The 71,822-nt window shown below is 25.9% G+C and overlaps 10 protein-coding genes across 19 annotated transcripts; 5 read left to right on the top strand and 5 right to left on the bottom strand.

Moving 5' to 3' along the window:
• Positions 1-6,229: 6,229 nt before the first annotated feature.
• Positions 6,230-7,646, bottom strand: LOC129606887 (polycomb group RING finger protein 3). The gene is made up of 4 exons (XM_055517504.1): positions 7,409-7,646; positions 7,159-7,311; positions 6,815-7,098; positions 6,230-6,530 (listed from the first exon to the last, which is right to left on the bottom strand). The coding sequence occupies exons 1-4, from the start codon at positions 7,521-7,523 to the stop codon at positions 6,405-6,407; spliced, it is 678 nt and encodes a 225-aa protein (XP_055373479.1). The 5' UTR covers positions 7,524-7,646; the 3' UTR covers positions 6,230-6,404.
• A 511-nt stretch (positions 7,647-8,157) lies between these two features.
• LOC129606725 (succinate--CoA ligase [ADP/GDP-forming] subunit alpha, mitochondrial) lies at positions 8,158-10,546 on the top strand. 3 transcript variants are annotated; one of them, XR_008696773.1, is made up of 7 exons: positions 8,158-8,368; positions 8,503-8,741; positions 8,791-9,021; positions 9,336-9,440; positions 9,512-9,691; positions 9,754-10,070; positions 10,154-10,546. XR_008696773.1 is itself a non-coding variant. In XM_055517224.1 (7 exons), the coding sequence occupies exons 2-7, from the start codon at positions 8,332-8,334 to the stop codon at positions 9,967-9,969; spliced, it is 987 nt and encodes a 328-aa protein (XP_055373199.1). In that variant the 5' UTR covers positions 8,174-8,260; positions 8,315-8,331; the 3' UTR covers positions 9,970-10,546. The 3 variants fall into 3 exon arrangements, 2 of the variants coding, with proteins under 2 accessions (XP_055373198.1, XP_055373199.1); XM_055517224.1 differs by having other exon boundaries at positions 8,174-8,260; positions 8,315-8,368; positions 8,524-8,741; positions 9,754-10,546; XM_055517223.1 differs by having other exon boundaries at positions 8,159-8,368; positions 9,754-10,546.
• Positions 10,547-10,801: 255 nt separating this feature from the next.
• LOC129606726 (dihydropteridine reductase) lies at positions 10,802-12,135 on the bottom strand. Its single transcript, XM_055517225.1, has 4 exons — positions 11,857-12,135; positions 11,440-11,776; positions 11,198-11,381; positions 10,802-11,100 (listed from the first exon to the last, which is right to left on the bottom strand). Exons 1-4 carry the CDS (start codon positions 11,938-11,940, stop codon positions 10,998-11,000), a joined length of 708 nt encoding a protein of 235 aa, XP_055373200.1. The 5' UTR covers positions 11,941-12,135; the 3' UTR covers positions 10,802-10,997.
• A 1,034-nt stretch (positions 12,136-13,169) lies between these two features.
• On the top strand, positions 13,170-16,077 carry LOC129606794 (ras-related protein Rab-11A). Its single transcript, XM_055517353.1, has 5 exons — positions 13,170-13,633; positions 14,429-14,550; positions 14,996-15,054; positions 15,113-15,402; positions 15,762-16,077. Exons 1-5 carry the CDS (start codon positions 13,594-13,596, stop codon positions 15,887-15,889), a joined length of 639 nt encoding a protein of 212 aa, XP_055373328.1. The 5' UTR covers positions 13,170-13,593; the 3' UTR covers positions 15,890-16,077.
• A 1,455-nt stretch (positions 16,078-17,532) lies between these two features.
• On the top strand, positions 17,533-19,730 carry LOC129606792 (GPI mannosyltransferase 3). Its single transcript, XM_055517351.1, has 6 exons — positions 17,533-17,851; positions 17,921-18,038; positions 18,100-18,304; positions 18,365-18,896; positions 18,954-19,395; positions 19,462-19,730. The coding sequence occupies exons 1-6, from the start codon at positions 17,724-17,726 to the stop codon at positions 19,579-19,581; spliced, it is 1,545 nt and encodes a 514-aa protein (XP_055373326.1). The 5' UTR covers positions 17,533-17,723; the 3' UTR covers positions 19,582-19,730.
• A 440-nt stretch (positions 19,731-20,170) lies between these two features.
• Positions 20,171-21,386, bottom strand: LOC129606793 (mediator of RNA polymerase II transcription subunit 27). The gene has a single exon (XM_055517352.1). The coding sequence runs from the start codon at positions 21,272-21,274 to the stop codon at positions 20,378-20,380; it is 897 nt and encodes a 298-aa protein (XP_055373327.1). The 5' UTR covers positions 21,275-21,386; the 3' UTR covers positions 20,171-20,377.
• A 1,782-nt stretch (positions 21,387-23,168) lies between these two features.
• LOC129606907 (probable trafficking protein particle complex subunit 2) lies at positions 23,169-23,788 on the top strand. Its single transcript, XM_055517536.1, has 2 exons — positions 23,169-23,397; positions 23,454-23,788. The coding sequence occupies exons 1-2, from the start codon at positions 23,314-23,316 to the stop codon at positions 23,784-23,786; spliced, it is 417 nt and encodes a 138-aa protein (XP_055373511.1). The 5' UTR covers positions 23,169-23,313; the 3' UTR covers positions 23,787-23,788.
• A 2,202-nt stretch (positions 23,789-25,990) lies between these two features.
• On the bottom strand, positions 25,991-39,080 carry LOC129606871 (uncharacterized). Of its 8 annotated transcripts, none has more exons than XM_055517480.1 (5): positions 32,290-32,846; positions 27,686-28,086; positions 27,458-27,563; positions 27,215-27,372; positions 25,991-27,116 (listed from the first exon to the last, which is right to left on the bottom strand). In XM_055517480.1, the coding sequence occupies exons 1-5, from the start codon at positions 32,321-32,323 to the stop codon at positions 26,079-26,081; spliced, it is 1,737 nt and encodes a 578-aa protein (XP_055373455.1). In that variant the 5' UTR covers positions 32,324-32,846; the 3' UTR covers positions 25,991-26,078. The 8 variants fall into 8 exon arrangements, with proteins under 8 accessions (XP_055373455.1, XP_055373462.1, XP_055373460.1 ...); XM_055517487.1 differs by lacking the exon at positions 32,290-32,846 and adding an exon at positions 39,060-39,080 and having other exon boundaries at positions 25,992-27,116; XM_055517485.1 differs by having other exon boundaries at positions 25,992-27,116; positions 32,424-32,846.
• On the bottom strand, positions 30,817-31,280 carry LOC129606873 (E3 ubiquitin-protein ligase COP1-like). The gene has a single exon (XM_055517488.1). The coding sequence runs from the start codon at positions 31,261-31,263 to the stop codon at positions 30,817-30,819; it is 447 nt and encodes a 148-aa protein (XP_055373463.1). The 5' UTR covers positions 31,264-31,280.
• Positions 39,081-68,132: 29,052 nt separating the features above from the next.
• LOC129606799 (RNA binding protein fox-1 homolog 2) lies at positions 68,133-70,677 on the top strand. The gene is made up of 2 exons (XM_055517359.1): positions 68,133-68,397; positions 68,522-70,677. The coding sequence occupies exon 2, from the start codon at positions 69,245-69,247 to the stop codon at positions 70,328-70,330; it is 1,086 nt and encodes a 361-aa protein (XP_055373334.1). The 5' UTR covers positions 68,133-68,397; positions 68,522-69,244; the 3' UTR covers positions 70,331-70,677.
• The last annotated feature ends 1,145 nt before the right edge of the window (positions 70,678-71,822 follow it).

Here is a 71,822-nt window from a genome sequence, read left to right on the forward strand (position 1 = left end):
TGGACATACTAAAGCTTCTGTCAACAAATTATAAACATGTTCTAATAATTTTATTTGCAACATGTTTATATTTGCGCGGTTTCGTGTCAAACCAAATGTATGTGTTAAACACATTTCATATTGATTTTTTTTCTTCAAATTTTATTTTACTGATCGTTTAGTGTATATGTATGTGTTTATCTACATATTCACTAAATGACCAACAAATTTAAGCTATAAATTACATACGTATATATGTATTTTATTTGCACACATATTCATTTTAAAAAACAAAAGGGATTTCGTACTTAAAAAAGCTTTTAAATTATTTAGTTTTACAATTTTAATGTCTTTATTACATCCACACTTATGTATGTGTACGTATTCTTACTTTTTATTAATATTTTCCCATGTTTTTTACTGAGGTATAAACGACCACAAAATAAACGCACACAAAGTAATTTATGTTTATGTAGCTGTTAATAAAAAAGCAAAATATAATAGATTAAATTGCAAGAATCATAGAATCCAAGTACAAACTTAGTTCGTTAGATTCAAATTAAAATGAGCTTCGAAATTTAAAATAAAATGTGTATACTTACAAACATACATAAATCTATTGCAATATGCAATTGTTCCTGTTCAAAGATAAACTATTCTACTGCAATACTAAATAAGTTTTATTCTAACTTTTTGTTAAAATTTTATGCTATAAAACTATATATTTTCACACGAAGTTTTATTTCCTTGATTTTGCTTTCTTACGATTTACGAAATTAATTTTCGAGATAAAAATATGTACAAATGTAATTAAAAGTTTTTCTTTTACAAATTATTAAAACCACTAAATATATTTTATATTAAACATAGTAGAAAATTTCATAAAATAAATTTCATAACTTTTGTTTTATTTTTTTGGATTAATAATTCAAACTTAAGAAAATTAGAAAGATGTTTTAATATATTTTTTTTTTGGCGGTCTAATATATTGGAAATATATATATTTCTACATTTTTAATTTAAGAAAAAAATTGGAAAAATTTCATTTGTATTTTTAATGAAAATAATTTTGTATATATAAAATAAGGTGATGTACATTCATATGTATATATGTATTGGTTTAATAACAATAATACTAGAAAAAAACAAATAAAATTTTTGAAATCCTTGGCAAAATAATATAAAAATTAAAATTCCAAAATTGGAACGAAAGCACGAAAAAAAAATCTTCCTTAAATTACTCACATTTTGAAAGATGTAAAAATTGAAAACGTACTAACCCGTTTCACTATTCAAAAAATTTGCACTTTTACTTTTCAAAATGCAAACATTTTTATTATTTGCGAATAAAAGTTTTGTTGTTTTTTTAAGCTTTATGTTTAATATTATAAAAAATAAATTGTAAAACTAAACAAAATTAATGTAATTTTTTTTATTTTCAAATGATTGTTAAAAAACTTAACTTGAAATGCTGCTATTGATACAAAAATAATTGATTAAAACACAAGTATCTGAGGAATCACCCCAAGAATGCTTTAATACCAGTTACGGACCACTTTGTACATTAAATGCATTAATATACATGAATATATCTTAAACTTATATTATTTTGCCTTAATATTCTGAGTTATACATTATATTGATCACTATATTTATTTTTAAAAACAATTTGTTGTTACTACTTATTCAAATGTCTACGTTTATAAACACGAACCAATTTGGCATGTGTTCCAAATTTTTCTGTCTTAAATTATTTGAAACCACATACATTTGTTTGTGTCTTCGCTAGCAATTTGTTTCACATTTTATAATTTTGCTGAAATTTAAAATCTAGAATTTTTACGAACTTAATTTTCAGGTTCACAATCATGATTTTGATTTATTTCTGTTCATCGAAAAATCCTTCTATGGATTTATGGTTGGAATACACTTATTATAATTTATAATTAATAATAATAATTTACTGAATGTATACAAAATTTCAAAAAGTATATACGAATGCTTTTTTGTATAAGTGTATTTGCTATTATTTTCAGTATTTTAAATTTTAATTACAAAATATATTTATAATTTTAATTGTAAAATATATTTACAATTAACGTAGTAAATCCATCAAAATTTCATAATATAATCTAATAAGTTTTTTTTCCAATATGACGTGCAGCGCTCAGCGCTATCTATTGTCAAGTATTTATATTGAGATCTGGAGAATTTATATCATAATCAATACCAACTACAAAATTTATGTTTTGCGTATAATTAGCTTAATAATTTGGGCGACATTTTTTAACGCTTTCATATATAATTGTCGATTTCGGAAGCATTTTTGCTAAAATTGCGAATTTTACTTTACAATATATGTCCACACTGAACACTAAAATAAAAAAAATTGGACATACTAAAGCTTCTGTCAACAAATTATAAACATGTTCTAATAATTTTATTTGCAACATGTTTATATTTGCGCGGTTTCGTGTCAAACCAAATGTATGTGTTAAACACATTTCATATTGATTTTTTTTCTTCAAATTTTATTTTACTGATCGTTTAGTGTATATGTATGTGTTTATCTACATATTCACTAAATGACCAACAAATTTAAGCTATAAATTACATACGTATATATGTATTTTATTTGCACACATATTCATTTTAAAAAACAAAAGGGATTTCGTACTTAAAAAAGCTTTTAAATTATTTAGTTTTACAATTTTAATGTCTTTATTACATCCACACTTATGTATGTGTACGTATTCTTACTTTTTATTAATATTTTCCCATGTTTTTTACTGAGGTATAAACGACCACAAAATAAACGCACACAAAGTAATTTATGTTTATGTAGCTGTTAATAAAAAAGCAAAATATAATAGATTAAATTGCAAGAATCATAGAATCCAAGTACAAACTTAGTTCGTTAGATTCAAATTAAAATGAGCTTCGAAATTTAAAATAAAATGTGTATACTTACAAACATACATAAATCTATTGCAATATGCAATTGTTCCTGTTCAAAGATAAACTATTCTACTGCAATACTAAATAAGTTTTATTCTAACTTTTTGTTAAAATTTTATGCTATAAAACTATATATTTTCACACGAAGTTTTATTTCCTTGATTTTGCTTTCTTACGATTTACGAAATTAATTTTCGAGATAAAAATATGTACAAATGTAATTAAAAGTTTTTCTTTTACAAATTATTAAAACCACTAAATATATTTTATATTAAACATAGTAGAAAATTTCATAAAATAAATTTCATAACTTTTGTTTTATTTTTTTGGATTAATAATTCAAACTTAAGAAAATTAGAAAGATGTTTTAATATATTTTTTTTTTGGCGGTCTAATATATTGGAAATATATATATTTCTACATTTTTAATTTAAGAAAAAAATTGGAAAAATTTCATTTGTATTTTTAATGAAAATAATTTTGTATATATAAAATAAGGTGATGTACATTCATATGTATATATGTATTGGTTTAATAACAATAATACTAGAAAAAAACAAATAAAATTTTTGAAATCCTTGGCAAAATAATATAAAAATTAAAATTCCAAAATTGGAACGAAAGCACGAAAAAAAAATCTTCCTTAAATTACTCACATTTTGAAAGATGTAAAAATTGAAAACGTACTAACCCGTTTCACTATTCAAAAAATTTGCACTTTTACTTTTCAAAATGCAAACATTTTTATTATTTGCGAATAAAAGTTTTGTTGTTTTTTTAAGCTTTATGTTTAATATTATAAAAAATAAATTGTAAAACTAAACAAAATTAATGTAATTTTTTTTATTTTCAAATGATTGTTAAAAAACTTAACTTGAAATGCTGCTATTGATACAAAAATAATTGATTAAAACACAAGTATCTGAGGAATCACCCCAAGAATGCTTTAATACCAGTTACGGACCACTTTGTACATTAAATGCATTAATATACATGAATATATCTTAAACTTATATTATTTTGCCTTAATATTCTGAGTTATACATTATATTGATCACTATATTTATTTTTAAAAACAATTTGTTGTTACTACTTATTCAAATGTCTACGTTTATAAACACGAACCAATTTGGCATGTGTTCCAAATTTTTCTGTCTTAAATTATTTGAAACCACATACATTTGTTTGTGTCTTCGCTAGCAATTTGTTTCACATTTTATAATTTTGCTGAAATTTAAAATCTAGAATTTTTACGAACTTAATTTTCAGGTTCACAATCATGATTTTGATTTATTTCTGTTCATCGAAAAATCCTTCTATGGATTTATGGTTGGAATACACTTATTATAATTTATAATTAATAATAATAATTTACTGAATGTATACAAAATTTCAAAAAGTATATACGAATGCTTTTTTGTATAAGTGTATTTGCTATTATTTTCAGTATTTTAAATTTTAATTACAAAATATATTTATAATTTTAATTGTAAAATATATTTACAATTAACGTAGTAAATCCATCAAAATTTCATAATATAATCTAATAAGTTTTTTTTCCAATATGACGTGCAGCGCTCAGCGCTATCTATTGTCAAGTATTTATATTGAGATCTGGAGAATTTATATCATAATCAATACCAACTACAAAATTTATGTTTTGCGTATAATTAGCTTAATAATTTGGGCGACATTTTTTAACGCTTTCATATATAATTGTCGATTTCGGAAGCATTTTTGCTAAAATTGCGAATTTTACTTTACAATATATGTCCACACTGAACACTAAAATAAAAAAAATTGGACATACTAAAGCTTCTGTCAACAAATTATAAACATGTTCTAATAATTTTATTTGCAACATGTTTATATTTGCGCGGTTTCGTGTCAAACCAAATGTATGTGTTAAACACATTTCATATTGATTTTTTTTCTTCAAATTTTATTTTACTGATCGTTTAGTGTATATGTATGTGTTTATCTACATATTCACTAAATGACCAACAAATTTAAGCTATAAATTACATACGTATATATGTATTTTATTTGCACACATATTCATTTTAAAAAACAAAAGGGATTTCGTACTTAAAAAAGCTTTTAAATTATTTAGTTTTACAATTTTAATGTCTTTATTACATCCACACTTATGTATGTGTACGTATTCTTACTTTTTATTAATATTTTCCCATGTTTTTTACTGAGGTATAAACGACCACAAAATAAACGCACACAAAGTAATTTATGTTTATGTAGCTGTTAATAAAAAAGCAAAATATAATAGATTAAATTGCAAGAATCATAGAATCCAAGTACAAACTTAGTTCGTTAGATTCAAATTAAAATGAGCTTCGAAATTTAAAATAAAATGTGTATACTTACAAACATACATAAATCTATTGCAATATGCAATTGTTCCTGTTCAAAGATAAACTATTCTACTGCAATACTAAATAAGTTTTATTCTAACTTTTTGTTAAAATTTTATGCTATAAAACTATATATTTTCACACGAAGTTTTATTTCCTTGATTTTGCTTTCTTACGATTTACGAAATTAATTTTCGAGATAAAAATATGTACAAATGTAATTAAAAGTTTTTCTTTTACAAATTATTAAAACCACTAAATATATTTTATATTAAACATAGTAGAAAATTTCATAAAATAAATTTCATAACTTTTGTTTTATTTTTTTGGATTAATAATTCAAACTTAAGAAAATTAGAAAGATGTTTTAATATATTTTTTTTTTGGCGGTCTAATATATTGGAAATATATATATTTCTACATTTTTAATTTAAGAAAAAAATTGGAAAAATTTCATTTGTATTTTTAATGAAAATAATTTTGTATATATAAAATAAGGTGATGTACATTCATATGTATATATGTATTGGTTTAATAACAATAATACTAGAAAAAAACAAATAAAATTTTTGAAATCCTTGGCAAAATAATATAAAAATTAAAATTCCAAAATTGGAACGAAAGCACGAAAAAAAAATCTTCCTTAAATTACTCACATTTTGAAAGATGTAAAAATTGAAAACGTACTAACCCGTTTCACTATTCAAAAAATTTGCACTTTTACTTTTCAAAATGCAAACATTTTTATTATTTGCGAATAAAAGTTTTGTTGTTTTTTTAAGCTTTATGTTTAATATTATAAAAAATAAATTGTAAAACTAAACAAAATTAATGTAATTTTTTTTATTTTCAAATGATTGTTAAAAAACTTAACTTGAAATGCTGCTATTGATACAAAAATAATTGATTAAAACACAAGTATCTGAGGAATCACCCCAAGAATTGCTTTAATACCAGTTACGGACCACTTTGTACATTAAATGCATTAATATACATGAATATATCTTAAACTTATATTATTTTGCCTTAATATTCTGAGTTATACATTATATTGATCACTATATTTATTTTTAAAAACAATTTGTTGTTACTACTTATTCAAATGTCTACTTTAGGTCTAAACTGTAATCTTAATGGTGGATCCCGGAATCGCCATCGGGTAACATATACAAATTTTAATGTATGATCTTTACCCAAAAGTTCTTCATTGCATAAAATATCAATCTAAAAAATAAATAATAATTTGAAATTTCAAAAGTATTTCAAAATCTTAGGCAAAACAGAATATCTCAATTCTCAATTATATTAATTTTCAAAAAGCCCTTAAATTTATTTTAACTAAAATAAAACTTGACAATAAATTCAAATACGTAGATATATATATATATATTCGCGACTTTCTGTACAAAGTGCTAATTTTAATTTACATACTTCCACGTTTTCAAGGTCTCAAATCATTGGTCATTGAGATTTGTTATGCCTATTTTGATATTGAAAAAGATTTAAACCTCTCTATATTTTTCTATTCCATTTAAAACTTTTTTTGCTAAAAATTTCTTTAAATGAGTGATAGTTGCTTGAGAACTACACCTCAAAAACCTTCGTTGCAAATTTTTTAAATTGTTACTACTACACTCTAAACAAACATTAACTTGCTCATCTAATCTATGATAGTCGGATTCAGCATGTGCTTCATTAACCTTGTCATCATCATCTTCATGATTCTGTGGTAAATCTTTTGGACAAGCCATATTACGACTTCTATAAAAATCTCTTTCCCTCTTCATTTCATCTAAAAAGAAAAATTTCTTTTCAAAGAGTCCATATTAAAATGCAAAATATATCAACGAACTTTCTTGCAAATTCGGTACTAGTTTATATACAATGTCTTGCATAGTTCGATCAAAACTTATATATTGCAATGGATGTGACTGATGAATAACATTCTCGCATGTCGGACAAGTTTTCTTTTCTTCCAAGTGTTTTACTAAACAACTTTTGCAAACTAAAATTATGTTGTGTGTTTAATTTTTTCAATAAAAACTTTCTTTTGAAAAATATTCAATTAATTCCCGATAAAATTAAATACTCTCGAGACTTACATGTATGTAAACATTCAGTGACTGTGGTTGCATCAATGAAGTAGCCTCCACATATTTTGCAAGTTATATGAGTGTTTAAAGTACGTAATCTTATTCTTCTTTCCATATTATCCATTATGAAAGTGAACTTGGTTTAATAGATATCATTTCAAAAACTAATAAATTATTAAAAATTATATATATCCTAATATATACTACAGCTTTTTATTCGGCATTAAGAGAAATTTTTGTAAAAATTAAGTCGTGTCAGATAATCGTATTACCAACTAAAAAACATTGACATTTAAAACTTTCTTTTTGATTTACTAATTAAAGTTGAAGTCAACAAACTGTCAAAACCCAATAATCCAAATATAAATGTTTTCGTCTTTCGAAAATAATTAAAAATCAAATTTTTGTAATTTATCGAAAAATTTGAATAAACTTAGTTTTATAGAATACGTGTTAATAAGGCTGACCTTTGAACTGAAAAACTTGTAATGGCCTTCTTTTTATTTAAAAGTTTTTACGCTATATATTTACATTGTTATAATGTTTAGCAATGTATCTCATTGCGGGAATAAAGCATAACTATATGTGCTACTGGAATCATTTTAAAATATATATTGTATATAAAAAACAACTCCACAACTTCAACTTTCGCAAGTCGTAACTTGTTTTGCTTGCTACATTATTAACGTAAAATATCGGTAACAATAAAATAAGTAAGCAATGAAAACTGTCAATGTCAAACTTCAAAAAATTCAGAAGGAAAAAAAAATTCAGTGAGCTCGTCTCTCTCGCACGTATGTGATTTTATCAGTGATCAGGATAGAAATTTTGCAACTTTATTTCTTTAAATTTATCTATTGAGTAAACTTTAAATATTAGTAAATTATATTTTGCTAAATTGAACTTCTTTGTGAGAGTTTCAGTCTTGAGTTATGGCGGCTGCTTCAAGAATTATTACCCGTTTTCAAGGTAATAAAATGGTTTCTATTATATAATATATTGACATTAAGTGAGCAAAATAATTTTTAGAAAATTTATTAACATTAAAAGTTATAAAATTTAAAAAAATGTTATCATATGCGCAATTAAAATTATTAGAACAGTGTTCAATTCTTATATTACAGGCGGATTTTTGACCGGTGTTCGTTTAAGCAGTTCTTACAGTCAATCAAGAAAAAATCTTATGTTGACCGCTGAAACCAAGGTCATTTGCCAAGGTTTTACTGGAAAACAAGGTACTTTTCACAGTCAACAAGCTTTGGAATACGGTACCAAACTTGTCGGGGGAATTTCACCAAAAAAGGGTGGTACTGAGCACCTTGGATTGCCAGTTTTTGCTACAGTAAGTTTAAGCTTAAATATTAACACGTTTCATAGTTTTAGAGTTTTAGGTAGCAGAGGCTAAAAAAGCCACAAATTGCGATGCAACTGTCATTTATGTTCCTCCACCGGGAGCTGCAGCTGCCATAATGGAAGCACTTGAAGCTGAAGTAGGATTAATTGTGTGCATTACAGAGGGTGTTCCACAGCATGACATGGTTCGTGTTAAACATGCTTTATTAACTCAAGGAAAGTCAAGACTAGTTGGACCAAATTGCCCAGGCATCATAGCTCCAGAAAGAGTAAGTTTTAATAATTTGTTAATTTTTCCTATTTTCAGTGATTAGATAAGACAAATAAGTCAAAGTTCACTTTTGCATAGTTTAAATTCAAATAAAAATAAAACTTGTTTTTTTTTTTTCAAAATCAGGCCAATTTTTATCAGCAAAGCGTAAACTAATTTTGAGACTAAAATTATTTTGCTTACATATATGTGTGTATACCTAACTAAGCAAATTTTAGTCATATATAACCAAGAAAATTTTACTTCCCATTTACATAGATACCTCAGATTAATAATTTGATATGTTTTGTTTAATTTCGTTGTTTTACCAAGTGCAAAATAGGGATTATGCCTGGTCATATTCACAAGCGTGGTAAAGTTGGAGTAGTGTCAAGATCTGGAACTCTAACTTATGAAGCGGTAAATCAAACAACAGAGGTAAATATAAGATATTTACAATTTTATTCAAATTTGTTCCTCTCTGCAAACTGCTTTTATTTCTCAAATAGGTTGGATTAGGACAAACCCTTTGCGTGGGAATTGGTGGCGATCCGTTTAACGGTACCGACTTTATTGATTGCCTGGATGTTTTTTTGAAAGACCCCGATACAAAAGGAATAATTTTGATTGGTGAAATTGGTGGAGTAGCTGAAGAGAAAGCTTCAGAGTATCTTCTTGAACACAATCAAGTATGGGTTTCGTATAAATTATTTCAAAAATTTTTTTAATAAGGTAAAATTTTTATTTTAAGGGAATAAAAGCTAAACCAGTAGTATCATTCATTGCTGGTTTGACAGCCCCTCCTGGTAGAAGAATGGGTCATGCTGGTGCAATTATTTCAGGTGGTAAAGGTGGAGCTGGTGACAAAATTAAAGCTCTTGAAAAGGCTAACGTAATCGTTACGAGGAGCCCAGCTCATATGGGAAAGGAATTATTTAAAGAAATGAAGCGGTTAGAATTAGTTTAGATATATTTTGAATTATTTCAAATTGCCAATATAAATTAATAAACAAAAAAAATACAAGATCAGGCTATATAAATCAATAAACATAAAAAAAATAAGATCAGGTAAATTTTCCGTTAATGTTAACTTTCAATTTTTAATGAATTTCCATATTTAACTTATAATGTTGCATGTTCTCTTTCAATAGATGCCGCAATTATTTCTATTGAATAGTGTATATTTAAATTATGTTTTAAAACATGTTTGAATTTTGAAACAAAAAATTATATTTTCAACCAAATTATATAATGTGTTCAAAGCATGTTTTATAAACTATTTTAAGACATCTCACTGAATTAAAATTGTAAGCCTCTTATAAATTGTGGTGAGATATTGACTCCGCAGAGTTCCTGTGTAGTATTTAATTGTAATACAAAAATGTAAAACTAGAATTTTATTATTTAATACTACAACTATATTGGCGTCATTTTTAGCAAAATTATGTAAAACCTCATTCACCACATATTATAAAGTTGGCATTATGTTAAGCACCATGTTGCAAAATATTCAAATTAATAAATAGAGTTTATATTTCTTTTTATTTTCAAACTTTATATTATATAAAATCTTTTTAAATATTTAATGTATTTGAGATAACTTCAAAAAAAGCATATTCATTTCAAGATTACAAATGAACTCGCATATTCTGAAGGGCTTGTCTACTTTTTACAAAACCTTTTTAAAAATGAAACTAAGCCAAAACTTTCCCTTCTTTTTAAATAGCAGAAATCATGCTACAAAATTTTGAATGGAGGGTTAAATGTTATCAGAACCTTAATCTAAAAACTGAATGGGATTTTTTTTTAAAATAAAATTTATTTTTCTCTTCAATTTATTGTCATTCAAAACAAAAAAAATTTTCCACAACTAATTTCTCCATAAAAAAAACCACTTAACACATACAACCAAAAAGCACCGTAAATAAATTGTTAAAAAAAATAAAGCTTTCGAGATTATCCAGTCCAATGAAGTTGTGGAAGGGAGTTTTATTTTCATTCTGTAACTTTCAATGTTGTATTCGAATTTTTTGTAACAAGTTGTATTAATGAACCATTTGAAGGACGTTTTTCATTTACAGTCCAAGACATTAGCAAACTTCAATTGTAATTTTTTTATTAAGCCATATGCAAAATAAAAATAAATTAATTGCTTAATGGAATATGTATGTATTAAGAAAAGTAATTTTACTTACTCAGCAACATAAGATAAAGGAGTCCAAGAAGTGTAATCAGCTTCAGGCATCCATTTTCGATTCATCGGAGTATCAAGCGTTATGGGTAATATCGCAACGACCACAGAATCTTTAGGTAAACCAGATTCATTGCCAGCCAAAGATTTGGTAAGCTGATGTACGGCTGCTTTTGCCATTCCGTACCCTTAAATTAAAATATAATTTAATGTAAAACTCATTCTTTCTCATTTTCCCATTTTTACCGATCATCCCCGGAGTACCCTTCAAAGCTGGATTTGCCCCAGTCAAAGCCAACAACCCGCCATCACGTAAATATCGTGCTCCAACAGCTGCGGATATTGAAGAAGTCCAAACTGATTGTCGCCACATCAAATCCGAATTTTTTGCTAAATCTTTTTTTGCATTTCCTCCAGCCCAACCTCCGGCAACACATATTACAGCATCCAATTTTTCACCATTCAAAGCGTCTCCAACTTTACTTACTACGTAAGTCTCTTGTGTTACCCAGTCTCCATCTTTAGGCACCACTATACTTAAATCTGCCTGCTCATTTTCTGTTAAATCAATGCTGCCGACCCACTAAGTAAAATAAATTCAATATTTTCGAGTTTTATCTCATTGTTAAAAAAATTGCGTGCATGAAAAAATGAAATTCTTACAAAATTTTTAGCCTTGAAGTGATTAACACAAGCGGCACCAAGAGCACCTCTCCCCCCATAAACAAGTATTTTTCCAGCAGACATTCTTAAAAATTATGAATTGAAATTATTTTATATTTCAACAAGTTGTTCTCTTTCCACAATAGGTATAAACTGCACACTGGCACTTGTACACATGTACAGTTGTATTCTCAATCATGAAACTCAAATGTTAGAATGAAAATTACATGTTTAATGCAGGCTATTTATTATAACAAAAATTGGTTAATACCGTAAAAGAATAAAAACAGGAAAACAATAAATAAAAAATTTAAAGGTGAGCTTAAACGATCACCCTTTTTTTTGCGCATTCGTTTTCTAATATGTATATTAATGGATTGACAGATACTTCCCACAAAAATACCATTCGCTGTTTTCAACATTCAGATTTTAATTTTGTAGGAGTTGATAACGTTGTTACTAATACTTCCATTTTATTTATAGTAATATGTGACCAAGTTATTTTTAATAGAAAATTGCGAAAAGAGTGACGCGATTTTTGGGTAACTAACTTACACTTATCATATTTTCAGATTCAACATCAAAATTTAACAATTTTGCAACAAAAATTATAACCAGAATATAAAAACAGCTAATCGCTGTTTCAAGCTTTCACAAAAAAATAATTGACAAAAAAATTCTTGGGTAACTAACTTACACTTATCATATCTTTAGACTTAACATCAAAATTTAATAATTTTGCAACAAAAATTATAACCAAAATAAAAATATGCTGATCGCTGTTCTAAGCTTTCGCACAAAATTAATTGAAAAAAAAATTGATGATAATTGGATAGTTTTCACCTCAAATACATATTTATTCTAAAGTTTAATCAATCATGTAACAAATACTTAAACTTCACTTTATCTAAATAGTTCATACAAAAGGCAAAATAATCTTGACAAAATTAATTAATATGGAAAGATAAATGAAATAATAACTTTTAGCAAAATTAACATTAATCAAACCTTGTAAAATATTTGGGCTTCAAAATGTTCCTATACGATATTAATACAAAATTTAGTTTATAAGTTGAAATTGCTAAATAAACTAGCAATACAGTTTTACTGCAATTTTGAAAACAAGGATATTCTGAACAAGTTTGATTCAAAATTCATTGAAAATTTGAGTGCATCACAAATGTAATATTTAGTTTAATCTGGCAATGTCAGCCTTGCAATAAATGTTACCAACATGAATGTCAAGTTAATTGTTATTTCTTTTTCATTAACAGAATACATCTGCTATTTCTTTCCATCTTATTACGTTGACAGATGAATTTCTATCTTATTCGCGGTGAGCTCGTATAATTCTCACTTTTTATGCAAGTTGAAAATTTTCACCCGTTCTTTTTTTTTTTTTTGAATTTTTATTGTACTAAATAAATAGCAAATTAAAATAATACAACCTGAAGAAACAAAAAAAGTTTGAATTGTTATTCATATTGGGACTAAATAATATTCTGTGATTTCTTTTGTTGCAAATAATGAAAAATTAAAGAAAAGGAAAAGTGATTTTCACGTAGAAAATTCGTCATCATTTCAATCTGCTTTGTTCCCAGTCATCATTTTTTTCAATTAAAGTGAAGTTTTAAACTACACGATAATTAAAATATTACAAGGAGTGATTTTGGTAGAGAATAGTTTCAGAAAAATAAAAATTTCAACGAATTATATAAAAATAGTTTTTTTTTTAAAATGGGAACCAGGGATGATGAATATGACTATCTTTTCAAAGGTAAATTTATTTTTGCGCAATATTAAAAAAAATCATATTTTGAGTAGTTCACATTTTAAGTAAAAATAAAATTAAAAAATAAATACTATGTAAATTGTAAAAGATCTAATCACAAAATTGTTTTTGAAAAGTGGGTGTGTTGAATTAAATATATTAATTAAAGATTAAATTGAGATTCCAATTATGTACATAATTCAGTATTACACTTATACATTCTATTTTCCGTTATTCTTGGTTTAAAAAGTAAAAATTTTGCTTGTTAGCTAGAAATTTTATTTTGCGAAGTTTTTGAAACTATTTAACTTTTGCGGTTCAATTGTATTGTAATTTTACGTACAAAAAAGTTTGTTCATCACCATGTTAAAATAAATATACAATACATTATCAAGAGGTGTCATAACAATATACCTACATAAATACTTACATATGCGTTTTGTCATTCGCAACTATAAGTAGGTAACTCCTTATAATGAACAAGTGGACAAATAATCATCATGACACGTTGTCTAATACGATTTTAAATCCTAATAATAATTTTATTCTTTGATTGTTAAATTGCACCTGTTTTATTCAATAGATCGTACAGCGATGAAAAATAAAATACATTTTGTGTCTTACCTTAGCGAATTTCAAGGAATTATCAATTCAACTGCATAACACAATTTGATGGTTTTTTTTAGTTGGTCTCTTTTGTTTAGTTGGAACAATGGTTTTTGTTTTAATATTGATGTTTTAAATGACTTTGTATTAATAATGTAATAATAATAAATTTTAATTTTTCTTTTCTCATTTTAGTTGTGTTAATTGGTGATTCTGGTGTAGGCAAAAGCAATTTACTTTCTCGATTTACTAGGAATGAGTTTAATTTGGAATCTAAGTCAACAATAGGAGTAGAATTCGCGACTAGAAGCATAGAAGTAAGTTTTATATGTGCAACCAATAATTTGCTGAAACCCGAAAGAAAGTAGGGATATTGGTAATGTCATCTTTTCGTGGTCCAAAATGTATTTCGCACTTTTTTAAACCTTCAATAAATTTAACAAAAATATAACTTGCAGTTTTTGAAATAATATTCATCAATTTGGCTTTTGTTGTATTTAGTGTTAAAAATTGATGACTTTCTTTTGAATTTGATAAGATATTTATCTCACTTTTACAGTACACTCCACATGTCTAAGAGATTAGTAGTTTTTTCAATTACGCAACTGAAAAGTTATAATAATTAACTAAAAATTTCAATAAGCGAATTCAGTTTATTTATTCCATTGAAACTTGATAAATTTTTTTTTATGTGATCGTTGAAATCTTAAGCAAATAATATAATTGGTGCCACAGCAAATTCTTATTTTTATTTAATTTTAGGTTGATGGGAAAACTATTAAAGCTCAGATCTGGGATACAGCTGGCCAAGAACGTTATCGGTAATAAAATACAATTTTCATCTAATCTCTGATAATTACTAAACATTTTTAAATGCAGAGCAATAACATCAGCCTATTATCGTGGTGCAGTTGGGGCCCTTCTTGTGTATGATATTGCAAAACATTTAACTTACGAAAACGTTGAAAGATGGTTAAGAGAATTACGTGATCATGCTGATCAAAATATTGTTATCATGTTGGTTGGCAATAAATCTGATTTGAGACACTTACGTTCCGTGCCTACTGATGAGGCAAAGCAATTTGCGGAAAAAAATGGTTTGAGTTTCATTGAAACGTCAGCTTTGGATTCAACTAATGTTGAAACTGCATTCCAAAATATACTCACAGGTATTTTTTATGATTCTTTTAAGTATTTTGCGTAAAAATTAGTTTGGTAGAGTACGAATTCGTTAATTGTTTTTAATTTTTCGGTATATGAATCTAAATTGTAACCTTTTCCTACCAATTGACATTGTAAAAAACAGAAAAACGAACATACATATGTATGTATTTAGAGAAATATTTTTGGTACAGTAGTATTGTTGTTTTTAATAGTAAAAAATTATAAAAAAATCGAATAAAACTCGTTTTTTGAATAAATTCTTTTACTATTTTTATAAAAAAAGTGATAATGTAATGTGGGAAAATTATATATTAAAAAAATAATGTAATGCAAAATACATATGTATGTATATCAATTATTTTAGAAATTTATCGGATTGTATCACAAAAACAAATCAGGGATCCACCGGAAGGTGACGTTATTCGACCCAGTATTGAACCACTTGAAGTTAAGCCTACTGTTCCAGATGTACGCAAGCAATGCTGCCAGTGATAGCCCGGTCGTCCTTCATTGATTTTTTCACATTTTTTTTTCTTTTTTTAATTATAAATATGAATTATATTCTCTTCTATTAATACAAAAATTCTTCTTAAAATAAAATAAAGCTGTTCAATAAAAAAAATAATTATAAAAGCAACATAGAAAATAAATTAAATAATTATTGAGTTTCTATAAGATAACATGAGAAATTCAGAAAACACCCATTAAGTATCAAACATTTAAAACTAACAGGCTTCATTCTCTAAATATATTCAATGATGGATCGTTATATTAAAACAACTAAAATCAGTTAGTCAAATCTAACGAGTTTATTTGTTATTAAGTTATTATCTTTTGAAAATATAGAATACAATGAAATTAAAATCTGTAGGTTTTTAATTTTAAAGAAAATAAAAAATATAAAAGATTGATTTATATTAGTAGGTGTATGAAATAAATGCGATCCACATAATTTATTAGTTAAGAAAATTAAAACAAACCAACAAAATTTTTTTTTATATTTGAATTTTTTTAATTGAGTTATTTAATGGTGACATTCATTTAACTAAATATAAATACTAAGAAGAAATATTAAAACAAAAATAAATTTAATTTTTATTTATATATTTAAGTATAAAAATTCAGTTTTATAGCAAAAACAAAATCAAATAGATGCTTTAAAATAAAAAAAATTAAAGTATTTGTTATTATTATTATTAATAACAAGTTGTTTTTCAAAATTCAATTTATTTTTTTATTTTGTATTTCTATTTGATTTTAACAAATTTTTTATTATAATTTAAAGGAAGAAATCGTAAATAAATATATATCCAAAATAAAAAATAGCTTATTTACTTCAAACTAGCAGAGAACAAAATTAAAGTACTAACTATATTTACTGACAAGTATATCGGAAATAGTCACGCAATTTAGAATGAAATGAATTAATAAATTTTAGTAGCCATATAGGAATCGATATACCTGTTTTTTTTTTTGGGTTTACCAAACCATGGCACATGTCGAAACGCTGCACATATGTGGATATTTCCTATACAAAAAGATTGAATGTAAAAAAAGGTTTTTTAATATGATGGAAATACAAAACCAAGGATAACAATTTAGCTCTTTTCGCAGATTCTGACGGTTATAACATTAAAGGTTAAGGAGTTATGTATATAACTTAGAGTGTGTATGTAACTTGGAGTGTTTGATAATTTATCTGGAAAGCAATAACTTTCCTACGATTAATACAAAATGAAGAAAAATGAAAGAGATGGAATTTTTGAATAATAAAAAATAAACAAATTGTATTACGGTCTTATAACATTCCATTCTGAATATACAAAAAAAGGGCCAAAATTTTTTTTGAGACTCTCTCTGTATTTTCTATGTACTTTTAAATAGTTAAATGACTTCGTGAAAATTTCTACGCAAATGATATGGCAAGCGATTCACGAAATTAACTCAGTTCGTACAATATGGAAGTCACCCTTTGTTTAATAAAAATAAAATTAAGTGACATCTCTTGTCGATTATATGCGGTAAAACATAACATACAAAATTAAATAGCCAATGCAACCAACATACATATTATTGTGACGTCATATATTACAAAATTTTTAGCTAAGTGAAAACCTATTTATGGAGAGGTTAATGTTGATTATCAAAGCTATTTTTTTTTGTAAATAAATTCAGGGTTTTTAAATAAAAATTTTATAAATTTAAAGGTATTTAGCCGTAAATCATATTAACCTGAAGTATTAAATATATTTAACACCAATTATCTGATGAAAAAAAACTTTAAACATAAAAAAATTAATTTAGTTTTCGTATGCTTCAATAAGAAATGAATCCAGTGCTTACCTTTCTATTATTTTTAACTGTGCGCGTTGCTTCGGTTTTCATTGTCAAAACATTTTATGTTCCTGATGAATATTGGCAGAGTTTAGAAGTAGCTCATAAGCTTGTATTTGGGTAAATAAGATTATGATATAACTTTAAATTTATATTTTCGAATACAAATGAATTAAATAATTTTTTAAGGTATGGATATTTAACATGGGAATGGCTTGAGGGAATTAGAAGTTATATATATCCTGTTATAATAGCCGGATTGTATAAAATTTTAGCATTAATTCACTTGGATTTGGTGGAATATCTTGTAATATGAAGTAATACATATTAACAAAAATTAAATATTTTTAACTTCTTTTTCTTTAAAGGTTATATCTCCCAGATTTTTGCAAGCGCTATTGTCAAGTTATGCCGACTACCGCTTTTATATTTGGACTGGTAAAAAAAAATGGTCAATATTTCTTTTACTTATAACGTTTTTCTGGTTCTATTGCGGTTCGAGGACATTAGCAAACACATTTGAAACTGCGTTATCTACTATAGCGTTAAGCTATTTTCCGTGGGATAAACGAGGCAAGTAGAAAACATCTTAAAAAAATTCTTATTTCATAATTTTGCTTTGATTCATTTTAGATAAAACCTCCTATTTATGGTTTGTTGGAACTTGTTGCTATATAAGACCAACTGCCGCAATAGTGTGGTTACCGTTATGTTTGAACCACTTACTTTCAACAAAGTTATCTAAAACTGAATTGATTTTAAAAAGGTTTGTGCCCATTGGTTTAATAATTTTTAGCATTGGAATCGCAATAGACAGTTATTTTTACGGAAAATTAATATTAACGCCATGGGAATTCATAAAATTTAATTATTTACTTGGAATTGGAAGTTTTTATGGAACTCATCCTTGGCACTGGTATTTTTTAACAGGACTTCCCAGTATTTTAGGCGTAAACTATTTACCATTTCTTATTGGGGTTATACAAACCATTAGAAATAAAGAAATGTATATCATCAGAAAGCAACTACTAATAACAATATTTATTACTTTGATTACGTATAGTATATTTCAGCACAAAGAATTTCGATTTATTTTAATTTTACTGCCATTGTGCTTGTATATATCGGTTGACACATTAGTGAGATGGAGTTACAAAGCATCAAAGTAAAAATTTCATTAATTTGATTATTTTTTTTTTATGTAAAATTGTTTATATTTTAGGTGGGCGGTATGGGTTGTAGCTATTATACTTTTAATTGGGAATGCTATTCCAAATTATTATTTAAGTTTAGTACACCAAAGAGGAACTCTTGAAGTTATGCCGTTTTTGGCAGAAATTTCTAAAGTATATACTGATGAAGTCAACTCGCGTGCAAATATATTATTTTTAATGCCATGTCATTCAACACCTTACTACAGTCATATACATCAAAATGTGACACTTCGGTTTTTAACTTGTAATCCAAATATACACATGAAGCAAAATTATATAGACGAAGCGGAGCTATTTTATAGAGCACCAGACCGCTGGTTGAGATCTCATATTCCGTCTTATCCTAAAACGGCAATGCCAACACATGTAGTTTTGTTTGATTCTCTTGAATCAAAAATATCTGATTTTTTGACTAATTATTATTTAATAGATCGGATACACCACACAGATGTAAGAAATATTTTAAATATTTTTGTTTCAATATACAATACATTTATTTTGAAATATAAATTTTAGTATGCAGATGAACGAGTTGGGAATTACGTTCTAGTATTTGAGCGGAAAAATCTTAATACACCTGGCGATAACATTTTTAACAAAGAAGCAGAAGAAACTGATGATCAAGAAGCTTTTTAAACCTGCTAATTATTCATTTTTTTCTTAAAGTAATTGAATAATTCAAATACTTTTTTAAAACTTATAGAAGTAAATTCTGTTTATGCGTTTTAATGATTTGCCAAAGTTATTTAAAGGTTATATCTGCAAATTCAAATATAATAAATTGTTTTGAAGTTATGGTATGTAGGAACATACCTACTTAAAAAAATAATTTATTTTTACCATTTTCGTAATGGTACTATAGAGACTTATTTTAGTCTTAAAAAATTCAAAATAATAAATAATATTTAAATATAGTACAAGTTTAAATGGATGTTTTTTTAAACAAAAAATATAAAAACCAAATTTATTTGACATTTGACGGCAAGATACATATATGCTCGTGGAATTATTAAAAAAAAATAAACGTATTCATAAATAAAAATGCATTAAAAACTTGCAAATAACCTTGACAAATTATAATGGATTGTTTGAAATATTTTTTATAAAAATAGGTTTAATTTTAGTTTGTTAGACTTTTTGGTATATGTAATTAATATTATACAATATATTGTAAATTGTCTAAATATTTTAAATAAAATTTACAACTGGTTTTTTTATAAAAATGTAAATATCGTTTATTATAAATCATGGAGAGCCTTCGACATACATATATTGGCTTTTCTCAAAAGTCAATAACTTAAACAAAATTGATTTGGTTGCAATATCAAGTATTAAAATATTCATGTACATATGCATATCAAATTTTTGATTTCAATTTGTTACGTATGTATATAGATTTTAGTATGTATGTATACATATAACATAGCATAGTTTAACAATTTCTACATTCCTCATGAAATGGTTCCAAAGTTCTTATGTCACGCCATGTAGGGGGTAAGGCATTATTTAAATGCTTTCCGCATTTTCGACATGGCTCGGCAAACAGTTTATTATAACTGTGAATCCATGTTATGAAACTTTTTACTGCTAATTCCGGTAAAGTTGGTGAAAAAAAATGAAGCATGGCAGAATGTGTTTGATCCTGCACTTTACGAAAAACTTCATATCTAGATTCAGTCCATAGATCCTCAACTTCTAAGTTTTCATCGTAACCTTTCACTGTGACCCATTCAATTAAAACTCCTTTAAAAACTATAGCGGCTTTTAATACTCTACCTATATGGAGCATTACAATAGCATTTGAGCCAAAAGGCCGAAATATCCTATAGTTTGTGTGAATCAAATTCATATTTTCATTAATAATTTTGTCTAAATGAGAGGGTGACGCATTGTTACATGACGAAATTTGTATCCTACCACCACGAGTTTTTGATGATGAGGTATATGAACGCCTTAATGAATTCGAATTTAAAATTATGTTAGCGGACAAACTATAGTCATGTATTTTATCAATCCATTTATAGCTATTTATTAATTGCGGATAGAGCGCCTGCCGCTCTAGCGTTGTTTCTTGAGCTAAATATTGAGAATTTCCTAAATTAAATGGTCCTTGTGGTATAGTTAATCCATTTATTGTTGATTCAACTTCTCTTAAATTTAAATTTACAGTATTAAATAATTCTTGAAATTCTATTAAAAACTCTTTATTATCCTCCGGCTTTTCTCCTTTGGCACCATTGGACAGGGTTTCAAAAACAATACCAACATTAGATCGGAGTTGTTTAATTGCTAATAAAGCTGAATTCAATTGATCCATCATATTTGTCATTTTTATAAACTTTGTAAGAATTATAATACTTTATTTGTTTATTTTACAAAATTTATATTAAAGCAATTCCAAACTCAAACAACTTGTACTGTGTTTGGAATAATAAATAAAGTATCAAGAATCAAGATCCTTTATTAAATGTCAAAATTTGATTGACGTTCATGTATACGTAATTATATTCATTGAGATTAATTAACATTGCCATATGCTTGAAAATACTCAATTAGTTAATTGCTGAGATTGCAATGATATTGGCTAAGTTTCTTATATTTAGAAATTTATAATAATTAAGTTATGATAAAATATGATTACTAATTATTTTGAACAAGTAAAACGTTTGTTATGGATTAAGATTAGTTTTATTTCAGTTTTGAATTTCGTTCATATTTATAATATTTTTTTAAGAACTAAAATAATGAGCTCTCAAAACATTTCGTGCTAAAAAGGTGTAATTTCTTGTATAGAAAGTTGGTAAATAAAAAATCCCATTAAAGGCAAAAGGAAATATAGATTATTGCTGGCGTAATAATTTAACAATTAGTGTATTTAGTATGTATAATGTATGTTATTTGATTTGTTGCAATGTTCATTTCTATTTTTCCTTTACAACTAAGCCCGATATTTTACATACAAGACTTCTTTTTTTATACAAGGCACTTTGTATAAAACAGAAAACCATTCTATGGTGAAAATTGCTTTAAGAAAATTTATTATAAAAGAAAAGCTTGACCTACAAAGAACTTTTCTTTTAAGTTTTTGATATCCGTTTTCTTCTATAAAATAGGTTGTAGAAGGCTGAAACTTTTCTAGCTTTTAGATACTAATAAAAAAATTTTTCCAACTTCACCTCTATGCAAGTTTTTGTCCCTACAAATTTGTAAAAGTTGCATTTTTGGCAGAATATATTTCAGAAACTGCATGTTTTTTTCAAATTCCTATGAATGAAAGTTAACAATAAATGACGCAATCAACCCTTGAATTCGAGCATTATGTTAAAGCCTCTAATTTTTTTTAAAAGTAGTATTCTCACTTGGAAAATTGATACTTTACAAACCATTTAAAGTTTGAACAAATCTTATTAACTTTGTTAGATAGTTTTGATAAGAAATCTTTTCGATTTATAAATAATTTATTTTTTTCATAAAAACAAATATCTTATTGTACATAGATCTTTGACACAATGTGTACATATTAACGCAGCCAGTACTTTTAATAGTACTGGCTGCGTTAATATATACAGCCGTTTAATAGTGTTCTTTTGAAAAAATATGTTGAAAATTGAATATTATGAACTGAATTAATAGATAAGTTTAATCAATGGTTTATGTCTGCTTTTGTAACGGCAATTAGAATACGATTTTTGATTGTGCATGATACTCGAAATGATGAAGAAATAAAAAATTTCTTTAATGAAATATATGAAACTTATATTAAACATTCTATGAATTCCTTTTATAAAATAAATACCCCAATTAAATCTCAAATGTTTGAAAAAAAGCTCGACTGTATGGAAAAAAATTTTAATATTTGGTTTTTGAACCCACTTGTATATTTTCATATATTTTTTAATTGCCAGTATATTTTTCTTAAAAACTGGAAAGTAAAAATTTCCCATCCAAAAAACTAAAAAGTACAATTTAAAAAGCTGAAAATTAGAAAATATTTACGTTTTTTTGTATTAATTTCTAAGTCTATGTAAATAGTTTCTGATATTAGGAATAAGAAAGTTACCAAATTGAAAATAATATATATGGTATGCGTCAAGTTATCAAAATAAGAAATTGAATCAAAATATGTAAATAAAGTTACCACTTTTGGTAGATAATTATCAAACTGGCAGCCCTGAATTTTTAATAGCGTTATTGAATTATTATGCTATGTGACACAGGAAAAATTTTTGACATTTGCAACAACACAAAAATAGGTTTTCTTATGCTAATAGCAAGAAAAAATAAACAATTCAAAACTAATATACAATTATAAAATTTAAAACAACTAATTAATAAAATCTTTATTTTTGTATCGGCATAAAAATAAGAATGTCTTACTACTTTGTTATAGTTGGACATAATGACAACCCCATTTTCGAAATGGAATTTACAACAATCAATAAGGAAATAAAGGTTTTTTAAAATTATTTAAAAAGTCAATATATTCCGAATTGGTTTTTTATTTGTAGAAAGAAGATCACAGACACTTAAGTCAATTTATAGCTCATGCTGCTTTGGATCTTGTTGATGAACATAAATGGAAAACTAATAGCACTTATCTAAAATCAATAGATAAATTTAATCAATGGTTTGTGTCTGCTTTTGTAACGGCAAGTAGAATACGATTTTTGATTGTGCATGATACTCGAAATGATGAAGGAATAAAAAATTTCTTTAATGAAATATATGAAACTTATATTAAACATTCTATGAATTCCTTTTATAAAATAAATACCGCAATTAAATCTCAAATGTTTGAAAAAAAAGCTCAACTATATGGAAAAAAATTTTTACTGTCATAAATATAGATAATATATAATTTATATGCATTATTTTTTATCCATTATATTCATATATATTCATATATAGTCCGTAAAACCTACCTACAATTAAGCCTATTTTATTTTAGTCGATTCAACAATTTCTGCATACAGATTTTCAAGAGTAAGATTTTCACACAAAATGCAATAATAATTTTGTGGGAAAATAAATATAAATGTAAGAGGATTCGGAGTTTTAAAGCATTAAAAAACAGGATAATAACATAATTATACATTGATTTCATCTTCAATTGTGGAATGAAAGGGTGCATTCAAGTAAACAAAAAAGAACAATTGGTAATGATTGAGGTTTAATAACTCGAGCAAGATCTTTTTTAGACGCTTAGACAAAAATTCAAGATTCAATGCATAAAAACAATCACTACAACAAAGTACATATTTTTAAAGAAAAAACAAAATTTTTTCAGCTATATTACTCAGTATGCATTATTAACATGTAACTGTTTTTCTAAATGTAATATGTATGTAAATATGCCCAACTTTATTCCACTATCAAATATGTATGTATTTTAAAAAGTTAAGAATAAAGTAGAATATGGAAGAATAGGGTTCTACACAAATTTACCCTAAACCAAGTCATTCTTGCGATTCTGCGTATATCAAAAATGGAGCTTGGAAAGCAAAATTTCACTTGGAGAAGAATTTTAGTAATTGAAAATATCACATTCGTAGTTTTTCGAATTTCAGAAATTCCTGACAGGGTTGTTGGTGTGTTTGTTCGTCTGGAGGAATTTTATCCCTTCTTCGGAGTACCATCGAGTCCCGTGCATAATTTATATATTCATATGTTGTTTACAACAGTTCGAACAAAAATCATCATTTCCTTTTATTTTTTTTCCAAAAATTTTTACTGTACGTAAAGTGCAAAATATCTATTTGTTTTTCCTAATTGAAATAAAAATTTGGAACTACGCACCTTTTTCTTTTTCTAAAAAATTTTCTTTTTTTCCATATGTTGTATTTTTTTTATAAGTTTCAATAAAGTAATTGTAGTCTTTTTTTATCACTTTTTTTCAATATATTATAACTGATCCACTGCTTTGGTAGGTATAAAGCCACCAAGTAGAGAGGACAATTCTTGAAAAAATGGTTTTTTAAAAATTTTATTTGAAGAAAAAAATCACCGTTCTTTTATGTTTTAAATCATTTACACCTAAAAATACCTAAAAATGTTTTTATATAAACAAATTTTGGAGGTTTATTTTTATGTTTGCAAAAAAAATCGCAAAAAAAAGGAAGTTTGCATTCAAAATAATTTCTATTAAAAATATGTATATTTCCTAAAATTTATAAAAAGTCAATCGACACAGACCTTCCTCATTGCCATTTAAAAGGGTGCTAAATTAAATTACGAAAAAAAATCAAAATAAATTTTATAGGGTAAATTCACCAAACTCTAACCATATTTTGCTTAACTGAAAACATGCTTGTAATCTAAGAAAATATTGGGTATTTTAAATAATCCGTGCTAACTTAGAATTAATACAAAATATATTCGACCAGTAAAAGCTGTTAAATCTGCTAAAATTGAATATTAGTTAGAAGAGCCTGAGAAGGAGCAATTAAATTCCTTTAATATTGTTCATTTCTTTTATAATATACGAAAATAAAAATAAAAAAAAATATAATTTTTCAAAATAAATATAAAAAATTAAAAAATAGTTTTTTCAAACTAAAAAATAATTTCAATAGAAAATAAATTGAGGAAAAACATAGGATCTATATCAAAGTTGAACCGATTGAACCAGTTCAGAAATTTTTTTTAATGCGGTGGACTTATACTTAGCAGGAATTAAACTAATTAAAAAAAATCACAAAAGTTTGTTTGTTCACTTTTTGTACCAGCGTTGCTTAGTTTTCTCAGAAAAAGAAACATTGGCATGAAAATATCAATTTAAATTTCATAATGCTCGCAATGAGAAAGAGTTGTTACTTAAGACTTTTGGCTTCCTTGTTTTTTTTATAATATATATGATATTTGAGGAGTGTAAATGAGATAGAAAAAAGGATGTTATTTCCTTTAATATTTCTAATTTATTGGTTAACTGCCGATTTCACTCCAATAAACATAATGAAAATGTACACTAAATACAAACATTATTTATAAGTTTATTTAAAACTGCATTAGTGGTTTTAAAGGATCACAATTTTAAGTAACATTTAGTAACATTTACATTTGTTATGTTACTACTTTTATTTAAATAAATCTTTAAAGCGTGATCGTGTAAAATTATTAAAAATTATTTTTATAATTTAACATTTATTTAATTCTTTTAAAACGTTTTGTAAACAGTTAAGATAATTTATCGCTCTAAAATTTGATTTTAACATTACAAACTCTTCAAGTGGTTTTAAATATTTCAAAGCCTGCTCGTAGCTTTCGATGGCAATATTTGGTGTTGTCCATGTTTCAGGTGAATAATAGTTTTCAGTTTTAATATTTATGTTACTAACAGAATTTAGATTTTGTTTCAAAATTGAATTAATACTGCATTTTTCGGAAGAAATCAGATGTATTTCATTGATACAAGTTGACTTTAGCTTTGGTAAAATTTCTGTTTGGGAATTTTTAACAACTGGTTCTTGTTTTATATCTATATTATTTTTTGGGGGTATTGAGTTATTGTTTAAATGGTTTACTTCTAATTTTTCAGGAATTTCTGCTTGCTCAGAGATAGTTTTATTGTTTCCTTTAATTTTAATACACATTTTATTGGTTGTATCATAAACTTTCATTTTTTTTTTGTAGGTATAAGGTTTATTATTATTTGAAAGAAATTTTTCTTGGATAGACTGTGATAAAGTTTGTGAGTACTTTTTTATTACATCTGATATCTTCACTGTGCGTATAGCTTCCGCAGCTAATTCTAAGACTTCTTGGCTTTCATTTTTCAAATGTATACCGTACTTACTTACAAAATAATCTAACCAACAATCTGAAGCTTTAAACATTTCAAGATCCAACACTTTTGCAATAGGATGAGCTGAATGCTTTATTGAATTTTTTGTTATAGGATAATTTTGAATTGTGCATTCGGAAGTCCATAAATACAATATTGTATCTAAATCTTTTATTGAAAATGAGGAATGTGGGGAATATAATTTAATATCTTCCCATTCCTTCACATATTTTATATGCCTTTTTAGTGTTTTGTGAATATCTTCAATGTCACAATTAAAACTTTTTGCTAAATTTTTGGCGCACAAACATTTTTGTTGTGATTTTTGTAGTATATTGAGCCTTTCAGTTAAACCAAGTTTAATATTGCTTTCATCTTCAAAAATTTGAACCTTTACAGTTCTCAAGGTTGTTTAAAATTTGAAATTGTTAGAAAGATAAGAATATAGCTATGAAATGAATAGTATTTTATAAATGTTGTATTATATACCTCTTCCTCGAAGTATTCCTTATTTATTAAGCTAGGTACAGTTTCTTTTAAATAATCTATTATATGATGCCTCCTATAATCTTTACCTAAATACATTTTTGTTGTGAGAAATTCGTGATATGCTTTTTCAATGGATTCGCTTTCATAATTTTCATTTGCTAAACCAATATAAAAGTATTCATTTGAATTTTGAAGATTTCTAACATGTTGCTGGGAAATGATGAGATTTGAACTTCTACTTACTTTCTGATTGACACACTCCTAATGACGATTTTATTTTTAAGATCTGTGATGACGACCTGTCATCCCGAAAATTTTGTCCTTGTTTCATATAAGAAACTTGCTTTATCTATAAAGAAAAGTAATATTGATTAATTGTATTTTAACTGAATTAAATCTGTTATTTATAATTTGCATTTCTGTAAAATATTTAGTAAATTCAACACAAATATATAAAATTTTTAAACTTACTGGTATTTTTTTTACAGATATCGATTTGCTTAATATTTTGAGTTTTTTATTTTTAGTTATTGTTTTCATCTTCCGGTTTTTGTTCTGTTTTGCTGTTCGTTTTTTACGCAAAGAATAATTTGATTGCTCGTTTTTTACTTTAAAACGTTTCGATCCCTTATCATTTTGCAGATTTAATTGAGATAGTGCAATTTTTCTCTCAGTCTCTCGGTGATCTGTGATTTTTTCGTTTATATCTGCGTGTCGCCATAATCGTCGAAAATTGAAATCTTGAGCTTGTTTTTTATTTAAATCCTTTGTACGATAACGCCGTTGACTCTCTGGAACATACTCAAGTTTTTTTAATTTCTCCATTTCTTTTTTGTTGGATATTGTTAATACTTTAGGAATTAATTTTACAACTGAGGTAAAGAAAAAAAGAAAAGTGTTTTTTTTTTTTTTATTGGTATGAAAAGAAAACTTCCTTTTATTCGGAATAAAATACTTTTTTTTATTTTTTTGCTCATAAGTATATTTCGTGCGCTACATACGCACTTTAGATCAAATTATATCTACTAACAAGTAGTTCGACTCTCCGTTTACATCACACTAATGCAATCACTCACCAATATTTGTATAAAAAAATTCCCTTAGTTAAAAGAGTTAAGCAGTATACCTTCTTATTTTCATTTTTATACACATAAGAATTTTTGGGAAAGGGAAAGAGTACGCAATAGATATCAACCTGTTTTTTTTAATGTAATTTTGAAAGGCGACACTTTATTATTTGTTCCTATATAAAGTATAGGGAAAAATATTAAGAATTTTAAAAGCGACACAATAATTTCTGTAATTCATTCCAGTACAAGGTGGCAAAAAATGTGTATTCATATTATAAAAGCGAAGCAGAAAAGAAGTGTTTAAAAAAAATTATTATAATTTATATGAAAAATAATAAAAATAAATTTTAAAAAGACGTATAATATTAAAAAAAAATTTAAGTAGTTGTGAAAAAAAAAAAATTTTTATAATAATGGGTGAACATTAAGGAGAAGTGTTTGGCAAAAAAGCCGACACGAAAATATCATTTGTTGCTTTAAGATATGGAGAGGTAAATATGTACTTTTGAAAATATTTTAAATTTTTAGTGTTAAGCATTTGTAATTAATAATTATTATTAATAAATAAAATAAATAAATTATTTTTAAATTTTTTATTTTCATTTCAATCTTAATAAATTTAGAATATATTTCCTATGAATCGGCAATGATTATATTTCATAAAGTGATCAGTATGCATACACCTTTTTTCTTTATAAATTACTTTACTTCTATGTCACTACCTGATACTGTGAATCTACTGTACCACGTACATGCATGTGTACATTCATACATGAAATTTCAATTTCTTTTGCCTTCATACATTCGAATTTTTTACCTAAATTTTATAAAATGAAAAATAAATTTTGTTATTATCAAAATAAAAATAACAAAATTTTTACCTAACTTAATTTTATTTTATTTTATTTTATTTCAATGTTTTTGATACACTCGTTTATTTAATGAAAACTAACGGAATGGAACGAGTCGAATTACTTATTAGTAGATATACTTTGCTTTAGATTTACTTCGAGAAGAAAATCAGCTTTGATAAAGTGCGTATGTAGCGCACGAAATATATTAGCAAAAAAATAAAAAAAGTATTTTATTCCAAATAAAAGGAAGTTTTCTTTTCATACTAATAAAAAAAAAAAAAGAATTATATTTCGGAAAAATTAACAACCATTGAAAAAAATTTTTTGAAGAAAAGTGTTATTTAACAACAAAAGTCTATAAAACACATTAATCTCCTTCTACATTTGATTAGATAAATATGCTTAAAAAAATTATTTTTTATACATACATATGTATGTATATATGCATGTATTTTATATAAATTCTTTCACTTGAAACTCAAACGAATGCTGAACGAATGCATTTAAGAATTTGATGTGTTCAAGTTTTTAAAATCTGCTTGTTTTCAAAGTTTAAAATGATTACCTTGATCTTATTCAAAACTTCTTAATTCCCATGCTTTTATTACATTAATTCAATTTACATGATTTTTTTTATTTAGTTTGTTTATTAAAATAAAAATTGTAATCGAATGGAAACTATATTAGTTTTTAAAAATGGATTGTGACTCTTTTGCATTAAATATAAATGTGTACTTTCTTCGAAATATAATGTTCGAATGTCACATCGTTTTAGGCATAAAAAATAGCGTATGTAACAAGGAAAGTAAATTTAAAAAGATTTTTAATGTTATCCATTTGAAAATAAATAGAAAAATTGCAATTGATAGATAATTAGGTACTTTATATACTTCTTAAATAAAATATTAATGTGGCTTACTTCTAGTTTTCTTATGCAATAAACCAAAAACTGAATGTTTTCTTAACTGAATGTTTAAATAAAAATTTTAGACATATAACTCAATTTTAGTTTTATAAGTCTTAGAAATTATACAAAAAAGATTTTATATAATTTCTAAGACTTTAATTATTCTTTTGCTATTGGCTGCTATAAGAGTTTCAGAATCTTTTTCCAGCAAACTGCAGAAACAAATTCATTTACATAAGTCATTCATGTTTTCTTTTCCTTTTTGTTTTTTCACTAATATCAATTTTATAATTAAAAAGATGCTTTGGTAATCCTTTATAGTATACGTATAAAGAACTGTCTTTAATTCCGGAAACTATATAGTGTCCGCCAATGGTTAGACTAACAAAGTTTTTTTTGTTTAAATGACCTTTAAATGATCTTAATCAAGTATCGGGAACATTTGTATTCCAAAATTTAAGTTGACTGTCAGTGCTGGCTGAAATTATTTCACTTGAATTTAAAAATCTTACGTACGACACCGCTTTTTTGTGCCCTCTAAACATACATAACAAATTTTTCATATTTCTTACATCATAATAATGTATATGAAAGTCAGCTGATCCAAATGCTAAATGATATGGATTTTTTTGGGATTAAATTTCACGCAACATATATTGGCTTTAGCTTCTAATGTGGCAATTGAGTTATTTTCTTTTATCGACCATAATTTTACCTTGTGCCTGTCATCAGAATCATAAACTATTAAATTTGCGTCATTTTCATTAAAGTCTATACTCCAACAGCATTTTGAACGCTCATTAAAACATCTCGTACGAATACAAGTATCAACATTCCAAATATTTCGATGCGTAAAATTCCATGATAAAGAAGAAATTTGGTCGATAAAGTAATTTGTATTAAAGGATATTGAAAAGCATTTATGTTGAAATCTATTAAATTAAAGTCATATATTTTTATTTTTTTAGTGACTCCTCCAATGGCAAAATGGGAATTTTCTTTATCAAATACGATTGAACTGATAATACTTGAAGGCATATATTCTTCTGATACAGAACTTATTGTAGCTTTACATTTACATGATGAATATCGACAACACTGTGATAAAATATCCCGGAAAGAACTTAAATCAAATTTTTTATACTTAATTATTTTCAAAGTATCGTCTAACTTTGAATTTTTCGTATCTATATTTGATACAGCATTAGGTGAATGCATTTCAAAATATTTTGAAGTAAAATCTTCAAAATGTGTTTTCAATTTCGAAAATCTGTTCTGCATTACCGGTTTCTAAAATCGAAGATTCGGTAGAATCAATAGATGTTAAAAGAGTTTTCGTTTTATAATGATTTTCATTTTTTAGTATTTTTTTGAGCAAGCTCTAGATCTTGTATGATTATACTAATGTTATGTGAAATTGTTAATTTTTTTTCTTCCTTTTGTTCCAATAGCTTTTTTAAAAATTCAACTAACAATGCGTCTTGACTCATATTCATCTTCATTTCAATTTCTTGTTTGTAACAATGCGTCTTGACTCATATTCATCTTCATTTCAATTTCTTGTTTGTAATGGATTAAAATATCAATTATGTGATTGACATCATTTAAATTTAAATTTTTAGTTTCAGCCATAATGTATGTTTTTCACAAAATTTTCAGTGAAAGGCTTATTTTCAACGATGGTAACTGTTTTAGAAACTTTACATATTAAAATTAGCTCGTTCAGTAAAATATTTGCAACAATATGTATATTTTATTTTATTTGAGAATTTAAAAAAAAATTTTTCACATTTTAGCTACATAATTTGCTTTTATTTCAAACAGCCAAAGATTTATATTACATCCATCCATCCATACATACATAATGTACATGCTTATATGCATGTATCAGGTACATCGTAATAATATACATAAATAAAAATAAACCTACCTACATAACGTAATTAAAATGTTTTTTCAATTAAATTTTTTTATGAAAATTTTTATTGTGCCGAACTACTTACATACATATTTTATACTTTACATCAAATAAATTTTTTTATTTAAATTTAGTCGAAACAGTAAACTTAATTAAAAATATTATTTACAGATTTTCTAATATGATGTCAGCAAAATTTAGTATCCATCTAGCTGGTGTACAAAATAAGTACCCGTATACAATTCTCTTTTATTTTGTAAATAACTTTTGTAGTCGTTTATTACGCTTTTTTCTAATTATTAAAGGCTAAATAAATTTATATTTACTCATAATTTCACTTTTTCTTAGTTGTATAAACATTTCATAATATAATCATAATTATGTATTAAAACTTTGAATTATTGGTAAATCTGTGTTTGTTTTTGATGTTTCAATTTGACGTTTATGCTTATACGCTAACCTTCGTTTTCGATCTTCGTAAAATAATTTTGTGGAAATTTTAATGCTATATCGTTGGAATCTTAATAATATAACACTCTTTAATAAAATATTTTCATATTAAAAAAGTACATATATCTATGTATATATTTTAAATTAAAAATATAATTTATATTGAAACACTTTAACTTTTACAGAGCGCAATAAAAAGCTCTTGTACTTATAACTTGGTATGTACCTTTACACCGTAAAACTTCTTTTTCGGATAGACCCCTTATATTGGTGTTGCAGGAAAACTTTAATCGGAGTATAATTACGTTTTCAATAAATATTATATTTTTCTTTCTATCTAATTCGCCCTCGTGTATAAAAATTCGTGTATTAAACAAAAAACACGATGAAGCCAAGGATGTCTTTTACATATCAGATTTAATATATGATTCAATTTGGATCTGATGGAAATCTGATGTCAAATCGAAGTCTAACATAAAATAAAGTTCGATGAAAAAAATAGAAAATCAGCCGATTACCATCGGATTTTCTGTCAGATTTTTAAAAATAACATAGCAGAAAATAAATTTTTAAAAAAGTTTTGCCATGATCAGCAGATTTTTGTCTTTTTTTTAAATTTTTGTAGCCAGTTTATAGATTACGAACATAAAAATATTGCCGTCAGAATTTTGAATCAAAGTATAAATAAAATCGAATTTGTAAATACTTATCAGATTTTATTATAGATTAAGGACCTGATCGTATTTCTCGTTATTTTACTCGGAAAGTGAAAAGAAAGTGAGTACTATTATATACTTGTATAATGTAATTTTCGATTGAGAGGAATTATTTGGTATTGCGTATTTCGTTTTTTTCTAAAATGCATACAAAATTTATTCACTTTGTTTTTGAAAGTGTAAGACGTTCAGTCGATAAGTTGAGAAAAAACGCAAAAACCAATTGATAAATTAGCAATCTTACTGGAAAAGTAAAATATTCATTAGAAAATACTGAGAATTCTGATTTGAAAGTGAATAATAAGTGAGTAAAAAAACGAGAAACCCAATCAGGCTGTAAATATACAATCGAAATTTTGTGATTTTATGTTATATCTAAAGTAGCGTAGTTTTTTAAATCACCAGTTATAAAAAATGAAAAAGGTAAACGACAATTTAATGGTACAGTTTATTCTAAATGTATGAATATTTTCTAGTAAAAATCGTGCATCTTAAAAATTAAAATCTTTCAGTTAACGCTTTAATCTTAATTATTAGTTAAAGTTAAATAGTTAAAGTTGATTAAATCAGTTCTATTTTTTGACATATTTTTTAATTTTTTCTTTTTAAATTTAGGTTATGTATTTTCATAACATTTGATTGCTTGACTTTTACTTCGATTTTACAATCAATATTTAATATTATTAATATTTATTAACCAGACCATTCACTATTCAACTTGGTCTTTCAATACGTTGAATTGTTAGTGAACTATTTAATTAAACATTTGATGGTTGAAACTTGGTATAAGGGGACTTTTGTTAGACTATTCCAGTTTTAGAAAATAAAACAATAAAACATAATTTTCGAAAAAATCTGAATCAATGCTTCTAAGGCTCTAGAAATTAAGTTTTTTTTGTACTACAAATATTCTTCGTTGTAACAATGCAAATGACATTTTCATAAACAAATGCAAATAATGACATTTTCTAGTATATTTTAAAAATACTTGTATACTATATCTATTAAGAGCTAAAGTTTTAAAACGAGAATTTTAATGTACCTGCAATAATAGACAATTTTAGATGTGTTAAAGCAAAATATTTGAATTGCAATGTAAAATAGAATTTAAAAAAATGTTCTATTATATTTAAATTTATGTCCACAATTCAAAAATATATACATATATGTATATATATTTCTTCTTAATAAAATTAATATTTTTAAAAAATTGCTTTACTGATAAATCTAACTTCATGGTTTTACCACAAAATAAAATTTAATTTTTAATGAAAATAATAATTTTTTCTTCGTAATATTGGTAAACCAAAATCTAAATTTAAATATTTTTCACTTTACTAAAACGAAAATTCAAATTATAACTTCAAATAGACTATAATAGGGTTGCATTGAAAACAAGACACTATGGTAACGCTAAATTTTGCTAAAACATAAAATTTGACATTGTTAATTTGACGTCAAGGTATACTGCGGTATACTCGTATTGGAGTATACTTTATGTTGGCTTCATTTTTTTATTAAGAATGATAAGATATATTAAGCTCAAATACGAGCGCCGGCTATCCGTGTAGTAAAGCTTGAGATTACAAAAAATTAAGGCCTGGATCCTGATTTTTTTGTGTACGTATTTGTTAAAATGCATATGAATTTTTGGCGAAATTATATTTCTGAAGAATCTATTTTTCTTGTTGTTTTTTTTGGAAAAATGATGATTTTTACCTATTTTTATCTCGAGTTTTCTATACAAAAATTTGACTAAAACCTAAAAATTTTTATATTAAAATGAAATTTGGAGTTTTCTGAACAACAAATCAAAAATTCAACTCAAAATATTAACTAAAATTTTGATTAAATACATTTTCGAGTTTTTCCCGCATTTTTTTGTATCGCCATGTCAGGCAACATGTCTGAGATAATGAGAGTAAGAAATGATAATTCACTGAATAAAAAAAAATTGGTGCTATATTTTTTAGTGTAGAATGCACGCCTTAAAATAAAATTAATAAAAATTTTATTAAATTTTAATTTAGAATTTAACTTTGTATGTAAGTTTTTGATTTTAAGTTTTATACTTATTATAGAGCTTTTTAAAATTTTATAATCGTTATAAAAAATGAGTCGTTTCAAGTTGTCCCCTATATAAAAACAAACAATAAAAATATTATAAAGAAATTTGTATAAGTTTTAAAGTTACTGTTGCGGTAGTTTAGGTCAAATCAATGAATTAGCTTTACTAACAATGTGAAAATATTTCCCAATAAAACTAAAATCACATACATACATACCTAAAAAGAATTATATGGAGTTTTAATGTAAAAAGAATTCACTTATGTATGCAATAATTTTTATGAATTATGAAGCATATAAATTTAATTAATATAGTATGTAAATGAAAAATATATAGATACTTATGTATATATGATTATATCAGAAGTATTATTTTAAGAGACATATCATACAAAATTAGTAAACTCGTTAATATCAAATGTGCATTTTCTCAAACTTGAAAAAATACACCAAAATAAACTAAATACTTCGAAAAAAAAATGCACTATTTATACCCTGCATAAGGGTATATTAACTTTGGTATGGAGTTTGTAACTACTTGAAGGAGTCATCTGCGGTATGGACATATATATATATTCTTGCTCAGCGTAAAATTCTGCATTGATTTAGACATGTCCGTCCGTCCGTCCGTCCGATCGCACGATAACTCAAAAACGAATAATGCAATCAACACCAAACTTTCACAAGTTTTTTCTTTTGTGCCAAGGACGAACCCTATTGTTATTAGACTAATTCGGACAACGGGTTCGGGTAGTTGCCATACAACGCAAAGAGTTTATTTTAAATATTTCAAAAACTAATAAAGCTATAGATATAAAATTTTGTATACATGTGTCCAATTATATTCTACACGTGCTCTAAAAATTATAATGGGGTAGCTGCACTGGTTCGGCTGGCTGCCATACAACTCCAACAGCAAATTTTTTATATTCGGCAAAATAATAAAGTCAGATTCATGAAACTTGGCAGTTATGTGTCCAATTATAGACCAAATATATTTCTGAAGTTTGTCCAATTATATTCTACACGTGCTCTAAAAATTATAATGGGGTAGCTGCACCGTTTCGGCTGGCTGCCATACAACTCCAACAGCAAATTTTTTATATTCGGCAAAATAATAAAGTCAGATTCATGAAACTTGGCAGTTATGTGTCCAATTATGGGCCAAATATATTTCTGAAGTTTTAGAGGAATTGCTTGACAGGTTCGGGTACCTGCCATACAACTCCAGAAGCTAATTTTAAATATTTGGAAAAATAATAAAGTCAGATTCATGAAACTTGGCAGTTGTATGTCGAGTTATAGGTCACATATATTTTTGAAGTTTTGGTGGAATTGCTTAACAGGTTCGAGTAGATCCCATATAAGTCTAAAAGCTTATTCTTAATATTTGAAAAAATAATAAAGTCAGATTCATGAAACTTCGCATTTGTGTCCGATTATATCCAATTATAGGTGAGTCCGTGAAGTTTCTATAGAATGATTTCACAGGTAATTGCTACACAATAACGAAAGGTGCAGGGTATAATTCAATCGGTTTATACCGACTGAAACGTTTTTACTTGTTTTTTTTTTCTTGTAGTAAAGCTGTAAGAATGTAAGCACTAGTAAAGTAGAAAAAGGTTGAATTCTAACTTTTCCAAGTTACAAATTTGAAAAAAGTTGATTTTGTAGAAAATTTATGATGTTAAAAAGAGGATTAGATTTTACAGCTTCCATAAGAATATGTGTAAATTCGTCAGCTGTGAACTGTCACTCTCTCTTAGATCCAGATCTGTATGTATGTATTTCTGTCAGCCATGATTAAAACAAATGAAATATTTCTAAAAGTATTTGCACTTTTACATATACAATGCATATATGTATATAAAATATTCCTAATACGATTTTTTTTATTTTTTGCAATAATTTTAAATCTTCCTAACATCAATGCATACATACGAGTACATATATATACTTAAACATATGCAATTATGGCGTTCGTAAAGTTTTATTTAGTTATACGTATTTTACGCTTCCATAAGCTGTGCATCCAGTTTTTTACACACATACATACATACATTCATACATATATACACATATATATATATATATATATATATATATATATATATATATATACAGGGTGATTCCGAAAGGTATACAACAACATATACCATTGGTTAGAGGGTCGAAAGTGGATAAAACTCTTGTTCCGGACTTTGGTGCGAAATCTCAAGGGTTTTCGAGATACAGGGATTTTAACAAATTTCTACTTATACTACCAAGCTTTTCTGATTATAACTTCCGTTCCGAAAAAGATAGGAATTTTAAATAAACAGGGCTTGGAGGCAACATATTACTTGATTTTGTATTTGATGTAACATACTTTCGACATAGAAACAGCGACCATTTTTTGAATTTTTATATTTCATTAGGGTCCTTAAAATCTTGACATAGAAGTGGTTTTTATGCTATATCTTCCATACCGCAAAATATTTTTTATCCTTTGAGGACTTAAATTAAAGCTTAGGAAAGTGTTCAAAACTCTGTAACAAAAAAAATTAAAAATTCTGAAACTTTCACATAAAATTGTAGGGATGAAAAAAATTAAAAAAATACGAAATCGGAAAAATTTGTGTTTTTCCAAAGTTTGAATGCATGGTATTCCGAAAATACATAAAATACAAAATAAAGTAATATTCTTTTTCCAGTATAATTTTTCCAGTAAAAATTGTATGGGTTGGGGGAGTAGTGCAAATACATAAATTCTTTCTTTTTCGAACTACAGCTGAACTAGCAAAATTCTAGAACAAGCTGATAGTAAAATTATCAGAGATAGAGTAAAATGCTATGTGCGTTACTTTTTAGATCTCACTGTAACGCATCGAAAAAAAAAACAAAAAAAAAAATGTTTTTGAGAAATTTCGAAATTTTTAAAAGAAATTAAAAAAAAACGCAAAAAATTCTGGCTTTGACGAACTTTATCTGGAAAACTACGGGTCAAATCAAATTGATTGTAACATCGAAAACAAAGAACAATCAATCGTATGTAAAACAAGCCTCCAATAGTTACTCTATAATGCAAGGTTCTGAAATTATAAGCATTTATTTATGTATATGCCGTAAAAATATATACCTGTTTTTCAACTGTAGGTCGAAAATAAGTATACCTGTCCCCCCCACCCATACGATATTTACTTGGAAATTGATTACAGAATCATCCCTGAATTTATTTGCTACCTTATGCGAAATACCTTGTATATATGTATGTATGAACTTATGAGCATTTTTTAGCATCCCAAAATAAGTTTTAAAATAAAAGTAATTGTATAAAAAATAAAAACTAGAAAAAAAATATAAAAACTAAACACATATATTATGTATTTCACCTTATTGTATTTTAAAAAAATCAGAAATAAAACCGGGGCAACAGATATAATACAACGTATGTATGTACATGCACATGTACGTACAAGAAAAATTAACAACGATGCAAAATCACAGCTACATATGGAATTTTTGCCGTCTCCAATGATGGTTTTTTTACTTGCGTTGTTTTTTGCAGAGCCGCCAACAAAACAAGATTTAAATTCCAAAAACAATTACTATGTGCATATGTATGTATGTATGTATATCAAGTGGATTTTCCTTTTTTTATTGTTTACTGCGTGATTTTATTTGCAGGTGTTCAAAGAATTTACCTTTGAAAACTGTGCGAAGCTTACTAAAATAAATACTTATATGCACATACAATTTCTATATTAACATTTATGTATATTATGTATATTTGTTTATGTGTATGTAAAATTATTATTTTAAGCCATTTGGTACTTAGATTAGACTTTCTAATAATGCTTTTAGAGCATAACTAATATACTTACATACTTTATGCTATTCTGATCTAAGCGAGTGCAATAATAATTGTATTTAAAAACACTTTTGTACTTTGATTTCTAAAGGAATATTGTATTAAATTTCCTCACAATTAATTGATACAGTTAAATTAAACTGTGCTTAGGAAAACTGAGAATTAGAACCAACTGCAGTTGGTTGTACTGAAAATTTCAACTACAAATAGTAACTGAAAATATATTTATACTTACATATGTATGTACAAAATACGCATTTAGTAAGAGTTAATAGGTACCCATACAAATGTTGAATTCTAAAAAGCACAAATCCATTACTATGTTGCATAATTAATATAATATGTAGGGTTAAGCGCGAAGACTTGATTTTCGGTTTAATATACGAGTACATATTCTGAATGACTTAAAAAATGCCATTTTAAATGAGATCATACAGTAGTGGTTTTCCATTAAAACAATCTCAGTTCTGATCCCAGATTGTAGTAAGAAGTATATAAATACGATTATAACATTGTAAATAACGTTTTCTATGTAAATAATAGACTTTTCTACAGTACATAATATTTTGAATTTTTTGCCTTTAGCAAACTGGTTTTAAGGCTTTGCGGTTTAATTTCAAAACTACTAAGTTTAAAGTTTTTACTTTGAATTTTATACCATAATCTGGGATCGAACTTGAGGCCTTTTAAATGAAAAGTCGATGATATATGAACATTTTTTTATTTTAAACTTTAAGGGTTCAGGTAAAAGTTTTTTTACTACGTTGTACATTCGTATACATATGTATGTATGTATGTATTTTCATAACCAGTTTAGAAAACAAAGAAGGGAAGTCAATTTAAAATAAAAAAGAGAAGGAATGATTGACATAAATTAGTGATTAATATAGGTAGTATAAAATATAAATTAAGTACATACTAAGGTACATTAAATAAATACATAGGTATGAACATACATATATTCAATAGGTAGTAAAAATTAAAAATGTAAGCAAAATATTAATAAAGGAAAAGAAGTACGTACTAATAAAAAAAAAGTACTAATAAAAAAGTACTAATACGTTATTTTTGAAAATAAATAAATAAAAATTTGAAGATAAAAATTTGAAGAATTAAAAAACTAGATTTTCATAGGAATAATAGTGGCGCCACATTGATTTTTTTTTTCAATATTATTGTATATAAGTCTATATATATGTATGTATGTAAGTTTCTGTAAACCAAAAATGAAATAAAAAATTTGAACGATACAATAGGCCAAATATTATAAAATAAATTTATACTCGTATAATGAAAAAGGAAGAGAAATAAAATTAAGCAAGTTACGTTAATATCTTCTACAAAAAAGTAAGTTAAAAATATGTACATACATATAGGTTATGTAAATAATATTTAAACTAAAAATATAAGTATGTATGTATATTAACTCGCATTTGTATACTTATAAAATTAAATTGGAAATAATATAAAAAAGAAATTGACAAAGTTAGCCGCAAAAAATAAAACCTGACATTCAGTTAAAACTTATTATAAGGCTAGTAAGTCACGATTTTGTTTTTATTAAAATTTTTTTCTCTTTTTTTTCTACAATACCATTTACGGATATCTAAACAGTTTTGCCATAGGGAACATGACTTAAACACGATTAGAAATTGTAATCGTGTGATTCCGCCACCATATCTTGTCATTATAATGGAATAAAACATTACAAAAAATTTAATAAAAAACTAAAAAAAAAGTGAAAAAAAAAATTTATTTTTATTCTTGGTTTTTTTTTGCGCGCTTAAGTTCAAATCCTTAATATAAAGCATGTCGAAATAATAAATTTAAATTAAAGTAAGGTTCGTAAATTAACACGTTTCTCTTAATAAATTTTGAGATTTAAAGGAAAAGTTGGTATACGTGAATTTTTTAAAAAAGTAAAAAATTTTATAGTAATATTGTACTTTAAAATACTGTCAATATTTTATTACCATTGCGTGAAATAATTGGCGAATAAATCTATTCAGCTCTAGATCAGTTGACGAGTTCGTTGTTTGAAAAAAATCCATTCCATAATATGGTTAATGATAATTTTCAATGAGTATTTTGTTATAAGAACGTTTGTCCATGCTATTCTGCGATACAGGAAGCATTTTATTGCCTTTGCGAGATTAAAAAAAAATTTTTGGTTCAATAGAATAAGCAATAACCATCAGCATTTTCAGCTTATATAAATAGCTCAAAAACAGCTATAAAAAATAACTTTTTTAACTGGTTATAGTTTTTAGTAGCGGAGTTAGGTGAAACTTTTTTCTGCAAAATTTCAAAATTAAAGATGAAGCAACACTAATGATTTTGAAATATGGTTATGCTATTGCAGTTTTTTGTACTTTTCTTTGATTGCATTTTTGATCATTATACAATATATTTAAATATTTATGTATATTTGAAAATGTAATAAAAACATATCAATATATGTATATTATGTGTCTTTATCATTTGGAATACTATAGGATAAGTTCATTGCGCTTTTAAAGAAATGGAAAACTTTTTCTTCTGCAACTGCGAATATCAAAAACGTTTGAGTCATGAGGTTAAAATAAAAAAACACTAATTGTATCAATACTATATATGTAGTTGTTCAATTCATAAATAATACAGTTTAAATTTACTTTATTTGATTACTTATTAAATATTTTATGCTCCTCTTTTCATTATTATTTTACATTAATTTTCCACGTAAAATTTTGTTTTATCTTTTTGTCCTGTTGCAGTTATAGAAATTCTTCGCTTCTCTATTTCTTCAATTTTTAAAAATATTAGATATTATTTTTCAATTTTTGAAACTATTAGAGAGATCGAATTTTTTTATGTCGAGGGATTTTATGTGAGGCGATGTACTTAAGTATGTGCATACGTACTTATTATGTACAGATGTATTTCTATGTGCAGTGTAAACATTTCTTGTACATATATGTACATATATCAATATATGCATTTTGATTAAATGTTTTTATGAGTGCTCGAATATATAATACATAATCACTAAAAATAGCACCAAACATTAATATTCCATAACAGAAAAAACAAACGATACAGGTCAACAACATTGATATTACGGACAGTCAACTAAAACACAGAAAAAAATGGAAGTTCTGAATCCTCAAGGTCCACTTAAAAAACTCCAATGGAACGAATTAAATTTTGTTTTCGTTTCAGACACGAAGCTAAAGACCATCAAGTAAGGTGTAATATGTAACGAGTGGTAATTCTGCTTATTAATCACTTTTAATGTATAAATAATCTGAAATTACAAGATTCCTTTTAAGTTTAATTCGTAACTTGAATTTGGTACAATAAAATTTTGGATAAAAATCCACAAATTATTTTTTAAGCTTCGACACGATTAGTCTTGCTAACTTATATAAATAGAATATGTCTCTTAGGTACTATTTACATATGCGACGAAATCTAAGATTTACTCTGAATTTCGTTTAAATTTAAATGAATTAAAGTTAGCTATACAATAATTAAATATAATTAAAATTTAAATTAATTATGCAATAGTATGTAATAATTTTAAATCATGATTTGGCAATATTTATTAAGTTTTATGAACAAAAAACATTTATCTTTGTTTTGTTTTAAACTGAAATTGTTGTGGGTGCTTAAATTTTGGTTGATTAAAATTTGATGCTTATTCGAAGTATAATAGTATTTTTGTTCGTAAAATCTAAAAGATGTCAATTTCCAATATTTCATGTATTTCTCTTTTTAAATATTTATTATATCGTTTTGTAAATTCTTTCCTGCAGAATATTCACAAGAATTTTATTATTTAAATTGGAATTTAAAAGATAAAGAGCGACAGGTTTTGTTAAACAGGTTTCTTTTTATATCCTTTCATTTTAAATTTTAAACAAAATATATCCTGTATTAGGTGATATGATATTTGATTTGCATAAAAAGAAGAACAATTTCAACTTTTCAAGCTAGTTTTTGATCCAATTTTTCTTTTTTTATAAATTGTCTATATGCATTGTTCTCAACATTTTTCACTTCGCGGAACCTATACGGAATGTACCCTTTTAATAAAACATTCATTTATTTATTTTGCATTTTTATATGTATATCATCGACATAGACAAGTTTATCATATTAAGCATATTTACTTGTTTTCATTTTAATGTACATACATATGCCTTAGTTTATTACATATATTACAGATAACAACCATATTGCATATACATATACATATTTTCATTAGATATATGTATATAAAACATAAATCTCACAACACTATTTAATATTAACTTATACTTAATGAGGAATTTAAGTTTTGCGATTTGCTGCCACGTGCTTAATATCTAGTTGAATATTTTATAAAGATGTACAAAAAAATTAATTTTTTTGCAAATCGTTGTACTGAACTTGATTTTTCTATTTTGAAATTTCTATTATGTAAAAATGTAAAGGTGACAGCATCATTTCAGAAGGTTCGTGGCGCTCTGGTTGACAAATACAGGTCTATATACACAGATTACAAAATTTTTATGTAATTATGTTTTTTTCGCCATAATTGTGTTTTTGCTGTTTTCGTAATTATGATTGGTGATAAAAAAAATTCAGATTGTTCACAAAGTTTTATTATAGTTGAAATTCATGCAAAAGATTGAACAAAAAAATTCAGATAAAATTCAACAGATTTGGTTTTAAAAAATACACCTTAGCCCCGATTTACACCAAAGTCAGAAGAAAGAACAGGTACAAAGTCGAATAAAATTTAAGTTGAAAAAAAATTGATCAAAAAAATTTTTAGCAAAAAAATACAACAAAATATTAAAGAAAAGATGTAAAGCAAAGAAACTTAAATCAGGGTTAATAGTATTCATTTTATAAGGTTTTAATATTTTGAAAATTTATAATGGTTTTTTATTTTTTTAGGAATCATTTATAGAATTCAGAACATATTTTTGTATTGTGATTGTGAGTAATCTTACTTATTTATTTATAAAAATTAAGAAATACCTGATAAGAAATTGGAAAAATTATTATATGAAGGTTAGTTAATTAGGATGAGATTTGACCTTTTTTCTGCTAAAATGAGATTTTTATTTCCAGAAAGATATAATATTATTTATTCTATTACAAAGTATTTTACGTGATAAAAAAAAGATGTTAAAATCTTAAAATCACGACATTTTTACCTCATTGGTGAGTGTAATGGTAATAACATCAATTCAAAATTCTTTGAAGAAGCAAAAAATAAACATGAATGTAGATATACATACACAAACGTGTTTAAAATTTCAAAGAAATTCACGTTGATTCACTATGATGTACTCCTATATTATCGTAAACTTCTGTAATGTAGAGAATAAAGATGTCTGTGATATTATGTACATACATACATATATTATGTTTATATAACCAACTTGATGTTTGGAATTTCATTATAGTATAAATTAAATTCATATACCGCTTTATTCTTAAGGTAATGTCTTTATATCTAACAAGTCCCAATGCTCAGAGAGAAAATTGAAAGCACGACCTTATTTTATATGGGTTTTTTTCAAATCGAAGTGGCTATTTTTTGAGAAGAAATATTAAAATAAATTCACACTTATTATAAAGCAGGTAAAATTTAGAAAATATATTTGAAAAATCAAAAAAATATATTAATATTTTCATTCATAATTATTTTAAATACATAAAAAACAGCGGAAAACAACAAGTAGAACCTTCGTCTTCAACGTTTTATATGTTAAAGAAAGCATTTCATTGTTTTTAAGTGAACAGCTTTTTTTCCTCATAGGGTAAGTTAACTCAAGATATGGGAAGTAACTGTGGTATCAAGTTGAAAATATAATTAATGAAAGATAATTATTAAATATTGATATGAATACATAGTAAAGAAAAAATTTGAAGAGGGAATTAGAAAATAATATCTAAAATACAATCAAATATTATTTTGAAATACAAATTTTATATACACTTCAAAATTTTACCTCTATTTTTGAGAAAAACTTTTAAAACTTAATATATTACCTAAGTAAAAAAATATTTAAAAGGTTTTGGAAAAGACAATAATATATTTTTATGACCGAATTCGAATATCTTTTTTATTTTTGAAATAAATATTATCTTAGCAAATGACTCAAAAACTCCGATTGTAAAATGACAGGTAGTAGGTACTGATGTAAATTTTTGTCCGTTTGCGTTTACTATTAAGATTCATACACAGGCAAGGCCATTTTATAAATAGATTGCTCTTGTTTACCTGATAATAAAATATGAAAGAAGGGTACAACAAAATTTTTGAAGCGCTCAATATAACATGTTTAAAATAGTTTTAAAATAATTATTTAAAAAAAAATTGATTGGAAGTAGGTACATATATATTTATTTTTAATAACTTAAAAGCTAACTGAAATTATTTGAAACAATTTTATAAGTAACGTATAAATAATCGAAATGAGATAATTCAAGTTGTTGAAATGTGTCAACCTATATTACTTTTATTAACATTTTTGTTAGCCGACACTACTCAACTTACCTTATTGTTAAATACAAAATGTGCATGAAAAATCATACATCCTTCCTCATTAACATTTGAAACCATACTGAAATATGAATTTGAAATTTTTTTTAATTTTTTCTTTCCTCCTACTTTTCTTTCTTTTTCGTGCACTAGAATTTAAATGGGAAGCTTTTTAAAAAATGTGTATAATATCCTGAGATTTTTTAAAATATTAAACTTTAGATCAAGTCAGATTTTATTATTTGGAAAATAATAAAATCTGCGAGAGAGATATAGTCAGATTTTATTTCTTTTACTTAAAATAGATAAGTCAATTTATTTAAACATATTTTCGTAAAGTAGAAGAAAAAATGGGTATTTCCAAGAAAGGTGATATGGTAATCAAACATATTCAAGATGAAGACTAACTCATTATAATATATTATATAACGACATTAAAATGTAGGAGTCATTATTCTTCTTAAACCAGCGTTTAATAATTCCCAACATAAAACTTGTAATGATAAGCAATGTTCATTAAATGTAAAATTTGAAACTATTATTATCTGAGGCTATTTTTTGGAATAACGTACTAGGACGTACTTATTGACATTGATTTTGAAATTATTAATATCACACAATTTGTAAAAAATATTTGAATCACTATCAAGTGAAAATGTATCATTTACAGAATGGATCTTTCCAAAAATCATGAATCGTGATATCATTAACCACGACGATGAACAGCAGTGTCCCTAAACAGCTACCCATATACAATCGCCTGATAATGTAATAACTTAGTATTAAAAACACTATTTTGAATTGTAAATTATGTGAATGCTGGAAAAACCTTGACCGCACCGTGAACATATTCTAGTATGGTGAAATTAATGTGCTGGTAATGATGAAAAGCTCTTTTTTCTATGCCTGTATACACACCTACGTACATATATTTTTGTTTTATAATTAATAATTTTTTCAACCTTATAATCAATCAAGAACCATTGCTATTATATCATTTTACATACATATATGTATATAATTATGTATAATACATGATCACATATTTATACACATAATATGAATGTACTGTGTAGCTTTCTAAATTTATGAAAACTTAAAAAAATAGCGTTTACTATACTACGATATTCTTGTACAAATAATCTTCTATTTAACTTTTCATTTCAATGTATATCTACATATATAAAAAATCTGATGTGGTCAGCACATAACCGAACGCATTGTGTATTGTCTAGTTGAATGAAAGTGTTACAGAATATTATAAAAATGTCTGTTAAATACTTCTTTTCAATTTTTAGGACTTTAGTAAGCTTATAGTTAATATACCTAGAAAAATGTAAATTTAGCTTTGTGCTACCCGAATTCCCTGAAATGCTCGCCAGTAATTTTCGGTAACAACCAGAACTCAAATATCAAATTTCAAGAAATTCCATCAATTCGTTCCGTAGATATGGTGAAAAATGTAAAATCGGCCCGCACATCAGTTTGCGAGGTCTGATCTTTCCAAAAAATTTATATGTTCATTGCTTTAGTATGAGGAATTCATATATTAAATTTCAATGAAATCGGTTGATTATTTCTCTTTATATACACAAAACTGTATGTTTGGCCCGTAGTAAACGTCTAGTTGCCGATGCCTGATCTTTCCAAAAAATTTACATGTTCATTGTTTTAATACGAGGAATTCAAATATTAAATTTCAATGAAGTTGGTTGATTATTTCTCTTTATATATACAAAAATGTATATTTGGCCCGTAGTAAACGTCCAGTTGCCGATACCTGATTTGCTCCAAAACATAGAAATTTTCGCGGACGGTCGAGCTGAGCTTATATATAAAATTTCAAGTAAATTGGTTGAATATTTTCTTTAAAATGTTCAAAAATGTAAAACAGGCCCGCTAAAAAGTGCAGTTCCCGAGGCCTGATGTATACCAAAAGTTGATCGATCCGTGCCATGGTAGAAATAAACTTACATATAAAATTTCATCAAAATCGGTTCAGCTGATCTTGAGATACACGCGTGCACACACAGACCGACAGACCGACAGACCGACAGACCGACAGGTTGCTAAAAATAGTCTACTTACACTTCCCTACTATGGAGAAGTGCATTCCCACCGAAAACTCGATATGCAAAATTTGTTGCCATCACATAACCTACCTATTGTATACACAATACGGTCGGTAAAAACGAAAATAGATATAGTTGACCGTGCCAACTCTGTGATACTCGTACTCGTCCGAATAAATGATTTTAAATGTCGTAGATGCGAGTAATTCACATATAGTTTTATACAACCTCTTGCTTTTCATATGTCTTGTGCTATTTTATACATATATGGCAGTTTCAATATAAACACATACAATATAAAAGTTTTACTGAGCTATGATCAAACAACTAGTTGTATGCAAGCTACCACAAACAGTCGCGAAGTTTTAACGGTTTTTATCAAACATAACACTCTAATAATATATAAAATATTATAATATATTTGCTTATGCAAATTTTCTATAAACTATACCTTGGAAATTTGGTGAACTTAGGTCAATTGGTTTTTTAGTCATCGTTGGGACGGACGGACAGACGGGTAGACATGATTCGACTTGCTGATCAAAATATTTGCTTTATGCTATGTATTAGATCATTGTTTCTTAGCGTTACAAACGGTAAGGTCAATTTATTACACCCTTCCAACATATGTCCGTACGGGTGAAAGAGAAAATAGGAAAATTGTAAAAAAAATTATTACACTGCACCTGGAAAAATTATTATTAACTTTTACGGTAATTTCTTGTTTACCGTTGAAAAAAAAATGATGGAACATTTAAAAGAAAATTTTGTTTAAATAAAAAAAGAATTTTATTGCAAAATGAATACTTATAAAATTAAGAGAGAAATTAAGTATTAACATGTTTTCTAGCATGCAAAAATTTTCTGCACATTATGTTCATGATGTACATCTACTTATATATATAATATTTGTGTAAGTATATATGTTTAAGATCGAATTGGTAATGGTTACAGTATGAAGAAAATTTATTTCTGGTATGATGTTTAATAAGGTTTGAACCTTACTTTGATTTTTCATTAAACATTTAAATTTTTAATAAAAGAATTTAATTTTTTAAAATTATATTTTGTAGCATTCAAAAAAAAGATGTATGCATACAATATGTATACAAGAGATAATATATAAAACTGAATATATGTATGTATGTACATATGTCTGCATATGTAAATAATCAACTTTTTGTACATCTTTTAGAATAAAAAATTTTTTGAAAACCTTAAACGTTTTTAGTTGCCGAACTGTAACTAATAGAAAAGTGCCAGTAACTGTATCTTTTGAAAATTGAAAATAGGTGAAATGTAATGTGCTTTTTATTGCAAGTTTTATTGTTTTACATTATTGTCAGCATAATAGAAAAAAAAATCTGTTGTGGTCAGCACATAATCGACCGCAATGTATATTATCTAGTTAAATGAAAGTGTTACAGATGATTATGCGTTTTAAACACAAACAGTTTTTTCCAATTTCTAGGGTGTTAATAAGCTGTAAGTTAACATATCTAGAAAAACGTAAATTTGGCTCTTAGAAGGGTTTCGCTTTTTGCCATCTGAATTCCCTGAAAAGCTCGCCAGTTAGTTTCGATTATAAGCAGAGCTCAAACATCAAATTTCAAGAAATTCAATCAACCTGTTCCGTAGATAAAAAATGTAAAATCGGCCCCTAGTTTGGTTTTCGAGCCCTGATCGTTCCAAAAAATTTATATGTTCATTAATACTCCAACATCAAATATTAAATTTCAAGGAAGTTGGTTGATTACTTCTCTTCATATAGGCAAAAATGTAAAACTGGCCCGCAAAAAAATCCAGTTCCCAAATTTCATGAAAATCGGTTCAGCCGAACTTTAGATACACAGACAGACGGACACCTCTCTAAAAATAGTTTATTTACGCTTCTCTTGTATGAAGAAGTTCGTTCCCACCGAAAACTCGATATGCAAAATTTGTTGCATTTTTGTGATCCCTTATTGTATGCGTATGCAATGCGATCGGTAAATACTATTCATTGAAATCAGAAAATGTTAAATTCAAGCTTTTTTACCACTCTTATCGGAACAGACCTAACCGAAATTTCTGATATGATTAAAAAATCAAAATCTCGGAAAGTGCAATTTTTACAATGCTTACATAAACATTAACGAGAACAGGAAAGAGAAAATAAGGTGAAGAGTTAATGCATAGTTTTTTTAAAGTTCTACAAAATTTACTTTGAAATTAGGTTAAAAACAAAAACATAAACTTTGCCAATTTAAAAAAAAATATCAAACTTATTTTTTCACAAAATTCGGAAGTACATATATTACCTTTGAATGTGTTAAAAAATTTTTTTAATTCTCTTTATATTGACCAAAAAATCCAATGCATTTATATAGACTAAATTGAATATTGGTTTCAATTTCATTCTCATTTTTAAAAATCTAATATTATATGTATATACAAACAGAGTTATCATTAAATACTTTATTATTTCGTGACCTAATAAAACAAATGTGATTTAAGTGGTTTGGTATTAAGAGCCTATACTATAGCATATTACTTTTATGGACTCCAAAATACATAAAATGCCACTTCTCATAATAGTTTATACACATATAATTAGTATACACAATTTTTACCCTATTTCAGATAACGCAAATAAAACAAACTTATAAAATATGTTTTTATTTATTTTTTGTAATCTTTGAAAATAAAACGAAATGATCAAAAAAAAAATAAGAGAATCAAAAGTTCGATTGCCGTAAATTTACATTTCACTCGCTGTATCTAGAGCGGATGTTTATAATTTGTCAGCAAAATTAAAATCAATTTAAATCGGTTTGGGTAATCTTTAAGTCGGCATAAGTACATACAAATGTTCATATTATAATATACCAAATCTAAAATTCTTGCCATATTATTTGGCAGAGAATTATACTTGAAGATATGAAGAATAGAATACAATCATATTTTGAATATGTTGTTTTATTAGAAAAATATGTTGTTTTATTAAAGGAAAATACATTCTTTTCGGCTGAGAAATATTTTAATCAAAACACGATTTTTAGGCAGTTTCAAGAAAACACAATTTTAAAATTTGGTTTAATTTATTGGGAAAGCTAGCCAGAATTTCCAGACACACTTTGGATCCTAGAAGAAGAAAATTTTAAGCATTTTTGGAAAGGGGGATCCTATAGCATCATTTTAGTCTACCTCAGAAATTTGCACATTTTTTTACATTGTGAAACGGAGCACAAAATGCGACGGATTTGAAATAACTACTAAATTAATATAAAATTTATAGCTTTCTGTAAAGCTCTTAAATAATAAGAGAAGTTTTGTAACGGCGTCAAATTTTACATGTCGATTCATGTATCTGTGATACTATGTACGTAAACTGTTTTTGAATAGGTGTCGATCTTTCGCTATGTCTATCATACCTTCATGCACTTCATTTTCGGGAAAACCGATATAAGTTAGCCAGTTAAAGGTAAAATTTTTTACTTATAAAAAAAGAATCATAATTTTTTTTGCTGTATTTTCTGAAACTAATTATGAATTACTAAAAAAAACTTTTCTCTTTTAAAAATTGCAAAGATGTTAATAAAATCTATGACAGTTTACACCCATATTTTTTTTTAAAATGCAAGAGTTTCGTTTTTGGGATTATAATTCCTCGAATTCTTAAAGTCGTTTTGGAAGCTAATTTGATTAAGCCATAACTTAAAATTCTTTCAAACTACAATTCTAAAATTGCATATGAATATATGTAGCTTTCAAAACTGGGCCTTCATTGCCAACTCTCATATAATTTAGAAAACATTGGTAAAAATACGAGTATGACATGTAGTTTAAAGTAATTATTTTATTGCAGGCATTTTTTTGTAATATTATTGATGTTTTTTAAAACAATATAAAATTGCGTCGTAGTTCTCGTCAAAATATTAACCCATAAAAAGCTTTTTTGATCCCAGGTTAAATAATTTGTTGCATGTATACAATATTATGAAAGATTGGAAATCATTTTAACGCTCATATAGGCCACTTTTGCATGTGATAATTTACCGATTATTATATAATTCCATATTTTCACACGCACGTTTTCTTCTTTATTGTGTAAATATATATAAAACTAAAATAAAACTAAAATAAAACTACATATATTTACTTTTGTATAAATACAAGCATATATGTATGTACATATAAGTTTATAATAAAGAACATTTGAAATGAAAGCCTCACTTAGGAAATATTAAAAGATATTGTTTAATAAATCCTGTTTGGTTGATTCTTTTACATACATACATACAAATATAATCTGCAATCGTATACATACATTCATAAAATATGCTAAGTTATTTCGGTAAGAATGATACAAAGTAAACAATTATATTATTAGGATTTTTATTATTAAAAATATAAAAGAATTGGAAAATTATACAGGGTTTTCTTGTTAAGTAATCAAGCTGTTAGCAACAATGAATACATCATGTTTAATTTGTTCAGAGGTCTTTAAAATGTATATTTCGAATTTAATTTAGAGAGCCTTTCTACTTTATTTTTCTGATTTACTTAGGCATTTTAATAGCAAAATTAAGTTTGCTTTTAGAAATTATAAGATATTGTAATGCAAAAAGTTTTTTTTGTTAAATTTCAAGAGTAAGAGCTGATTATGGATCTGATATTTAAATCGAAAATACAAGAGGGAAATTTTTCACTTCAATCTGTTATGGCTCGCTGGCCCTGAATTGTGTATGACATTTGAAATTTATTTAAATTTATTTTGTTATTTCAGGTTTATGTTGAGAATAGAAGAAGAGAGATTCTCCACGGCTAAGAATCGATAAAATTACCACTACGAATTTCACCGCCGGTGGTTAGATAGCCTAAATTTCTATTTCACTTCTAGCGGGTTTTTTTTGTCATTTGACATTATGTGTATATAATGCTATGTGCAAAATACTGTGCAGTTGATTTTGTCGTTCAGCTGTGGGCTAACAACGGAAATCAGCAGTTGCCATTCACCGCTTTGGTAATGTTTTTGCAACAAAATTGTTTTAAAAACTATACTTAAAAAATTATTATTTTAAAATTGATATAATAGTAGTGCACCCTGTTTTAACCATACCACTAAAAGACTTTAATATAGTTAAAAAATTGAATCCATAATTAAAAAGCGATAAAAGGCAAATTAAATTACAAAAAAAAAATTAAAAGCCGTTACTTTTTATGTACTTTAGAAGAATATCACTTATTAAGGGTAGAAAAAAGTAATGCAATGAAATATATATGTATGTATGTATATGTAGTTATATCCATAGACATACATACAGTACATATGTATTTTAGGGTCACGTGTGGGAACAATTTTAAATATATTGTATTAAATTCAAACGCCTTAATATTTAACTGTTGATTAAAACTTTTCAGTTGATTTGTTTTTGTTATAATGAAGAAAGACCCCTTCTACGAAAAACAAAAAATTACTTAAACTCTCATTGAACTCGAGCTCATTAAATTAAAGCTTAAAATAATATAGTTTGTCTTTATAAAATACGTTTATAATTATAATGGGTGGTTGCCACACACGTGAACACGAAAAGTTAGAAAAATCTCGTTTTATTTTTAAATAATATTTTCACACGAGAAATCGCAAGTGATAGTTTTCTTGTGGGAATATAATTTTATTAAAATAAAATTGCATAGATTTAATTTTGATGTACATAATGTATATAAACATTTACTATGAGAATTATTATAGATATTATTAGAAATTTATATAAATTTGTATGATAGGTCATGTATGATGTAATGAAATCAAATATACTTATAAGAACAATTTTGTGAATAAGTAATTTAGTTTTTTTTTAAATAATAAGCAGCGGAGTTTAGCTTAAATTATGTAAATATTATTACGGTTATTTAAAATTAACTTTACATTTGTCGATTAGTGAATAAAAAGAGAGGCTGACCAATTGACTTTTAATTAAAGCTGTTTCTTATATAAAAGCTAGCTATTCCATATAACCTACTTTTGTATCTAAAATTTTGTACATATATTGTAGTATAATAAAAATTAAAATGTCATTTACTTAATTCTTTCATGGTTTATTTCACTACGTATACATAATTAGTAGTATATGATTTTTTTCGATTAATATGATAAAATAGACAGTAAATAAGTTGGGTTAGGGTGTAGTAAGCGTGTCGTATTACCTTCTCTTCTTTGTTAATATTTTTCTGAAATTTTAAATTGATTATGGTAAATAAAAACAATCAGATAGATAAAATACCACAATATGATATAGAAGTAAATGTGTATAATAATGGCTTTTTTTAATCTTTTTGTCGCGATGTGAAATAACTAACAGACTGTTAATATAACATGAATATAATAACTCATAAGAGTTATAATAACTTACCTATATTAAGAAAAAATAAAGTTGGGTCAAACCAATGGTTTGTATTGTAGCACTTTTCCCTTCAACAAGTGAAAATTCTGCTTTTAAGTACAGTCTGTGTATACCTATCACACTATTAAAATTATTTTCATTCATATACGAAACTATTTCTAGGATTACATATACATATTTAGGATGAACGATTTATGCAGTCTTTGAAATAAAGCAAAAATTAATATAAAGGGCGGTTAACATAATGCTCGATTTTAAGGTTTAATTGTGTGAATTAAGAAAAATAATTATATTTTTTAATGTCATGGAAGTTACCGTTAGCTTTTTGAGTTTATAGAAATTTGAAAAAGCTTGCGGTTTCGGAATTATAAGGTGTCAAAAATTCAAAATTTACAAATTTCAAGAGGCAATAACTTGAGAGGGGGTGGAGATGGAAAAAAATTTTCTTCAAACGAAATGAACTAATTGTTAATGTCTAAAAGCCCCTAAAATTTCAAGCTTCCACAGGCTGGGGTCTAGAAGAAAAACGACATCAAAAATTTGGAAAAAAAGGACTTTAGATAACGGTAAATTTGAACGGGCATTTTGCTTTTCTAAAGTTTAACTATAGTATACCGCGCTAGGGGAAGCAAGCCACTGTCTTTCTGCGTTTGCGAAATTTCAAAAATGCTTATGGTTTCATTGCAACAAAAGGCCATTTTTAGGATTTTGGGGGGGTATAACTTCTAGAGGGGGGGAGATAGGTTAAAATTTTGTTCTATGGAAATAAGTTTCTAGTAAAGATCTTTAATTTCAGCTTTCTATATTTAAGGGTGTAGAAGTTTTGCAAACAAAAAAAGTGTCCACGGAGGGACGGACGAACGGACAGACAGAGTGAAACTATTAAGCACTTTTTTTCAAAATTTTTTTGGAAAAGTGCTAAAAAGAGGTAGACTTTGAAAAATTAACGAAACTAAATGATTGACTAATGACATTTTAAGTATAGCTTTTTAAAAATTTTTTGGTATTTTTAGTTATTTAGAATGGTCAATCGTTAAATTTTATATTTTAATCAAAGCGTTTAATTTTTCATAGGTTTCCGTTTTTTCATTTGCAATCGTAAAATTAAAATATGTTTGCGTTAATATAAATTTAACTACAAATGAGAGATATTATGAACTTATATTATTGTTTTACTTACACGCAAAATACAATTTTTCTTGTCTTTTTTTTATTTTTCGTTAATTTAGTATATCGGGCGATGATAATGATAAAGGAAGGTAATAATGAACTTAAGTAATACGCTTTTTACATCAGATCTATCGTTGCCACTTGTCGTTATTTCGTCGTTATAACTTGCAAAATTTATTATTTGTATTATTTTGGTTTAACAATAATTAATATTATAACATATACAATTTATTGAATATACTCGTAAGTTTTAATTCAGTCAGATTTAAAAATAACGAAAGAAATTAGACTTTCGGTGCGAATAGGTTAATTTCTTTGTTGAAAAAAATATCTCTAAATAAAATGTCACTAAAATAATCCAGTATAATATTTTTCAATTCAGTATTATGAACTTAGGTTAAAATAAATAGCTTTCATTTATTGAATACAATCACTGTATAAACATGTCTCTACATATCAATTGCATACAAACGTAATACAAATATATGCCGAAAAAAAAAACCAATAAATATAATATAATAATATTATACTTAAATTGTAAATTAATGTATTAAAACATAACGTACATTATAATAATAAATGTACGTTGTTCACCATGTTGTTGTTTTTGAATAACCCTGTCTGAATATTTGTAATTTAAATATAAAAGGAATTATTTTTCTTTTTATGGTTTTTGCATTCATACAAATAAAAACGAAAAAAAAGGTTGATCGTTTGACTGATTTTAAATGAGAATGTTTTCGTGGAATGAATTAATTTACACAGGTGTATCAGGTGTGTAAATTATTTCATAAAGTAAAGAGACGCTTTGTTTTTTTTCTTTATTTTATTTCATGGAAGAGTAATAAACAAAAAATCTAAACTAGTTTTCTTATATAATTATAAGAAATTTTTGTAAGAAATTTGTGTACATATGTATGTACATACATTTCTTACAAAAATTTTCAGTAAATGGGTTTTTTCGCAAGTTTCAAAAATCGTAAAAAATATTTTTCTATTTACATATGTACATACATTAAAATGAAATATACAAATGCACTTTATGCAGTTAAAATAGGTACTAAATCAAAAGAGAAATATTTATCTGCAAGTGTGTATTTATGTAATATGAAAATTAGACAAACGTCTCAATTCACTGACAACAAAAGAATTAATTTGTTCTTAATGAATAAGTTTGAACGTATCACGAGAATGGTTTTTTGATATACAAATGTATAAAATTAATGTTGATATGTATATATGTACATATGTAGCTATAATAAATAAGGCATACATTCGTACGGGTATAAGCAGTCAGTATTTCATTTTCACAACTTGCATTTTTTTAGAATATACTTTTTCTTTGTTTAGAATGAATGAAAAAAAAGGAATTAGAATAAATACATGTATTCAAAATTTATATAGCATGCTATAAATATATATAATTTACATATGTATATGTACATATGTATAAAGTACTACTATACCATTATTTTCTACTTCCTATATTCATCATTTAATAGGTTAATTTTTATTAATTCATAATGCATGGTGTGGTATACTGTCATACATTCGTTTCGTATATGTATTCCAAAATAAGAACATACATATGTAAATCACGAATAAAATTGCTATAAAATCATTTTATTTTATAAGAATCGGATCTCTGTAATTGGTGCTGTGGTACTATCGTTTCTTATACTCTGCTTGATTTGTAAGAGATTCATAAAATTTTAGTTGTAGTATGATAATATAGAAAACTTTGTTAAGTTTAATATTTAAGAAAGAAAATAATAGTTAATCCATTTAACTTATTGGAGGAACTTATTAACTTATTGAACAATTGCATATTTTTGTTTTTTTTTTTACTGCAAAAAAATGAGTTTTTTTTTTTAAAACACAAGCGTATTTAAATTTTACGTCACGCAATTATACTCGTAACAAATGTTTTCGTACTTGATTTTTCGTTTTTGCTTTCTTCGGTATCTCGTCTTTGCCAATTAAAGATTATTGACTATAAATGTTATTTAGTTTCACAGAAAAAAAGAAAAAAGAGTTGAGTTTTTTTGTAACTTCGATTAAAGTGAATTTATAATTTTTTAAATTGTAAATATTTGGTCACTTCTATAATTTACTTAAATCAAAAAAGAAAGCAGAAAGGAAAATATGTATGTATAAGTAAAATTTATACCTCACACAATTATACCAATGAAAAAGAACATTACAAAAATGAAAAACAATAAAAAACAAAATATTAATAAAGTTTTAAGACCTAAAAGGGAAATAAAACGGAATAACAAAGTCGAAAAAAACAAAATTATCACAAACTCTCTTATCGCTTCAGTAGATTTACCAGAAATATAAATTGTATATCATACATGTATTTATGTAGCTGCATTATTAGTGAGCCTGAATCTGGAATGTTTTAAAATAACAAAAAAAAGTAAAGACAGAAAGGTCAAACTAAATTTCTCATCGTTTAAATTTAATACGTATGTATGTAAGTATGTATGTTTAAAAAACAGCGCCTTAAAAATTACTTTATAAAGCGCTTTCATTTATACATATATATATACATATACATATTCCTTAAGCATGTTTTTTTTGTGTGTTTGGCTTCACATCACCTTTTTTACATACATACATATATATTCACTGGGAGTACCAATTTATCAAATATTAAAAAAGTAAATTCAAAATAGAAATATTATGCCAGTAATATTATGTATGTATGTATGTACATATGTAAAAGTATTTGAAATAATGGAAAAATATGATGGCAATAATACTTGTTTCAAGCAATTTTTTTTATTTATTGCCAAACGATTGTTTAGATGAAGTTATGAATGAAGAATACGTTAGATGAACGCACATATAGAATAAGCAATAAAATAAAAGAAACCACAAAAAAAACATTTATTCGTAAAAAGCAACTAACGGTTACTAAGTATTTTGTCATCATTTACTTTTAAGGCAAAACAATAAAGCTGGGAATCTGGTCAACTTTCAGTTGACAAGTTCCAGATCTACTAGATCTAGAATATTATTTCAGTTCTAGGCTAATATCGAGACATTCGTTAACAGTAAGCAAATGCACACAAACCATATACTATTGTGTTTCGTCAGCAAAACTGCTCAGTCTACAATATGTTACAAAATTACGAAAACATCAGCAAACGTATAGTCGCTTTTTATATACATATGTATATGTAAATTTTATTGAGCTCAAATACAATAAACTAGGTAGTTCATTTATAAATGACGAGCCCGGTCGATGGGAAGGCAGAAATAATTACTTAATTATTAAATATTATACGTTATATTTAAACCAATTGAAAAGGTAAAAATGAATGTTCACAATACTCGAACGGGAGGTAATCTTTTATGTTTATATAGATACATATGTATGTATGAATGATTAAAATATTTTTTTACTTGATTCTTTTTAGTTGTATTCGTTTTCAATAAATCGACTAGAAAGCGATAACAACACTGTAACAAACAATAAACCAATTTTTAATCACGAAGAGCTAATACCCATACAAGATCACAAAAACGTATAAAAAACAAGATCAATTTAAAAAAGGCAAAGAATTTTTTAATGCACGTGCACTTCTTATTTCGTTATGTTTTAAAATATATATACAAATGTTATAAGAAGAAATCGCTTGGAGTTATTCACATAAATTATACACTCATTCTATACTACACTAAATACATACCTATGTATGTGTTTATAATATTGGAAAAGTTATAGATTTAGATTTTACCACGTAGGAATTTCTTAGAAATTTTCACTTTAATTCATATGAATGAAAGAACATGATATTTAACAAGGACATTTTTTAAAGTTATTTGAATTAAATTTTCTGTTTTTAGCTTTGTTTTTAATTTTATTTAACTTGAAAATAGTTTTTGATGTATAAATTTTCCCTAATTGAATTAATTTACAACATAAATGTAATTAAAATAAAACAATACATTTATAATAATTGATGGAACAAAATATTACAAAGCTTTTAATATTTATTTAGTCAACTTTTAATTAATTAATTGTTTTTATGATCATTAACTACTTAAAATAAGAATTAAGATACATAAATTTGTAGAAAATGTAAGTACATACATTTTCTTATCATATGATCTTATATTTAACATGTAATATACATACATATTCATATAATTTTGTTGATTATTTTGAAAAAATAGAAGCGTTGTCATATAAATCTTTATTTTGATCCCTATTTCAGAAACTTTTTCAGTTTTTCTCGTACAAAAGACCATATTGCATGAACGCTTGTATACTCGTATCTATACGTCATGAATTTTGGATCCCCTCTTTGTTTTCGAATTAAGTACATACGTACATATGTAGATACACATGTATATGTAAGATTGGTCATATAAGAACAAAAACGAATTATTTTGTATGTGCATATATTCTTTTATTCATTTAAAATTATTGTTCAAATTCATTTACATATGTACATATTTATACAATTTATACATACATACATATTATATAGTTTCAGTAAGATTGAACCATTCCTAAGGGTCTTCTGTTTTAAGTAACATTGTGCGACGAAATCTGCCGTTTTTATTGATCGCATTTCATACAAGAAGGGAGGTCATGTGATGGCATCAAATTTCCCAAGTCGAGTTTTCTGCGGAAATCTAATTTTCAATGCTAGAATAACTTATTTTTAGAGAGATGTCCGTCTGTCAGCTTGTTCGTGCAGTGTCTCAATTTCCGTTGAACCGATTTTCACGAAATTTATACCTGAGTTTACTTTGAGGTTTAGACAGTTTGATCAACTTTTAGAATATGTCAGAGAAATAATTAACGAAATGAAATTTCATATTTAAAACCTGCTTATTAAAACAAAGAACAAGTGAATTTTTCGTAAATGTCAAAGCAATTAATACATACATACTTACATGCTTTAAATACATATTCACATTTTGAATATCAGAGCTCGGAAGGAGAATTTTCAAAAAGGGCAGATTTTACATTTTTCATCATATCTTAAAAAGGACAGATTTTACATTTTTCATCATATCTTAAACTTGTCGACGAGATTTCCTGAAATTTAATATTTGAATTCTATTTGTTAACGAAATTAGTTGTGAAATTTTGTAGGGAAACGGGTTAAGGAAAAATGGACCTCTACAAGAACTAAATTTACTTTTTTCTAGATACATTAATTGAAGGTCACTTTATATCTTTTATATAATTTTAATATTTAAATAAAATTTTCATAATTCTATGCAACATTTTAATGCAATGCAACCGATTATGTACTGTTCACATCACATTTTTTTATTTACATATGATGTATTTACACAATAGAGGTTTGAATTTGTTGCACGTTACTTCACAGACATCTTTATATATTGCACATTATAGGAGTTTATGGTTACATACGAGCACAAAATTTAACTTATGTATATATTCAATGCTCCATGTTTGTTATGTTATAATGTCGTATAATATATTATGGTAATTTTTTAAGTTTGAGAATAAAAAATATAATTGAATGTTCTATATATGCGAAATAATATAAAAAAATGTAATTTACTTTTGGAGAAATTGAAAGTTTACCTAATGAATTTGCAAATGCAATAGGTAGTACTTTATTTTATACGAAGAATATTATATTTTTCTCGTATAAAATAAAGTATTTTAGGCTATTTTGACCTTAATTAACTTTCATTCAAATTTAAAGTGGAAAAAGTAGCAATAAGAATATTTTTCAAAATTTGAGGATTCAATTGTTAGGCTGTCAAATTAAGTTTTTTTTATATGCATATAAGTAAACATATCGTTTTTTGTTCTTTCCAGTTAAAAAAATATGCCAAATTCATCGATTGCCTTCAATAATTGAATTATTAATATATTTTCAATTATTGAAAGCAATCAATAATTTTCGTTTTCAAAATAATAAATTATACTATCAGATTTTTTGTGTATGCTTCTGAAATGAATTTTAATATATGACTTACTATTTGAAATCCAAATTAATATATGTACATACATACATATGTGTTATGCATTCAGTTTTCAATACATATAACGTTATACACGTATGTATGTATATATATGATTATTTTAAAGATTTCAATTTAGAAATTTTAGAAAAAAAATTTCTAATTGGTTTACGTGCATTTAAAATATAAATTGAATGAATTAACAGATGACTTGATAATGGGAATCATATTGCCAATGGGTGAAATAATGTCAAACTATCAAAAATAGCGTACCTAGTGTATTTTTATATACTATAGTATATACCTAGTGTATTTTTATATACTATAGTATACGGCATTTGTTTTTAAAACGGTGTTTTCTATAATGCTTATATTTATGTAAACACACATATATATCTATATATATATATAGTATAAAGCAGGGCTTCTTAAACTTTTTTTATATAGCGACCCCCTTTAAGCTTAGGAAATTTTAATCGACCCCTTCCTCCATATAATGAAATATATATTAACCGTAGATGTAGATGTAATATCGCACTATTTTACAATGTAAATAAAATAAGGATTAAAGTATACGTACCCATTCATTTCACATACATATATATAATTGGAAACGTTGATGGGATATCGGTCGTAATAAAACACAATAAATAGAATGACATAAAACTATATATACATATATATTTATTCAATAGAAAAAATAAACTTTTGTAACAATTTTTTTATAAGAAAACATAAAACTATATCTATATATTCAATAGAAAAAATAAACTTTTGTAACAATTTTTCAGTAGTCTCGCGACTCCCCTGGGGGTCGCAAGCCACAGTTTAAGAAGTCCTGATATAAATCATAATGTGAAGTATGCGTATCTGGGACAAAATTGTCAAAAAAATTAACACATAATGCTGGTTATTTTTACATCATCATGCACGTTATATTTTTACAAATTAATGCTAAAGACTATAGAATTATTATTTTATTGAAAGCATACGATATAATGCCAGCATAAACGCAAAAGAATATATTTTATGCTGGGTTTAATTTAAAAGTATATGCGTACATTCGTTATAATTTTGCATTCATACATGTACATATATATGTATGTATATGACCTTCGGTTTGATTAATATAAAAATTTTTGACTTTAAGTATATTTTTGTAAGAATACAATATTAATTTTATTTAAAAAAACTATCTGGGAAATATATAATAATAATAACATTGAAATGAAAGGAATTTGTTCAATTTGCTCTGTGAAACGTTTCTACTAAAAATCTACTTTTTTCTTACTTTCTGAAGTTTGTGAAAGGGATGACTCTTGTAAGTCATAGATAAAGAGTGAAGCTTCGAGCTTATTAAAGTCTTATAGTAATTTTTCCTTTTTTTGCAACACTTTTGAATGAGTTCAACATGAGCTCCGATATAAAAAAAGATATGTAGCTCATGTTGCAAACTACTGCGAGAAATTTTTTTGTACTGAAATTTAGCTACATATACCAAAGATGTTATGTCATATATTCATGCGTCAAACTTTCTAGCATGAAATTTTGGTTGTATCAAAGACTTATAAATGTTCACTTGCATTGTGTCTGTCAAGTCAACAGTCATTTGTATAGCGTTAAGAATGTTTTCAGTTAGGAAAATAACTAATAAAAAAATAAAAATTTCGCAATTTTTTTTAAATATATTTCATTAGGCCTGCTGTGTTTGTTAATATTTTTTTGTTACTTATCATTGTAACCGTTGTTTCGTGTTCGAGTTTCATATTTCGATAAATCAAAAATATTATGTGTGCAGATATAAATAAATTTTATTCAGAAGAGGGAAAATTACTTAAAAATTATAAATTTAGGGACTGTTGTGCGTATAATATACATAGATACATCACACCTAACAGCTGTACAATAGCCAATAACAATTTGCTATTACTATTGATTTCAGTCACATTTTCGTTGCTATACCGTTTTCGTTTTTTTCGTAAAACTCTGATTGAAAAATAAATTTTATTTAAAAAAAAAAATAAAACGAAAATTCTTATCACCTTTTATTGTTGAACAATGTAAAATACTTTATTTTATTTTTAATACCTTCACATGTATTATTTCCCATGTACACAATTAACTGAGGGCATAATATTAAAAAATTAACATCAGAAGAACTTCTCATATTTTACTATAAAACGAACGATGTAAGTACATTCATAGGGACGAGTACATTGGGTAAGTAGTTTGTGAAAAATAAAAAGATGACAAAATATCCCTTTTTTGTTAAAATACACTTATATGTTTTTTTTAACTGAGAAGGAACTCAGTTAGCGAAATACGAGCGTGCAAATACCCTTTTTAAATAAAATCATACGCTTACTATTATATTTTATTCATATGAGATTTTATAGCGTGCATGTTACGCATTGGCATCTTTGTACTTATAAAATTGAAGCGTATAGGTAGTCAATGCATTTTTAGAAGGGCAGCAGATTTGTTTTTAGTATACAAACATATTGTAAAGAATACATACATACAAAAAAGATCTACTTACTGACTTTTTAAAAAAAAAGTAGTATACATATGTACAAATATGTTGTATACACATCTGCCACGAATTTTTGGAATCTGTGCATATTCATATTGCAACTACCTATATTACCGACCGTATTGCATATACAGTAAGGGAGTTTTCGGTTGAAACACAATGGTACTGTAATTAAACTATTTTTAATGAGATATCTGCCGGTTTGTCTGACTATCAGTCTGCCTGTGTAGATCAGTATCTCAACTTCGGCTGAACCAAGTTTCACTAAAATTAATATCAGAATTTCCTCAACTTTTGGGATATGTCAAGTTTCAGCAAGTGAACCTTTACTATGGTTTAAATTTATTTATTTTTTTGATTTTTAAGAAAATATTCAACAGATTAATTTGAAATTTTATATATAAACTTTGCCTAACAGTACTGAAGGTCACTTTCCTGTTCGCGAATAGCAGGTATCCACCGAATGACGTTTACCATGGGTCAAATTTACATTTCTGCCTATATGCAATAGTAAACATAACAATAGTATACCAATTTCCATGAAATTTAATATTTGGAATCGGGGTGTTACAACAATGAAGTAGTAACTTTTTCGGATATATTAGGACACACAAACAGAATTTTAGTTAGAAACATTTGCCACAAAAAAATTTAAAAAATTTGTTCACAATATGAAAAACAATTGATTGTGGGACTCTAGTATATATTTTACGAATATTATTTTGAATAATATGAGTTATCATATATTTGTTTGTATTATATTGCGATTTATTGAATTACTTACTTTGTTTTCTTGTTTAAATATTCACTTATTTTTTAAATGTTTATTTACTTCAACTTGTTTATTTACTTTAAATTTAAGCTGCCGTAGATGGCCACATCTTACAAAATATTGAAAAGTACTGAATTTTTGTACATAAAAAGTAAACGGTACTGAAATTTTGCATAAATTAATATGGTAATATGGCAACCTAAAAATATAGTCTGTCCCAGAGTCAGCTATGGAATATTCATAACCCGCACATAGAATAACAAATTACAGAGGCTATCACAGAGTAGATACTGTGAACATTATTAAATTAGAAAAATTATAAAATTTTGACGTGCTTGCCTTCTGTCAGAAATTTTCAGTGTGATATGCAAAGAGTCATCAAACTTTGTTGTAGATTTATTTTAAGATTTTGATAAAGGGTACCATAATATAATGTATGTACATATAATTAATACATATATGTACATATGTATATTGTAAAGAAAAAAACATTTAATTACATACATATGTATAAACTTACTATTATTAAATTATTGTATTTACTTTTTAAAAAATGTTAACTTTATCATTAAAATGTAAATATTTTATTAACTTTTTATAACTTTAGTCTTTAAGTTACTCAGTTAAACTGATCTGAGATTAAATGAATTTGAGCTTAAATGCATAATTTGAAGCAAACAGACTATATGTATAAAGTTAAACTAATCTTTATTCATAAATAATTAGTGCAATTATTGACTGCAATATTTAATTAAATAATGAATGCGGGATGAGTTGTCATAAACGTATAAGCACTTGATTGTGTTAATATTCTTTTCGATAACAAATTATGCGTATCTTAACGAATAAAATTTATTATGTTTTGCGTCATTGTATTATTTTTGTCTTAATTGTTAATTTGAAAAACATTTTTTTAATTCGAGCTATTTAAATTTTTTTTTTTACTTAAATTAAATAAAATGAATTTTTTAAACAATTTAAATTTGGCTTTATTTTAAAATTAAATTTTATTCATTATCTTTTTTATGTATATTTTAGAACTTTCGTCATCATCGCCATGAGTTTTTTCAATTCAGAAAATTTTTGTGTATATACCACATCTCGTACATATATTAACTTAAATGTTATGTGACGTAGAGTTCATCGCTGATTGAATTAGTTACGTAACTACACACATTAGGTTAAATACGCAGCTTAACTTAACGCAACGTAACTAAACGAGAATAGATGTAGTCGACCGTGTCAACTCTGTGATACCCGTACGAACAAATGATTTTAAATGCCGGAGATAATTGATATACAGTTTCATACAACCTTTGGCTTTTTAAAATATGTCTAGTTCTATTTTATATATATATTGTAGTTACCATATAAAAGCATAAAATCTAAGAGTTTTATTGAAAATGACGGCAACATCACCAAATTTGATTGTTTGTAATTTCAGCTTTGCAGCTTTAATAGTTTCTGAGCTATGAACAAACAACTTATGGGGGTGTATGGCAGCTACCACAAGTGCAAATTTTTAAAACTATGCCCTGAATAATTTCTGAGATATGGCCAAATATCTTGTGGAATTGTATGGCAGACATCACATGTGCTCACAAGATCTCAACAACTTATCTCAAAAACGAATAATTAAGATTATCCAAATAATTTTTCAAGTTATATGGCAGTTACCAAAAAGAGCCAAGCGATGCATTGATTATGTTTTATCAGTTGATTTAGCTATAGGTTCTGGCGTATTATTTGTGCAATTAGTAAATTTAGAATTAAACTAGGTTTCTTAAGCTTGCACTATAAAAAAATTCAGCATTTCCTATAAAAAACAAATATTTAATTTTTAACAAATTTCAGATTACTTTGTCTTTAAATTTTGGCAAACTGTATGTTTTTTAGTTAGTAAAAAGCATTTATAGAAAATTTTAATGGGAAAACAATTATGTTTCGTGTTTCGTTTTGTTCTTTTTTTGCTTTTGAAATGTTATTTAACAAAATAATTTTAATTTATAATAAAATACATTGTGTAACAAATTTTACCATAGAAAAGAGAAAAATTTTTTATAACTTATTTTTATCTCATTTTGCAAATCTCAATGATTTATTTCTCTATAAAAATAAAATTAAAGCTAAAATTGATCCGATTTGTGCAGATTTTAGGTAACGTGTAATAGCCTGACAGTATGTTTCTTTTTCATACATATCCTTGTACTAATGAAAAGATATTTAAAAACAATTTCACCTACATACATATAAAAATTTGTTAACAACAAAAAAACTAAATATTTGTATGGAAGCTTTTACAATTTTACGGTAATTGTTTCAAAAACTCTGTAAGTCAAATATTCATAATTATGTACACATAATGTAAAAAGAAAAACATTATATATGTATGTGCGACATTTGTGCATGTGTCAAAATGTTTTATCTCTTATAGTAATAATACCTTGGGAGAGAATAAACAAAGCTTCATTTGGATTTTGCGTGTAAATTCTTTCAAATTATCCTTAAACCTTTTTTTAAGTTTAAATGTTTGAATGATATCCTTAACAGCATAAAAAAGCAAATAGTAACCATAGAAGAGAAAAGTTTGGGAAAAAGAGCAAAAAAAGTTGCAATTATTATAAAATGTTGTAAGTTTTTCTTCCTTTTTTCTCGCAGTGCTTGTCCAATTACTTAGAATTTAAATTTTTTCAAAGGGGTTTCACTTCCGTTTAAGATAGTAATTTTATTTTATAAACGTCCAAAAAGTGTTTTCTTCTTTAGAATAATCGGCTTTAACTTTCCTTCATTCATTTATGTTTTATGAATAGTGTCTCATTTGAATTGCGTAATTTTAATTTGGTTTAAATATCTACGAGTACAATATTCAATTTAATAAGGAAAATTTATTTATTCATGCATAATATTTATTGTTTAATATAAGAATTTGTCTCAAACATGGTTTATAATCCGAAAGATATGGGAACTGTTAATTACGATGATTTCCATGTTTTATTTTGATATAATTAAATAATGTGCATAATAACTTTAATAATATTTGAATATTCGTTTGGATTTCTTATTCTTTGTCTAATTTGAAATTCTTTAAAATTTAATTTATCAATTTAACAACTACATTTAAAATATTCGAAATAAAAATTATATGAAAAATTTTTAATTTTTAATTACATAATATGATTTTATACAATTTAATAAAACAATTTTAATCCATAAATATTTATCAATTTATTAAATTTCTCGCAAGGTTTTTCAAACATTTCAGTGATCAAACATTTCCAAAATATATTTATGATGTTCTATATTTAAAATCTTTTTTTAATATCCTCCACTTTCCAAAAATTTCCACTATAAAAATATTATAAATTTAAAAAATTTAATTTTGTATCTCAAGCGGCATAAATTCCTAAAAATTTATTAATTTCATATAAATAATAAATTTTCAGTTATTATTGGTTTATTGATATGTATAAAATTAATATATGTAATATTTGTATCTACTTATAAATATTTCAAAACATCTACGACAAAAATTTTTATTTTTAGAATCGCAACAATTTTCTTGTCCTTTAGTGTACAAAAAAAAATTTTTTATTTTGTTTAGTTGAGTTTACTCATTGGTATTACAGATACTTTTATGTTTTGTGAACTTTTGTGCTTTTTCGTACATTTGATGTTCCTCAGTGAGAACATGAAAGTAAAAATAAATTAAATAAAAATTAAAAGCCGGTCAAATAATATAAATTTAATATTAAAATAATTGCTTTACAAAATATTCAAATATTGTGTATTGTGCTAAGTATTTTTATGCTTTATTATATTTGAAATTTGCGTTTTTATCTTCGTTAAAAGATTGGAATCTGAAGGAATCTTTTTTTTCCATTTACCCTTTCCATGGAGCACCAGTTTTTAGCGCAGTGGGTAGAGAGAGGTATATATAAAATACTTTTTGTGAAGATTTTGAAAAAAATTTTAATATATGTATGTGTTTTTATTTGCCTCTTTTTCAATTTTTGATAATTTTTTATATATGTGTGCATATTATTGCTAAAAAGAAATACGAAATATTATAAAGATATAAAACAAATATTGAAGCACCCACAATTTATTGGTTAATCATTTGAATTAAAATTTTTTGGCTGGATTATTTATCATCATCAGAAACAGTGTCTACGCATAAGACATATTAAAATTGATGAACCCAGATGGCGTACAGCCTTCATGAAATTCAGCATCGCACATTTTATTTATGTACATAAGAAGAAGAAAATTAAGTATACATCCTCAGTTCCATTCAATACTCAAAACAGTATAGTCATATATTATACAGGTACTGTTTGTGTAACTTTAATTGTGTTGGTAAAATAAAATACAAAGAGAAAAGCAGAGAGACAAAGATCAGAGAGCACAATATAAACTTTAACAGTATTATTATTATTATTATTATTATTATTAAACTGTATATGTTTGGCATAGTAATCAGAAGCAATTTGAATTAAAAAATCTCAACAGTGTTAGTATATTTTTCGTCTTTGGCGAATGCGGGAAGTATGAGCACAAATACTATACTAAGATATCTACTTAATTGGCAACAACAACTGCAGCAGGGAGCTGTCCAGCATTGAAATTGTAGTCGATTTCATTAAATAGTAAAAATTAAGGAAAAAAATAATATATTAATAAATCTATCAAATTTAATATCTCTGGAAAGACGTCACCACAAGTGTTATTCTCATGGTTTGAATGGTGTACAAAGTTTAAGCAGTGTTAGTAGCAGAATGTTATCAGACGCTACAACCGCGCAATCATCAGCAGTAACATCACTAACAACATCATTAGCTTCCGCAGCAGCACAGCAAGCAGTTGCAGTAGCAGCAGTAACAGGAGCGACAGGAGTAACTGGTGTAACAGGAGTAACTGGTGTGACAGGAGTAACGGGTGTTACTGGTGTAGCTGGAGTGACGGGAGTCACTGGTGTAACAGGAGTGTCAGGTTTAACAGGGAATGATCAAAAAAATCAACCAAAGCGATTGCATGTTTCAAATATTCCATTCAGATTTCGAGATCCTGATTTAAGAGCATTATTTGGACAATTTGGTTCTATATTAGATGTTGAAATTATTTTTAATGAACGAGGTAGTAAAGGTTTTGGTTTTGTAACATTTGCTAATAGCAGCGATGCCGAAAGAGCTCGAGAACGTCTTCATGGGACTGTGATTGAAGGTAGAAAAATTGAAGTAAATAATGCAACCGTTCGAGTTCAAACAATAAAGAAGACTCCAATTGTGCCAACAGCTGCGGCTCTACGTGGTGTAGTTATACAAAGAAGGCCTGTAATACCTGTAGCATCATTTGTACGTCTTCCTGCACCATTAGGTGCTGTTACTAATGCAGCTAACGCAGCTTTACTTGGATATACGACTCCCAGATTTTATTATGATCCATTTTTAGCAGCCGCAGCAGCAACAGCCGATCCGAATTTACGTTTTCAACCTCGTGCCGCCGTAGCAACATTAAGTAGTAATCCAGTCACACGTTTTCATCATCAGCTTCCACCGAATATTTTAACAACAACTGCACCTTTATTAAAAACGCCAATTACGACAGCAGGTCAACAAGAAACTCAACACGCACATACGGCGGCTGCAGCAGCCGCTGCTGCCGCAACATATACAGACGTTGCAGCATTAGCTGCATATGGTGCTGCTGCAGCAACTCAACCAGTAGCAAGTGCTGGTATTGCAGCTGTACCAGGTTATGGTAGGGAATATATAGACCCTTATCTGGGGCATGGTATAGGACCAATTCCTGGATATACGACAGCTATGTATCGAGGAGGATACAACCGATTTAAGCCATATTAGTATAAATACTCTCTATAAGCAATTATTGATATTGACAAAAGAATACTCTTTTTTTTATTATTAATTATTATTATTATAATTATTATTAATTTTTACTTTTGTTATTATAAGAACAAAAATGTTATGTAGAAATTTAGAATATAAGTCAGATATTATTGTAGAGTGAGATAAAAATTTTAAAAATTCTTTATATCTAAATAAGTATACCTTGGTATCTTCAAAGCTCAAAAATATTGTATTGTATTTGTATTTGTAACCAAAGATAAAATTTGTCAAAATAATATTTTCATTAATGAAAATAAAAAAGATAGAAATTATGTTTAATAAACAGTTTTTATATTTCTTTCTTCCACTATTTTTAATAAAAAGAAAATCATATATTTGTTTTAAATTTTATTCTAGCAAAGAAGAAATAATAGTTTTTAGAAATAAAAAAATATACAATATTAGAACGAAGAAAATATTTTGATATTATTAATACCATAAATAAAACAATTAAATTATCAGTACCAGAATATCATCATTATTGAGCCTAACTATTTATTACAATAAATTGTTTTTTCCTTATTTTAGCATTTATTTTGTCAATAACATTATTAAATACTTTCGGCTGCGTCCCTGTTCATTTAAATTTTTTATATTTTAATCTTGTTTTTTTAGCTATTCGTTAAATTAAAGTTGATAATGATAATTCTTTGTACAAGTACTTTACTTTTACAGACGGCCATATTAATAAAGTAAGCGAACTTTTTAATAAAAAAATAAATTGAACGATGTGTGAATAAGTAATGAAAAAAAATACAAATTAACTTGTTTCCTGTGTTTCAGCGGGTAATATATATATTTCAGGCAGTCAATAAAAAATTAAGAAAATTTAAAACTTAAAAAAAGAGAATTTTTTATAAATGTGTAATATGTCAGTTTTATTGGGAAATTTTTGAATATACATACATACATGCTAATTTTTTTAACTTTTGTTTTTGAAATTATAATTTTTTTTGAAAAGCTTTAATTGTGTTTTGTTTATAATTATATATGCATGTATGTAGATTGATATTTCATTTTACAAAAAAATATATATATAAATTAATATACATAATGTGTATATGTACATTATATAGGTAATATTGTGAATGAAAGGATATTTTAATTAATATTTTACATAGAAAAAACAGAATAAAAATCTTGTATCTTCACTGCAAGGTTAAAATAATTAAATTAGTAGCGCTACGGTAAACTAAATGTTGTATAGATTAATGCATATTTGTAAGAATTTTGTGTCAAATCAGGTAATAATATATAAATTTTATAATATTATAATATATACATATTTGTGTTTTAAATTTGTGTATGCCAAATAAATGCTGGTTTTATGTATGTATATACATATATGTACATATATTTGATTAATTTAAAAATGTTAATAATGACAACAACAAAGCTTAAATTGTTTTTTAAATTAATGTACTTATGGCTTAGTAAAAGAAGATAT

This window comes from Condylostylus longicornis, unplaced genomic scaffold, assembly GCF_029603195.1.
Source record: "Condylostylus longicornis isolate FDR11 unplaced genomic scaffold, ASM2960319v2 ptg000022l, whole genome shotgun sequence".
Lineage (NCBI taxonomy): Eukaryota > Metazoa > Arthropoda > Insecta > Diptera > Dolichopodidae > Condylostylus > Condylostylus longicornis.

Coding starts and splice junctions, on each gene's coding strand:
- LOC129606887 (XM_055517504.1), bottom strand. CDS start 7,523: ATGGATAATATGGAAAGAAGAATAAGATTACGTACTTTAAACACTCAT. Junction 7,312..7,408: donor CACTGAATGTTTACATACAT/GTAAGTCTCGAG, acceptor ACATAATTTTAG/TTTGCAAAAGTTGTTTAGTA. Junction 6,531..6,814: donor GAATAGAAAAATATAGAGAG/GTTTAAATCTTT, acceptor TTTATTTTTTAG/ATTGATATTTTATGCAATGA.
- LOC129606725 (XM_055517223.1), top strand. CDS start 8,332: ATGGCGGCTGCTTCAAGAATTATTACCCGTTTTCAAG. Junction 8,369..8,502: donor AATTATTACCCGTTTTCAAG/GTAATAAAATGG, acceptor TTATTAGAACAG/TGTTCAATTCTTATATTACA. Junction 9,441..9,511: donor CGGTAAATCAAACAACAGAG/GTAAATATAAGA, acceptor TTTCTCAAATAG/GTTGGATTAGGACAAACCCT.
- LOC129606726 (XM_055517225.1), bottom strand. CDS start 11,940: ATGTCTGCTGGAAAAATACTTGTTTATGGGGGGAGAGGTGCTCTTGGT. Junction 11,777..11,856: donor ACTTCAAGGCTAAAAATTTT/GTAAGAATTTCA, acceptor TATTTTACTTAG/TGGGTCGGCAGCATTGATTT. Junction 11,101..11,197: donor CCTTTATCTTATGTTGCTGA/GTAAGTAAAATT, acceptor TTACAATTGAAG/TTTGCTAATGTCTTGGACTG.
- LOC129606794 (XM_055517353.1), top strand. CDS start 13,594: ATGGGAACCAGGGATGATGAATATGACTATCTTTTCAAAG. Junction 13,634..14,428: donor ATATGACTATCTTTTCAAAG/GTAAATTTATTT, acceptor TTCTCATTTTAG/TTGTGTTAATTGGTGATTCT. Junction 14,551..14,995: donor TCGCGACTAGAAGCATAGAA/GTAAGTTTTATA, acceptor ATTTAATTTTAG/GTTGATGGGAAAACTATTAA.
- LOC129606792 (XM_055517351.1), top strand. CDS start 17,724: ATGAATCCAGTGCTTACCTTTCTATTATTTTTAACTGTGCGCGTTGCT. Junction 17,852..17,920: donor GCTCATAAGCTTGTATTTGG/GTAAATAAGATT, acceptor TAATTTTTTAAG/GTATGGATATTTAACATGGG. Junction 18,305..18,364: donor TTTTCCGTGGGATAAACGAG/GCAAGTAGAAAA, acceptor GATTCATTTTAG/ATAAAACCTCCTATTTATGG.
- LOC129606793 (XM_055517352.1), bottom strand. CDS start 21,274: ATGACAAATATGATGGATCAATTGAATTCAGCTTTATTAGCAATTAAA.
- LOC129606907 (XM_055517536.1), top strand. CDS start 23,314: ATGTCTTACTACTTTGTTATAGTTGGACATAATGACAACCCCATTTTC. Junction 23,398..23,453: donor CAATCAATAAGGAAATAAAG/GTTTTTTAAAAT, acceptor TTTTATTTGTAG/AAAGAAGATCACAGACACTT.
- LOC129606873 (XM_055517488.1), bottom strand. CDS start 31,263: ATGCATTCACCTAATGCTGTATCAAATATAGATACGAAAAATTCAAAG.
- LOC129606871 (XM_055517480.1), bottom strand. CDS start 32,323: ATGTTTATACAACTAAGAAAAAGTGAAATTATGA. Junction 27,564..27,685: donor TATCTGTAAAAAAAATACCA/GTAAGTTTAAAA, acceptor TTTTCTTTATAG/ATAAAGCAAGTTTCTTATAT. Junction 27,117..27,214: donor AGGAATACTTCGAGGAAGAG/GTATATAATACA, acceptor AGAACTGTAAAG/GTTCAAATTTTTGAAGATGA.
- LOC129606799 (XM_055517359.1), top strand. CDS start 69,245: ATGTTATCAGACGCTACAACCGCGCAATCATCAGCAGTAACATCACTA.